General features: G+C 41.2%; 4 protein-coding genes across 13 annotated transcripts in view; all 4 read left to right on the top strand.

The window, feature by feature from the left end:
• The window catches only part of LOC111611738 (paralemmin-2-like), a 9,923-nt gene extending 9,621 nt beyond the window's left edge, over positions 1-302 (top strand). For all 3 annotated transcript variants that reach the window (XM_023349693.1, XM_023349694.1, XM_023349692.1), the window contains one exon: positions 1-302. This exon is cut by the window's left edge and continues 2,001 nt beyond it. The gene's annotated coding sequence lies outside the window, so the exon portion shown is untranslated.
• Positions 303-1,191: 889 nt separating this feature from the next.
• Positions 1,192-9,804, top strand: LOC111611605. Of its 3 annotated transcripts, XM_023348671.1 has the most exons (5): positions 1,192-1,227; positions 4,061-4,846; positions 4,928-6,415; positions 8,745-8,830; positions 9,075-9,804. In XM_023348671.1, exons 2-5 carry the CDS (start codon positions 4,198-4,200, stop codon positions 9,174-9,176), a joined length of 2,325 nt encoding a protein of 774 aa, XP_023204439.1. In that variant the 5' UTR covers positions 1,192-1,227; positions 4,061-4,197; the 3' UTR covers positions 9,177-9,804. The 3 variants fall into 3 exon arrangements, with proteins under 3 accessions (XP_023204439.1, XP_023204437.1, XP_023204438.1); XM_023348669.1 differs by having other exon boundaries at positions 4,061-6,415; XM_023348670.1 differs by having other exon boundaries at positions 1,197-1,227; positions 4,159-6,415.
• A 21,723-nt stretch (positions 9,805-31,527) lies between these two features.
• LOC102221048 lies at positions 31,528-35,541 on the top strand. 3 transcript variants are annotated; one of them, XM_023349515.1, is made up of 2 exons: positions 31,528-31,856; positions 32,759-35,541. In XM_023349515.1, exon 2 carries the CDS (start codon positions 32,767-32,769, stop codon positions 33,949-33,951), a length of 1,185 nt encoding a protein of 394 aa, XP_023205283.1. In that variant the 5' UTR covers positions 31,528-31,856; positions 32,759-32,766; the 3' UTR covers positions 33,952-35,541. The 3 variants fall into 3 exon arrangements, with proteins under 3 accessions (XP_023205283.1, XP_005802847.1, XP_023205282.1); XM_005802790.3 differs by having other exon boundaries at positions 31,529-31,856; positions 32,674-35,541; XM_023349514.1 differs by lacking the exon at positions 31,528-31,856 and adding an exon at positions 31,863-32,167.
• Positions 35,542-40,695: 5,154 nt separating this feature from the next.
• On the top strand, positions 40,696-54,918 carry LOC102221312. 4 transcript variants are annotated; one of them, XM_023349372.1, is made up of 2 exons: positions 40,696-41,062; positions 50,530-54,918. In XM_023349372.1, exon 2 carries the CDS (start codon positions 50,928-50,930, stop codon positions 52,704-52,706), a length of 1,779 nt encoding a protein of 592 aa, XP_023205140.1. In that variant the 5' UTR covers positions 40,696-41,062; positions 50,530-50,927; the 3' UTR covers positions 52,707-54,918. The 4 variants fall into 4 exon arrangements, with proteins under 4 accessions (XP_023205140.1, XP_023205142.1, XP_023205141.1 ...); XM_023349374.1 differs by lacking the exon at positions 40,696-41,062 and adding an exon at positions 42,562-42,836; XM_023349373.1 differs by lacking the exon at positions 40,696-41,062 and adding an exon at positions 42,562-42,891.
• The last annotated feature ends 16,639 nt before the right edge of the window (positions 54,919-71,557 follow it).

Below are 71,557 nucleotides of genomic sequence, written 5' to 3'. Positions count from 1 at the left end.
TTATCCATCCTTATATCTTAAACCTATGAACAGTTTTTAGTAAATCATTTTTATGAGCCTTCTCATTTTCAGGTGACGAACTGAACGGTGCCCCATGAACTGGTTGAAGCTCGGGATGTTTTGTAACCTGACCCTGCTTTAAACAGCTCCATGACATCATCACTGTGTTACTTAATGGTAACACAGTGATGCTGCTTGTTCTCTAACCAGTGTCGCTCCTAAGAGAGGGGGAGGGGGGGCCATGGCCCCCTCTTGAAAAATGTAAATATGAACAAATAAATAAAACTGCTTTTTCTTTTTTCCTTGCATTTACTTGTGTTATTTTTTCTCTTTTGTTGTGCAACTGGGTGCCAGGCACAGAAATTATTGGCCCTTCACCAATGTGTTCTCACTATGGTATAAACAAGTCATTCCAAATGCACATCACATTAGCTACTGTGAATGATTGTCTTAAGTAACTGCAGAAGTTCATTTATTTGACTCCTCCTTTTGTTATGTCGTTTATTGTAAATTTGAGTTTTGTAAGCTGCAGTTGTGGAGGCCTGGTTTTGACTTACGTATAGTTATAATTATTTCATTTATATAGACTGGTTGGATGGTAACAACTTGCTCCTTAAGGAATCAATAGAGCTGTTTTGACCTGACCCGGCTTGTACGTAGGGTTATGGATATCAAAAGCGGTTGACCACATAAGCATTTCACACCTTTTCAGCTTTTTAACACTGCACTTTGAATCTTAAATTTGTAAAATACTACAGAAGCCATCTATGATTTTTTTTTCCCATTTGATTCACAGTTCTACACCCTGTGAGGATCAGTTGTGTACGACCCCAATGAAACTCTCATAAAAACCTGAGAAGTTGAATATTCCAGTATGAGTTTTTGGATGCAACTTTTTCTTCCAGTACACAATCTGGGGCAGAAAGGTGCTCCACATGTTGACTGCATTATTTAAATATTGAAGTATTTGAGTTTTTTTTCTGTGAAGGAGTGGCATTAAAACGTACCTTCTGAAACATAGATCAGATTTGACATCATTAGAATTGTGGACCGTAAACTTTGCTCCTGCTCTGGAGTATCTGTAACCAAGCTGCTTCTCAAAGAGGAGGATTTCGTTTGTGCACGACACAGAGGACAGGAGGATACAGCTGCTAAGCAGATCACCTTGATCATTCATATTTCCATCGAGGTACTGCCACACACGGGCAACGACAACAGCTCTGTAAGGTGGGTCTCTTCCTTTAAAATCTACACAAAGTATGAATTTTTAAATGCGTTTGTTGTCTGTTGTACTCAAAAACAGCCAGGTTTGAACAGCACTGTTTTTGTAACAATGTAAAAAGTAGTAGTAACATTTTTTTTATAATATAATTTATCATAAGGCATTGCTTTTCCCAAAATGAGTACCGACAGATTAATCGTGTGCATTTTTCTGTGTGGGTTTTTAATTTGATCATGACCAGGTCCAAAACCGGACGGGACCCCAAAGAAAAGGAGCCGCAGTTTGATCCACCGCGAATACGAAGGGATTTCTGGGGAAAATCAAGTCTTATTTTAAGAATCTAGGTTTAGGTCGGTTTAGAGGAAAGCTTAGATTATGTGTAGTTAAGATTGATGCAAAAGGTTCAGAAAATACACAGAAGTACTTCAAATATGATTGTTTAAATTATTGGTTTCATGCAGTAAAACAAAATGTTCTGCAAAAATAAAGTGTAAACAGGTTAAGCTCATTAAAGTGCATTAATATGTCTCAGTGGAAGAGCTCGGTGAAATACTATTGATAATCCAAAGGTGCTGTGTAACTGGCTTTAAATCCTTCAGTGCAGGTGTAAATATGGACCAGCTGGTTCAAATCTGCGTTGTTGGTAATCATAATTAGCCTAGAACAAGTTAAGTTTAAAGAAAAAATTTTTTAAAAAGGTAATCGGATACATTGTATACTGATTAATAACATGAGAATAAAATTCTGTCTAGTCCAAGCAGAGCAGTTCGATTAGAGCTACTAAAGCACTGCCATGTCCCAGATCAGTTTATTTACTGAACCGACATGAATCGCCAAATAGAGTATTAGAGTCTGAGTGGCCAGCCAGTCAGGCAGACACTGTCCACACAGCTTTCCTCTGTTTAGACAGACGGAGGAAAGCCGATTACTCTTTCCCTTTATCAGCACAACTGAGAGGACTCGGACACGGAGGCAGAACAATGTCACCCGGGCAACACCGTAGCTGTGCACCAAGATAAATACAGAAAGCTAATTGAATTCTTAGTTGCTTTGATGCTTCATTAATCCATACACTTAAAGCCATATTTACTGTACATACACTATGTAAAAAAATTTAACCTTTTATTTTCTCAATGCCAGACAACAATTCAGACTAAACGTTTTTTTCTGTTTTAGGTCAGGTAGAATTGGCAAATTATTTCTAGTTGGGGCTTTTTTTTTTTTTTTTTGTCTGTATGAGTGGTGTCAAACATTTTGGGTTTACTCACACAGGCTTCTCACACCCATTTACTCAAAATTTGGCCCCTTTCTCTGAAAAGAACAAGAGTGACTGTGTTAGGTTGTCGGTCAGCTTACTCACACACACATCTTGAAATCTGTCTACAAATATTCCTACCAATAATATTGGTAGGAATAAGGTGGATGAGGCGTGGCCAAATCAACTTTTCTACCGGCCTCGTCTGAGGTGCCGCTGGTTCTAAGGACCTGAGATCAGGACTTTCTGGCAGCCACTCCAAAACACAGATTTTCTTGCCCTTAAGACATTTTGTCATCGATTTGGTGGCATGCTTATGCTCATTGTCTATTTGGAACACATGTTTGTGTCCAAGCCTCAACTTCCTGGTTGATGATTTGAGAGATTGCTTCAGTATTTCCACTTAATGTAATTTCTTTTTCGTGAAATGCAGAACTCATATAACATGCTACTGCCACCACTGTGCTTTACAGTTCAGATGGTTCTTCAACTAGCAAGCTTCTCCGTTTTTCCTCCGTTTTGTAGCAATAGGTGATTATGACCAAACACTTTTGCTGTAGTTTTATAATGTCACTGGACATGTCTCCAAAAATCATGGTCTGAGTTAATTTATAATCTGTAATCTGACATTTATGTTGCTTTTTAATCAAATGGCCTCTTCCTGGCTGTTTGGCCTTTCAGTACAGGTTTCATTTCACTGCGGACAATGACACACACTCTCGTTACCTTCAGGCAACATCTTCAAATGCCCAAAGTTTTCCTCCTGATAGCTTAGTTGGTTTCCTTTGATTTGTCCATGAGGTCACACAGGGAAGCAGGGTGTGTGTGTGGGGGTGGGTGGGCGTGTGTGTGGGGGCGGGGGAGGGGGAGGGGGTGCGTGTGTGTGAGGTGTTGCCTTAAAATACATTCACAGCTCTGCCTCCATTTAAGTCTTCAAGAAGCTTACAAAGCCACAGCATCATCATCTGGGCTTACTCACATTACCTAAAGGTTTAGTAATTTTAGTAGATGCAAACTTTTACATTTGAAGAATGTCATAAAAAAAACCTATTATTCTTGCATTACCATATGTACACATTTCAAGAAATCCTAGCTGACCTAAAACAGGAAAAGTTTGCTCTGATTTAACATCAGACAGAATGTTTTTACGTAAATGTCTGGTTACAGAGAAATGTCTTAAGTTTAGTGACAACTTTCATAGGGTGTGAGGTAAAATGCTACTTCATGCATCTTAATAACTCTTTAGCAAAGATCATAAATGATCTTTGCTAAAGGGAAGGTAATTTTAAAGAAAAGTTGTACACTGTCTTTGGATTGTAGACTTCTAGATGCGTGAAATAAACCATACGACCTTTTAGAATGTGGCAAAGTTTCAAATGTTCAAAATCATCGCTTTACTAAAAATACAGGCCCAAGTCAGTTTTTGCCAAAAGATGTTGTTTCCCACTTTTAGGAAATAACGACCATTATTTTAGGAATGGTCAAAATGTTTTCCACCCTTTGCATATCAGCAGAATAATCCAGTTATTGGCATAATTAAATTGTCTACCTCAATAACTATTTATGTTGTTGTTTTATTGTAGCCTATTGGATCTAAAGGGGAAATACCAATAAACCTCTGACTTTGTCTAAAAGTTGTCATTCAACAATATATCTCAGCTCATCAAGCTTTCTCTCCCAGAGCCATGGATGTAGGTGCATAAATCAGGACTGCAAAGACATGACCCAAAATACAACGAATTGCTCCGAAATCTTTAAAAATTCAAAAGATGATGCCGAAGTTTATCGTGATGCTCCTGCGCAGATCAAGCAGTACTACAGCTTGATGGACGACGATGAAGGGCCGGACGATGTGTTCATCCAGCCCCCTTCTCCTCCACCCTGCAGGGCTGTTTTGTCGCCAACAGAGGGAAGCAGAAGCGCAACACCAGCTGATTCTGGTGTGACCCTACCAACCGAAGCGGCTGACGCAACAAGAGCTAATCCCTGCAGCTTAGCCAGGCACCATGGTGAGAAGCAGTTAATGGCAGCACGGAACGAGCTGGATGAAGAGATAACCAGTACAATGCAGCCCTCAATGGAGCCTATGGATGACACATTGCTTTCCAATGACATGAACTCTACACCAATGGATTATCAAGACCAAAAATCCACGAATGACTCAGCTTGTCTGGTGGAGCGACGTCATGACAAAACTGGAAAAGCAGAGAGGAATAACACATCAGGGGATGAAGAATCAAATGAGGAGCCTGAAGATGACCCAAAGCCATGGAAAGAAGAAGAAAACTATAAACAAATATATACAGACGTGGATGGAAACCTGGGGGATACAACTAATCAAGAGAAAGAATGTGACAGAAATTACAAAGGTATTTCTTGCCTTGAGAGAGACTTGGAGTTATCAAGGACAATGTCTGATCTCAATAAAATAAATGATTTCACATTTTCAGAGCCATCAGAAATTACCAATGATGGAACGGAGGAAAGAACCAAGTGCGGTACCAAGGAAGAATATGTCGGAACCAGATCTTCGGACAACATCCTCACAAGCTCTGAGCAAGAATCTGAAGAAATGATTGAGCAGGTCGATGGGAACCGGAGAATAGCTTCTGACATCCAACAAGGAGAGCAACTGCTGCAGCGTCTGCAAATGGTGCAGCTACGACATGATGACATCCCAAATACATCCCAGGAGATTATCAAAGTGGCAAAAGCTGAGGAAGAAGATAAGTTTTGGTCTGAGGTTGACAACGGGGGAGTTAGAGGAAAGAGTGTTACAAGTGACAAATATGAAGAGGAGGGGGCATCAAAGGAGAAGGAACGGAGGGCAAATGTGACAGAGAACAAAAACAATGACAATGACACAGAAGCAAGGACAACTATTTCAACACCACCAGGAATGGCACAGCACAAGCAGATCAACACAAAAGATGCAGACAAGTCTTTGGACGACTACAGTGAAATCTTGCTATCTTCAACTTTGCCACTTCACAGCCCTCGTGAAATGCCCGGTGAAATACCATTCATTTCTGCCGGGCATCGATTTTCAGCTGCTGAAACTTCAATGGAGAAACAGATCCAGGAGACGGCGCGGGCCAGGCAGAACTTGCAGAGGGCTGGGGGTGTTTTCAACCTTGCAGATAATCCGGATGTGTTGGAAATTCCATTCAAGACAGATGTTTCTCTTGAATCACTCCTTACGAAGGCGTGTACCGTCCAGCAAAGCCAGTGGCAGTTTTCTGAAAAAAAGATGCAGAAAGAGATAAGCCAGGAAATTCAAAGGGAGCTGGTGCTGGTCAACCAGGGTAAGATTCCTGGGGAGTACTGCAAAGGGGAGGCCCGTCAGCTAAAGGAGACAAAACTGCTGTTTGAGGCTTTTCAGCAGGGCAACATGGAGGGACCTACAAGGCATAAGAAGCTCCCTACCACAGCAATGAAGGGTCCCGTTTACCCCTCTGTTCTGGAGCGCACACGAAGCCTTGAGATGTTTTCCCTCAAGACCTGTCTTGTCTCTAGGGCGCACTCTCTGAGGCTTTGCAACTCTACAACCCTCGAAGGAGACAAAAGTCCAGAAACCCTCAGATCGAAGAGCCCAACTGGGGGTTCTCGTGACAAAACGCGCTCATCTCCTTACTCAAAACACGACAAGCACCTACGACTGCACAGGAGCATGGACTCAATAAATAGCGAATCCTCCGCTTCCGCTGTGGAGTTTACGGGTAAAACAAAGGAAAGGCAAGGATCCCCCATCCTGTGGCAAAACCCTTTCTTCAAGCTGCGCCCAGCCATGGCAATGCAGCCGGAGGTGGAGAAGGACATTCGGGAGGCTAAGGAACGAGAAGAAGAACTGCGCAGACAGCGGTGCACTCTGTATGGGGAGGACAGACACGAAACTGAAGATGAAGAAAAGCATCGGTGTACAAAGATGCTTAAATCAGGTTAGTCTGCATCAGCGTGATGCGTTTGATAAAACATTCATCAACTGAACACATACAAGGATTAAATTGAGAAAAATAATCGTTTATACAGCAGGACTTTTCCTTCTTTAATGCTTCAACAATCAGTCGACTGGTTCTAGCTTGAGAATCACAGGGATTTGTATTCATCCCAACATTCCAGGCCTTTTGGCTCTTCAATGTATGCCTCTCAACATTAACATCAAGTAGTGTTATCTAATGAGTCTTATCGCAACCTTGGTGTCCTCCTTGTCACTTGTGGTCAAGGGCAGTTATTTTAGCAACAAGCTTGATCTGAGTCTATGGTTGCCAGCAGGCTGAGTGACAACAGGAGGCCTTTTGTCTGTCTTTATTTTACATTTACGTTTTAATGGACAGCATAGCTACCCAGGAAAAGTGTGACAAGGTAGGGATATTTGTGAATTTTAAGTATTAGGTGCTTTGAGTCCTAGTTTCTAAACACAAAACGAATCTTGATAAACCACCAAGTTATAGCAGGAGTTCTACTAAAGAGCTCCATTGATGAGTTAAAATATGCAATAATAGCTTAGATATTTTGGAGGACATATTATTAATTTGCAAGATATGTTTTATGGAAATTATAAAAATCCATCCATCCATTTTTCTTACACCGTTATCTCATTGGGGTCGGCAGGGGTGCTGGTGCCTATCTCCATCGGTCAACGGGTGAGAGGCGGGGTCACCCTGGACAGGTCGCCAGTCCATCGCAGAAGTGATGAAAATATAAATTTGATGTAGTTTAAGAGGTTTTCTTGTCATTAGATGCTTTTATTGAGAGTTACCAATACAGGAAATAAAACAGAGAGAGGAAGAAGGAAGATATGGATGGCTGTGTTTTGGAATATGGCCTCTATTATCTCTATTTAGGCCAAAATCAGCTTCTTCCTAAATGGTGGAGTAATCTCAGACAATCTTGTTCTAAAGTGGGAACTGTATGCTCAACAAGTGAGATTGCATTAACAATATTCTACCCTTATGTTTAAACGTATGAAAGTTGACCACTGCTGTGCTCAAAAAAACAAATAACATTACAATTTCTGTGGTTATATAACTTTGTGTTCATTCCCACGCTTGTGTTTAAAATGAGTGAAGCGCTCCAATAAGCACATATGTGTAACACTGTTTCTTAAAATCCAGAATTCCTTTGATACTCAGTTAATTAGGATTTTTGGAGAAATTAGGTTTATTAGTTTTAACTTAGTATAGTAAGAACAGATTTTAATCACCTGAGTAAATATCTTCATGCTATTGTTGTGAATTGGGGTTTGGTCCTCTTTAAATTGCCCAGGTTAGAAAGCTTCAGGGAGAAGACTGTGTTAACATGGACCTAGTTGAATAAAGAAGGATTTTATTTTGACCAGGGTTACATGAAAAATTACAGATCTCTGCACGAATCTAGAGGAATCTTACTCAATTGTAAAAAGAAGTTCTGAGGAACTATGAACATCTCTTCATAGCTGTACAGACAGCGCGAACACAGTTTTCCATATTAAGTTTAAGGACTTTTAAATATACAGTAAACCTAAGGCCTTGAAATCTAGAGTCTCATCATATACCATGCTCTTTTTTGTGAGCTAGCTAAAAGTTTAAGCTAGCATCAGCTTCTTCACATATTTCACCAATTTCCATATAATATTCCAAACATTCTTATTCTGAAATGAAAACTGTATCAAGGATAAGCAAGTTAATTACAAAAATGTTGTGTTTGAACTAAATAAAACTCAAATATTTGTCAGTTAGCAAGATGTTCAACCTAAAACAAGCTTAGGCTAAGGTTAGCTTTTTCATCTTCCACAATTCTGATTGAATTGTGGAAGATGTGAAAAAGATGTGTCCTATTCTTTTGTTGAAACTAAATAAGATTTAAACATTTGATAGTTAGCAGGATGTTTAACCCAAAACAAGCTTACGCTAAGGTTAGCTTCTTCACATTTTCCACAATTTGACTCGCATAGCCTTGTTCTAAAATGACTGCTATTCTCACGATAAACAAATGAATTGCATCATTTTCCTTTCTTCTGTGATACAGGGATATATGAGGTAAATATTTTCCAAACAAACCTTTAGTCTACGGTGAGATTCTCTCCAAAAACAATGCCATTCTTCAAAATGGTTGTGCTGGTCGTAAATATTTCAATTTAGCATGTTTTCTAACAAAACTATCCAGGAATTCAGGTGCTGCTGAACATACTGAGGCCTAATAAACATTTGTAATATGAACAGGGGCCAAAAGGCTTGGATTAGTTTCAAACTTTAATTGTTTTTATCTTTTCTTTTTCCGTTCCTTTAGATGTCAAACTACAGTCCAGGGGAAAGCTGGAGAGACTTTGGCCACCTCCCTCTAAAACGGATCAGAAGAAATCTGGGGATTTGCAGGTAAAAAAATATTTATTTTTTTTAAATCACGACGATATCTGAAAGCAAAGATGAACTTTAATCTAATTTTCTTGTTCTTAGCTCAACCATTCTGTGTTTCTTCCATGTACAAGAACAGAAAACGATTATATTGGAATGTTTTCCAAATGCTTAGCTGAGAGCAAGAGCTGAAATCGAAAGGATCAAGCTGCAGTAGCTTATCTGTGGCTCTAAAGCCTCGTCTTTTCTCTGTCTTATCTCACAGCAGGAGGCGAAAGTTCATAGAGCCGGAGGTCAGAAGGCTCCTCTGTGGCATCTCTGGGAGTCCGGCCTGATCAACGGCCAGCTGTCAGAGGAGAAGGAGTGATGCCGGCCGCTTTTGTGGTGCAGGACCACAAACAGGATCCCAGTTAGCGACAGAGCCGCCGTCCAAGCACAAACAAATCAGGGAAAATTAGAACAACAGAAATTTTTGTGTTAGTTCCAACTTCACCGCTTTCGGACTCTTCGGGCTCCGCTTTGTGTTTGTATCAAAACATGCTTTTGATTTTTACTTTGATATAAAGTAGTCTTGTATGGCAAGTAAGCAGAGCACATATTTATTTATTTTTTTCATACTTATGTTTCTTTATCATCATGTATTTATTCAGGACCAACAGATATTCTTTGAAAAATCCTGTTTGTTTTTTTTTTAGGGGGGGTTCTGAACATCACTGTGCAGTTGGAGTATTTAATCTTTTATCGCTTAGGCTGTGTTGCATTTACAGTATTGTAAAGGTTTATCATTTTGGTCCTGGTGAGTCTTAGATCGAATCTGAACCCCATCAGGGAACATCTGGATTGTTTTCAGCTTAAATTGTGTGTTGGCTTTATTAAAATGAGTTTATACTTGTAATTATTTGAGCCATAATGAAGATGTCCAGTCAAGTTAACTCTACAGACAGTCGTATACAACTTAGCTCATTTAACACACACTCTCTTGGGTTAAAACCAACATTAACAGACTTCAGCTCAAAGTTCAGTGAGATCCAGCTAAATAATCTTTATCTATATGGTCAAATGAAAGGCTTACCAAAAGACTACTAGCTGCGTTTCCATTGACCATATAATCCCACAATCAGACTTTTCCAAAAAAATAAATTGGCTTAATTGGACACAGGGCAATTTGGAAAAACCTCTTGTTTCTCAATATGAAGTCTTGGTGCTGGAATGAGGTGATTTTTTGTTGTTGTTTTTTGTTTGCCATATTCACAAAACTGCAATGGAAACACTTTTTTGGCATCAAGAGTCACATGATCAGTAACCAGATGTTACCACCGCCGTAAACCGTGAAGAAGCCGATGACAGGAAGCAGTTGGAGGACGAGGTTGCGGCATGTTTTTAATGACTTATCATGCAAACAAACTTAATTGTTTGTTTTTTTTTCTCTTTTTTTGAGACTAGCAGAATATTGACAAAGTTTTGTGGACATTTGTAGGGGAAACACAGCTACTGTGGTGCTGTGAAAAGGTAAAAATACTCCTTAAACTTTGTCACACTATAAGCACACTATTCCCCCATTCACTTAAGTATTTGCACTATGGGCATTTTGTTTTGGTCCTTTACATTCATGCTTAATAAAAGACACTGAGACTTGTGGCTATAATACGACAAAATGCAAAAGAGTTCCAAGTTTTGCAAGACACATCAATAAGGTGTGGGGCCCAGCTTGATTTAAAGTACTGTCTACAAACTATTAGCTGGATGCTAATAATTTTTAACATTTATTCATATTTTAGTACTACTTCATCAGAACTTTTTCACATTTGTTTGCATTGTTAAGACTCGTTCATTAAATTTGAATATCATTTTAGGAACTTTATCACTAAGTGAAACATTATATGGGTTAATTACACACAAAAGGATGTTTGAAAGTCTATATTTTCATTCCATTATGATGATTTTCCACTTACAGCTAATAAAAACAAGACATTTACAATTACAACATCAGACCCATAAAAAAAAAACATTTTTAAAAACAGAAAGGTATTACTATTAACATCCACAAGAGGTCAGTGTAGTCTCATTAACAGAGCAGAAGGTTTTTCAAAAAATTCACAACAGCAAAGACTTGAGGCTTCTGGATGTAAACTTATACAAGCATTATTGTTGAAATGTTAAGGTCGGCAGATGAATGGGTGAATGACAACAGCTTATTTTCATGAGACGGTCCAGATGTCTGCTTCACAGGAAGACTCTTCATATGGCGAGAAACTACCACAGTTACATAACTGCTGGAAAGGACTCAGTGATGAGTCATTTCACGAACCTATAGCCACCAGGTTCATGTTATGTCACGTCTATACGTAAGACGGGGGAAAAGGTTGCTAAATTTGAGCGGCTGCATCACTCTCTGCAGCAGAATGTGGGCGGCGACTTCTTCACGCTGAGTCATTTATGAGGGTCGCCGTGTGCGGAACATGAACCGGGCTTCTGGTGGGAATTCACTCATTAGATGACTCTTACCGTAAAGACGGCAGTTTTAACATAATCTGGACAAGAAGCACAGATAAAACCAGGGATATGAACTGATAGACAAGTTTCTATCTCTAATACGTTTGTGAAAAGTTGTACTGACACGGGGGGGGGGGGGGGGGGGGGGGGGGGGGGGATGAGTGAAGCCCCCCTCTGGATTGTTGAGTTGTACCACGATTAGAGTGTATAAATAGCTTTGTGAGGGGCTGAGAGAGTGGGACAGCTAAATGAATCATTAGCTCTGCATGAAATGGGCTAAACTTTGCTGGATTTCTTGCACCTTCTTTCTTTGCACTTTTTTTGTTTTTGTAAAAAAGTTTTGCCTAAAAATAAAGGCTACCAGTGCCACAAACATCTTAAATGGGCAAATTTATGTCAGTGTTTCTGTACATCTTGTCTGTTGGGTGTCAAAAGCCAGAAACAAACGACATTTGGGCGTGGGGGGTGAGCCTTGCATGGATAAGTCTGGGAACCTCTGATGTAAAGGATAGTAAAAGAATCTAAAGATACACCGAAAAGTACCTCTTTGACGCAGATACGCTGAGGTTTATTATTACTGTCGACTCATCAATAAGGTGTGGAGCAACACCGCATTACAACCACAGAGGGCAACAGTACTGTGACATAGTGAAGTGGAGCATGGTTGCTCATTTGGCTGTAGTCATCAATGTTTAACCAACTACATAGAGAAGACATTGAGAAAGTCTATGCATTTTCTTCACATTTTCCACAAATATACATATTCTGAGCACTTGACTTGCCTGGGCTTCTCCTTGAATTGCTGAAGTAAAAAGAAGAAAAGTCTGAACAAACAGTGGGTAGTGAGAGCATGAGGTAAGGACAGAATAAACAGACCTCTGATAGCCTCGCTGAGTTGAGCCATTGTCCTCAACAAACCCATCCATTTGCTTTCTCGCCCTTCCCCCGTCCTCCACTCCCACCTCCCATTCTTACACTATGAAAACTCAATTGTCTAATTACATTATCCCACATTACAACAGTGAACAATGACACAAAGAAGCCACACACATTAATGTGGGTACGTTTTTTTTTGTCAAAGGTCCCTTGGTAATAGTGTTTTTCTTGGAGTACCTTCCATAAGCTCATTGGTTAAATGTGTATAGTTGTTTTCTGAGAAGCAGAACAATTTAATTGTCTTAATTTCATTGTCATTTTGCTAAATGCCTGTCAACAACTTACTGGGACTTCACATGAAGAAAGATACTTTATCTCTAGCAGCCGTTCAGAAAGAGACGAGGTACACCATGGATGAGCTGCTGGAATATCAAAGGGCAGCACAGAGACAGACCGGATAAGCAACCATACCCTCAAACACCAAATGACTACTTAAGGGCCCAGAATGGTTAAACCAAAGTCGAACAGTGCGGTCAGGTGGTTGCAGGACATTCGTTTTTGCACACACCCTTCAAAGTACACATAACACAGAAGGCCCTCCTGCTGCAGTAACGTCGTGGTGTTCTGTCGTATGTGTGGTTTACAACGATATAGTAATGACAGCGGAATTGGCAAAGAGGGCCGACTATTATGCGTTCACAAGTTCAGAGGAGGAGGCAGCAATTATTGAAGACCAGAAAAATCTGATGTCATCTTCCATGGTATCAGTGGGACAAATGTTGACAATTGTTCCTCAAAACCAGTCATCCTTCTCTCTGGCTGAAAAGGCTGGCTTCTGGAAGTTGAATAATTGGGGCAGTTACACATAAACAAACACACCTACAAAATTCTGATCAATCGAACAATCATTTCGCATGCAGAGGGGGGCAGGAAGATCACCAGGAGGGTTGTGGCAAGAAGCGGTGGGCGGCATCAAGCTGAGAACAAAACGATACGATTTTCATCCCGCAACTGCGACAATGAAAACCAATTTCAGCACTGAGGCCTGACCGCACAGGACTCCTTGGAGACACTAATTAACCTAATAGTTATGTTTTTGGACCGTGGGAGGAAGATGGAGTACCCAAAGAGAGCCCACCATGCGCCGGGAGAACATGCTAACCCTAACGAGAAAGAACTCAAGCTGAGATTTGAGATCAGGAACTTCTTGCTTAAAGAGAACAGAACTAACAATTGTGGGACCTAGCAATCACAATCCATCCATCCAGAGGTCATTAGGTGAGAGGTGAGGGCAGAGTACATCCTGAAAAGGTTACAGGTCAATCACAAGGAAACAGAGAAACACAGGACAAACAACTGCATATGCATGCACTCATATCAAAGGACAATTATGTCATAACCAGTCAACCGGCTCACATATCAGTCATGTTTCTGAATTGTGAGAGGACACTGGAGTACCTGGAGAGAACATGCAAACTCTACGCAGAAAGACCCCAGGGTGGGATTTGAACTCAATGCTTTCTTGTCGGAAGGCAATAATGTGGCACTGTGCATCCTCGGCAATCAAAGTGAAGACTTACCCTTGCCTTCTCGACTAGAGTTAGAGGTATGAAGTATTGAGTTTTATCAATACTTCAATGGATTATGACACAAATGCTGAAGTTACCACTCTTACGTATAATGAGTTACTTTGCCACGCTGCTGCAATTCCACGGTTATAACATCAGTTTCAGGGTCTGAATCCAACTAAATATGCAAATGCTTGAACCATACGCTTAAATCTACGCAAGTATTTCTGCATCATTCATCAAATATAAGGTTAGTAGGATTTTTAAGAATACGTAACGTCAAATAAGTAGATAAGTAGGGTTATCTAAGGTTGCAGAAACGTCTACATTCACTCTGAGTCGAATCATTTCCCTGCTACACACTCTGAGCTTTGAAATGTCTTTTTTTCTTTCCTCTTGGCTAATGGCCTGGGAGGCTGGCTTTGAGCATCATGGGAGCAGTTCAGTCTGGGTTAAGCCCTTGCAACCAACTGTTCAAAGCCCTATTTGCACGGTTTGCTTCTCGGCAGCTGAACCGCCTCTCAAATTATTCAGATTTAAAGGAATGACGCCATTCCTGCTCTGATCTTGAGAAAACACTTTAACCCCCTGGCCCCCTCCCCCCTTGCATGCAACAACACTCGGATAATTATACCCTGTAAAAGTACGAGATCACATCCTCGGTTAATGTTAAGCCAAAAAGTTCTTGTTATCGACTTTCTGTCCGACTATGACCAAACAAGAGATTAGAAGTTATGTATTTCTAGGTATTACCTGCAGCAACACCACAATCTGACTTAGGACATAACTGGGTAGGTTTGATGATTCCGCTGTAAGCAGGATATTAGGAATCTCTCTTAGGATTATAGTGGCCAATCAAGAGATCAACAGGATTATCACTCGTTGCCGTTCTGTGTTTACAGTTGATTTCAATGTGGAGGTCAAAATTATAGAAAACTCTACAGGATTTGTAGACGACAAAATACATAAATGGTGTTCTACACAACACTGATGTTAAATCTCCAGGCCTTCATACAGAGTTTATTGTTATTATTATTCTTATATTTTAACTTTTTCAGTTCTTTGCAGTTTATATATAAAGCTGTGAATTCCCATCAAACGATCTCACAAGGCCACCGATGTGTAGTCAGTTAAACTCTTAACATCAGCGAGAGAAATCAATCTTTATATACAAATAACTAGAAACCAAAGAACTGGCCGTGTTCCTGCTGCAGACTCAGTTCTCCTGACTGGAAATAATTAGAAAGTGCTGTTCAAGAACATGAAAGCCTTGCCAAAGCTGCCTTAGGTGAACCTTAGTGCTAAGGACACTGTGCCACTGTCGTGCTGGAATGAACCAGTAGGAAACTGGGCCATCTATATATGGGCCTGCCTCTGATTATGAACGGATTATGCAACTGCACATCATGCTTTACGTAACCGCTTTGAGCCATGCTCTCTTTTTCTGCAGCTTTTGTTCCCAAACCGAACGGTTTAATTTCCCCATCTGCCCACCTGACATGGAAACAAGCGCACAGTCCATCCCTGAAACCCCGATCTCATGCATGTACTGGAATGTCCGCCTGGTTTTGCCCCCAAATTAAAGCTCATGCTCCAGTTCACCGATTTAAAGGAATGACATAGACTGTGTGTGAAACAGTCCTGCCGCGGCTACAGTTATGAAAAGCCATTAGTTGCGTGGAAAAAGAATTCACTGACAAAAACATGTGACTTCCCAGATCCCCAAGTCCTGTGACAACAAGACTGAAAAGACATTAGATATCAAGAGAACATGCACTGTGTGTGAGGACATGCACTGTGTGTGTGAGGACATGCACTGTGTGTGTGAGGACATGCACTGTGTGCAGGGGTGCATGTGTGTGTGTCTAGGGGAGGAGGGAGATTCTTGAGAATACTTTTTTTTCAATGAAAAGTGTCTTGTTTGGGTTTTGTGTGACTCATCAATGACTCATTATGACTGTTAGCTGTTTTGTTGAAAACAGCAACAAAATTACTCGCTGCTGGACTTCTCAATTCAACCTCAGATGTCACGGTTGCAATACCATGGGAGGATACGGTTTCTAAATTCAATTCCGGTGTGGTTTGTTTCAGGTCAAAGGTCACATTCATCAACAAAAATATCCAGCTTCCCAAGTGACGTTGTAGTATGGCTTAAATTGGTGGCATTTAGAATTCTCTCAAAATAGTTAATACCATCTTGTGAGTAATTTGTCACGAGTTTGAAGGGACGATGTGACTTTTCTAAATGAAAATCAGTGGACTTATCAATTAGGGCAAAGGCTAACAGCTACGCAGAAGGCTAACAGCTAGACAGACAGCTAATAGCTAGGGAGAAGGCTAACAGCTAAGCAGAAGGATAACAATTTAGGCCGAAGGCTAACAGCTAGACAGGAGGCTAACAGCAAGGCAGACTTTGCTAGCCTAGCACAACTCAAGTGTTAGCCTTTCACATCTTTCTATATCTAAAGAATTATCACTAATAATACATTTGCATAAATTTTCATCGAAAAATCTAAACTACCCTTTCAGCCATGACCTAGTTGCTTGTAAGAAAACAAGCGGGGTACAAGTGGCTGTTGCTAACTCACAACAACCACAAATTAAAGTGGTTGTTGCTTCAGGTCAAAGTAAAATGTAAAAAAAAAAAAATGTTTTTTACATTTTTATAGACTCCCCGTCTTCCCTCCATTATTTCCAAACAACAGAAGAGACCTGCAACAGGACAGGAACATCCAGTCATTGAGGCTATTGACAAAATGGCAGCCTGGTGCCAAATCCAAGCTAAAGAGTAGTAGCCACTGAGGCGGATTAAACGTCTGGAAGCCACGACCAGAATATCGCACAGCAACATGGACATTGTTTGCCTCAGAAAATAGCAGCACACTTCAGAACTACCTCTTAGACTGATATGCATGTAGATAACATGCATGTGTTGAATGGATTAGAACCTTTTCAATGGCAGCTACACTGAGGGACCATCACGCTAGCCGTTAGTGAAAACTAATTGTGATACAACAACTTTCTACGCCAAGTAAGTAGGAAACAATAATATTAACTTCCCAGAATCTCACTACAAAAAACATCTAAAATATTCCTTTAAAAAGTACATAATTAGCCATTTCCCCTTTTTTTCTTTCAGACTTATAACTATAACGCATGACATGTGAGCCTTCCAGCCATTTTCCTCAGTCACACCATGTTCTCCTGGCACGTCTCCACTGACATATATCACTTGCTTTATGAGTATTTTATAACTCCTGTTCCCCATCCTCCCTTTAAACCCCCCTCTGACCACCCTGTGCCCCACTCCCACTCCCAAAACCGTTGCTTTGGAAACAGTGTGACGTAGTTCATGGTCCAAGAATAGAAGCATTAGGAGGGAATCGGGTGGAAGGTTCCCGACTTATAGTCTGAGTGCCTCGGCAATGATTTACCTCTAATAAATGGCCGACTATTTATGTCTGAGAAAAAGAGAACATTTGAAAAACTCGACTGCGGTTTTGCAGGTAAGTTCTGTCTGATGCAGTGGGTATGAGGAGGGATGGAAACGTAACGCCCCTGACGTCAAATGTTGAAAATAATCATACTCCCAAATGCAAAAACCTCAGTAATCTGTTGTCATTATGAAACAACCCCTCAAGTAAAACAATATGAGTCATAGCTTACATATTTGTACATATATGCTGCTATATATAGTATCTCTTCTGTGTAAGAGCTTTGGACAAGAGCAGAGGTATAGACAAACTGTTACATAAATAAGTTTCTACATGCAGGTCTCAGGGGGAGTTTGTGATTAAAGCTGATGACTAAGAAAAACTGCATTTTTCTTAGTCATCAGTGAAACCATAACCAATTACCAAAGCAGCTAATTTTAGCTGCAGTCAACATGATTTTGCACAAGTCTATGCATTCAGCATAGAACAAAAAGCCTTGTGGTCCTGAAAAGAAAAATTACCTTAATGGCATTTCTTTTTTTTTAACCAAGTTTACTATTCTACACTTAGAACAAAAAGTAAATGAATCTGTGTTTGCCCAATTTCTTCTTTGTTGTAACATTGCATCTTGGGAATTAATCTTATACTGTTGAATGGATTGTCATGCTTCCCAGAACGATGCCTTTCAACAGTTAAGAAAGGAAATCTGGAAAATATTAAACATAAAGTACAGTAAGTTTTGTGTTGGACCAACGTAACGGTCATCTATGATCTGGAAACATATTCAGACATATTTAATTTAATATGAATTTTAATATTTTGAAATGTTATAAGCCAACACTGTAACATTCAGTTAAACATAACAGCAGAGTAAAAAGTTACATTAAGAATGTTTTCACACCTGATAGTCCGGTAGACGAGGTTTGATTGGGGATCAAAATCGCAACATTTGTTAAATTCCCAGCTGCTGCGGTTCACTTTCACACTGCACTGTGTCAAACAAAACAAACTGAAAAACCTGTTCCCTCCCTGTGAAGGCGCCTCACCAAGAACCACAGAAGAACACGACACAAAAACCTCTGAAGAGCAACTTCCTTTTTTGTGAAATGTAAATAAAAATGGAACGGCATCACACCTTAGCTGGCTAGCTAGCTGTTAGCTTTCCCTTTTGTCACTGGTAAAAAAAAAACCCAAAAAAACAGGAGTCATTTCTCCCTCCGGCGTTTCACTCTCGCACTTGTTGTGGTTGTATTTACCCAGAATTCTGTAGTCTACTTCCTGCTTCTGGGCCGGTCTCCCGTTCCCTTGCGTTTGATCCGCACCAGAATTAGCTTCAACCAAACAGAGACACAGGTTTGTAGGCAGACCAGAGTTATCTTTTCTCATCCACATCAGAGTTCGATTGCGCACTCACACCTCCCCAAGCGAACTGGACTTTCTAGACAAGCGAACTAAAGTTCAGTTGAAGCGGACTGAACGAGGCTGGGCGGACTGAACGAGGCTGGTGTGAATGCAGTGCATCCTCAGGTTAAGTGAACTTACTCAGGTATAAATAGTGTTTTTGCGACAGCCTCCTCATGGGAGAGATCGGGAGAACAAACACCAGAAACGAACAGGACTAAACATCTAAACACCTGAGCAGAGATCAAGTACATGTGAAGATGAGAGAAATGATTCACCAGTTGTGGAAATCAATTAGTATTTGCTAACACTATGTATTTTAAAAGATTTAGGCTACATGTGCTCTCCTGTTTCATAACATCATTTGGCTAGCACAGAGTGCTGATGTCACATTAGAGAAAGTTATGTTGCCGGTGGAATCAGGCCAAGCCTGCATGTTGCTCAATGAAACTGTGTCAGTGCGGCTCACTGTCTCATGGCGTTAGGACACAAACATGAAGGAATATTTCTCTTTGTATGTTTCTCTTCATTATTTTACAAATTCACATGACAAAAATGATATGAGCCTTTTAGTTCCTCTTTCTTTGCCTGTACAGAACAGAAAGAAAAAAACGACAGGAGAACTGAAACCATTGAGAGCATAACGCAGAGATGTTCAAACATTTTCCCAATTGGGCCAAAAGTATCAAGTCGAAAGTGCTTTCTTTTTTTTATCTAAAGAAATCTTAAAATATTTTTTGTAAATTTTTGAGGAAAATGTATCTATAACTCATTGTAGAAATAAAACATAGATAGGGTTTTGAAGGTTTGTCTTATTAAAAAAGAACAGTTCTATGGTGCTGGAAGTTTGGGATTCTGATTCCTGAAGAAATCAAAAGAAAGCAAAATAAAGCATTATTATAAAACTATATGTGCTTTGTACTGAGCCTGACATTTTCAGTAAAAATATTAAATTAAATTAAAATACAGTAGTGTGACATCTTCCCTACTTACGTTCTGTTCGGAGGCCCGTTTGCATAGCAGCCAACACCTTATTAGTATTTCAGTAGCACTGTATCTATTAAAGCCTCCACAGTTGAGGTCGAGCAGAACAGAGCAAAATGTTTGGTTAGACGTCACAATCATGAATGTCTGGAGTTAGAATTGTTTCAGAAAAACAAAACACTCAACGGTTCTCAAAGTGCTGCGGCGCACAGTGAAGCTCATTCGCTCTGACGGCGGATTTTCAAGCAACGAACTCGGGACAGATGAGTAGCTCGCAACTTTTCCCGTAGCACAGTCTCCCGTCCAGATTCTGAGAAACCCTCGATATTTGGCAACGTCTCTCAGAAAACCCAACTGTTTTCTGAGAGTTGGGTGCGACGTGCACGTTCCTGCGAACGTGCAACGTGCGACCTGCTCCCGATAAAGGTCAGCGGCCATTAGTAGCCGCTGAAGCGGTGAAGGGTGAGAACAAGCTAACTTAAACTACCAAAATTAAACATACAGCCAGTGTTTTTTATTGGGATTTTATGTGTTAGGTGAACACAAAGCAGGACATAACTGTGACTCTAAAGAAAAACAATGCACTGCTTTCAAAGCTTTTTATAAATAAAGTCAGGAAGGTGTGCCTATTCAGTCACACCTTGTCTGATGCTTCTAAAATATCTTCTCCATTGCCAGCTCTCTCTCTAACCAGTCTGGCTTGGTTCTGGGGCAATGGGTAGGAGTTCATCCTGCAATCGTTGGGTCGTCGCTTTGAGCCCCCGCCCCTCGTTTGTCGTTGTGTCCTTGGGCAAGACACTTCACTCACCATGCCTGCTGGTGTTGGTCAGAAGAGCTGATGGTGCCACATAGCTGCCTCACCCCAGGCACGTCTGCCAGAGCGTCCCAGGGCAGCTGTGGTCACTAACCTGCCGCCGATCAACTCAACATCCAGCTACATCCGTCTTGTACCAAACTTGAGGCCTTTGGAGAAAAGGAGTAATGAGGTCAGTATTATGTAAAATCGACTTTTTTGAGCTTTTAGTCATGTGATAATGATATTCAGTCAACAAAAACATACCTGGAGTGCAGTGGTGGAGAAAGTACTCACACAATGTACTTAAATAAAAGTACAAATAAACAGACAAAAATGTACTCTAGTAAAAGTACCACATTAATATTTTTTACTTGAGTAAAAGTAAAAAAGTACTAGCTTTTAAAAATACTTAAGTGCTAAAAGTAAAAGTACTTGCTGAATGCATTACGTAATCGCTAATACAATACCATTAAGTGTACCTATCGTATTTTATTTTAATACATCAGTAATGTGCCATTTTAATGAACAATGCCACAGATAAAGCATGTTTTATTGTGTTTACTCTCTGTGACAGTTTAGATTTAGATTTGTGACTCTAATGCACCAAAGGTTCAGGGATGACCTGCAGGGTCAAATGTAACGAGGCAAAATGAGAGGAATTATTATATCTTTGAAATGTTCTACTTAACATAAAGTGAACATGTTCAAGAGAAAGTTGTTTCCCTGGAAACAGGGACTTTAAACAGACCTGACAAGTGTCGAGCGATTTGGAAACATCTTGTCTCCTGTCCTAACGTAGCATGAACTTCACTTTTTTTGCCACTAGTGGCATTTATCTTTGAAAGAAATCCAACAGAAAGGGGGATGGAAAGAAGGTGGGCGGGGAAGGAAGAGGAGTGAGGACGGCCGCGCAGCAGTGCCGTAGTCAAGATCACCCAACCCGAGATCAGCGCCCCGCGCCACATGACACAATAAAAAGTATGAAATATGATGAAAATTGCTCCTCAAATTGATCTGAAAGATTCACATTCCCATAAATATTTAATATTAAATACCTAGAGCTGAAATAAATGTAACCACTGCTGGAGTGTTGCCTTGACGTTTTTATGCATGTTTGAGAAATACTTTAATCTCCCATGACAACCATTTAGCTGTGCAAAAACGCCTAGTTGGACCTAGCCCCGCCTTCAAGGACAAAGCTCCTCCTCAAAGCAGCGGCTTCCAGGGCTCTCCCAATCAGCTCCTTCAGACTAGCCAGCAGCAATTAGCAAACACCTGGTGGAACTGTGCATCAGCTGAGCTCATTAGAGGAGCCGCTTCTTAGTGCAACGCTGGTAAAAACGTCACTAAAGGGTTAATAGAGGAGCCATGTTGTGATGACTTCCTGGAGGCGGAGATTCAGAAAGAACAAGAGTTTCTTAAAGAGACAGAGGCCCAATTTGAAGGCGTTAAATATTGAAGTCAAATTTCCTTTAAGTCATATTTGATACAACATTTTTATAACAACTGACGGTGACGTAGTTACTCGATTGTGCTATAAAACACTGGAAAACACACTCTGTAATAGAAAACTTCATTTCAACCATTTCATTTTAATTTCATCTAAATAAGGATTGATGGTGTTTTGTGTGTATGAATGCCTTTCTTTAATGTTTGTGCCTGTGTAAGTGGGAGAGAGCCTGCAGCTACAAGTGACTGATAAAGAAGAGCTAGAAGTTTCTGTAGGAATCCTTGTCAGCTCTCGTACATGCAGGGTGTGGGTTTCCAACGCAAAGTCTTAACTAAAAATCGCTCCCTCCAATGAGGTGAGGGACAGTTGCAGGACGGTGGATAAACATGTGGCTCTGTCGTCCACTTGGTTAAAGATAAGTTCAGACTTTGGGTGTGTTCTGTTTTGCTGTGACTATATAATCACATAACATGATTATATAGAGATGGGAGAACGTTCCACAGCTATCAGTGCAGCCGAACACAGTCACTCCTCTGCTGACTGTGTTCAATGAGACGGGTCTTCGAATGAAAATAAAGACAGAGATGAATCTTTCTCTGGTGATTGGAACAGACTCTCATTCAAATTTCCCCGACACATCGTACTGGCCCTTTAAACGGTGCCTGGATGTGTCTATGTAGCCCTGAGTTGTTGGATGACTCTGCCTGTTCTGCCCCCGTTTCCTCCCCCCTCTGATCAGTCAGTTTTTAAAGCAGCGCCTCGAGGGAAGCCGCGCTTTATGTAATCTGTCTTCCCTCATCATCTTGTGCCAACGCCTCTCACTTGATTCTGTCTGACTCTCGGGTGCTTTATTTGGTAAACCGGTCAGCTGGCGTAAACAGACTCTCTGGAAGTCTTGTCTCTGCCACCCGCTTGGCAAGAACGCTGCACAGATATTTCCATCCTTCCTGCTGCCCACATAGAGCCCACCCAGAGAACATGAATGGTGATGACGGGCCAGCAAAAAATTTATAAATAAATAAGTAAACTGCCCCATTGTCCTTAAAAATATTTATATATTTGATTGTTTGAAGAGGAATGAAAATGCATGGCTTCAATAGATATACTTGTCATTTTTTAAACTCTTAGCGAGTTTCATGACTACATAATCAAATAATTTAATTTGAAAGTATTTATTGAGGAACTGTAATCATTGTTTGTTGAAACCTGCATGAGCAGAGTTAAGAAAATTAGAGCATTGTGGGAGAAAGTTCAGTTATTATAGTCTCTCATTTCAGAAAGCTGAACGTAAGAAAGGGGCGATTATGTTTTCACACAGTCAGGTCTGTTTGGATTTTTTTTTTTTCCTCCTAATAAATTATTAATAAAAAAGCAAAAATATAACAATGACTATTCTGCGGTTCAATAAACTGCTGTGCACTGTAATCATCCACTTATTTAAAATCTATTTGAGAAAACAAATTAAGAGTTGAAAGTATGTTATAATGGCTCAGGAAGTACGAAAACATTAAATTTGGGGTTTTATGAGAAATTGTGCCTTCTAATAAAGTAAAACAATAGCTTATCACATTATTATATCCGTATTTCATGCATACTGCATGTGTTTACATCAACTTCATTTAAATCTATCATGTATTTAACTGTTAGGTTTTCGCAATCCCTGGATCGTGTTGCGTTTGATGGGAGAACATCAGTAAACATCCAACCCTGAAAGGTTTGCGTCATAAAAATGGCCGGTCACATGTGAAGACGTTTCGTCCCAACGATTTCCTCCGGTTTCCCAGAAACACCTCGCTGTTGTTTACCAATACAATAAATTCGGAGACAAACCGTCTGCTCAAGTATTTATTGTGTTGAAAACCAATAAATTCCTGGATGAAACGCTGCTGGATGTTGACACGGTAGGAAAAATAAAATAAATATTGCATTACACAATGAAATAAACTGCGATTCAGCAGCTAGCTGTCTGTACCTAGTGAGGCTATGGAGATAAATTCTGCGCAAGCCTTTCGAAACTCAGATGAGCACAGCTTTGGTGGGATTAAGGAAACAATAAACCACTTTTGGAAATCTCCTTGCTGAAATCATGTGTGCGTAATTTTCACAGGATTAAATAAACAGACTGCTGGCCGGAGGAACCGAGTTTATCTTTCCCAGAGAAGCTGCACTGAGATCTGCATCATGACGCAATATTGCTAAGCAGCACGCAGGTGGTTCTGTGATTGGTAAAGTAACAGCAACGCTTAAAATACTTTTTATTAAAAAAAGTTTAAATGATGGATAGAAATGATGTTTTTCTTGTACGACACCGTTAGAAAGGGAGCAGCATCGTTCTCTCGCCACCAAACAGCAGCAGAAATCAAAACCCCTTTAGCTGGTGAGCTTTCAGAGCACGCAGCTGGGGCCGCGGAACCAAAGGGGGCGGGGCTTAGAACCCGCAGCATTCACGCCACGGCTTTTCTCTGTGGAGCTCCGAAGGCTGCGCAAATATATTCAGCGCGTTTTTTTCCAACGTGTTATCCCACCAATATCCGATGATAAATGTGTTTCTAAATGTTATATCCAGCTAGTCGGAAATCACTGACTTATTTTAATGTCGTCCGATAGAAGAAATATTTAAAAGAGACAAACATTTTGTCTCCTCTAGCCTTGCAAACAGACCGCAATTTTTCTTTTTTGATTTCAAAAAAAGCACAACTTTGGTTCGCTGACAATCCTCACAGCAGTAAATCCTGCTTTTCTTGAATTTGATACCATCCTGGCGTGCCATCGGGTGGCTTTTCTATCGTTCCCTGTTCACGAGAACCACTCCAGTTCTTTAAGCAGAGTTCATGGGAACTGAAAAGTAGAGTTATTTTTCAAAACCTACTTTAAAAGTCCGCTTAGCTGTTTAGAGTCTTGTGACCAAGTAATCTGGAGTAACACCAAAGAAAGAAAGCATGTGAGTTATCTAATCCAGATAAGATATTAACTTTTTATGATCTTCAAACAGAAGCTCGCTTCAGAAATATCAATTCAGATGTAAAAATAAGCCTGGACCTTAGAGGTCATGTCAAAGAGCCGGTGCCTTCAGTCATTGTGTGATTTAGCTGAAACAACTTGAATTAAAATCTAATCAAGTGAAAATTTAAGTTCATCTACATTCATGACCATGATCAACTTCTTGACTTGAAGTGATCTAAATCCTAATCTTTCAAAAGATGTTATTGTTTTATGATTTCTTTTTATAGTTTCTGGTTGCGACTGAACGCCTTTGTGGAAACGTCACGTTCTGCTGAGATGTGAGATGTTTGTCGGTTGAGACAACACGCTCTGTTTGCTCAGGTATCTGCCCTCTTCGCCCTGCAGGTCAAGGACAGAAGGTGAGCGGCTCCCTGTTAGCCTCCCGCTACTCTGTCAAGAATTCAGCTTGAACTGGTTGAACTCTTGTACTTCCTGCCCTCTTTAAGTTGTTTTTATCCTCAGCTGCTCGACCTGCAAATGCTTTTCCATACGTCATCCTGAGAAAACAAGACGTTCGGCGTTCACGCTCGCATCCAGCGTCTCCTGTCGCTCTCAACATAACATAAGAGAAGCCCCGAGTCATATTGTGGCATGTTTTACTCTGTTTTGTCTTCCTGCTGTACAGATTAGATCAGTGTTTGAGCAACGGTCGGCCTTTTATGCAAGTATTTCCAAAGAATACTGAGGCAGACCCAGTTTTTCAAGGAATAGTTTCAAAACAGCGTGGCGTAACTCGCTTCCTGTTGCATAAACCTCTGTAACTTAAGGAGATGTTGCTCATGACCTGTGCCTTCAGATCTAGCTGAGGTAAAAAAAAAAAAATTAAAAAAAACAGCATCGGCTGTTAATTAAAATGAAAATGAAGACAGTGACATTGTCCGTCTTTCCATAACTGTAGAGATTAGCTAGACGCATCGTGTGATGTCACGTGCATCACACGATGATGCGCGTTGTGCAATGATCACCATTAATTTGAGTAGTTGTCAACATGTTGCGCTAATCTTAAATGCACATCTAATATGTAAAAGAAAAAGGGACAAAGTGCTTTACTACTAATTGTCAAAACTACAACAACTAGATAACAAGGACAGGAAAAAGTTTTAATTTTAAAAAACTAGCGAGGGAGAGGGAAGTAGATCAGTTATGCTAGCTTGACTCTGACTACCTTACATGTAGATGTGCTGCAGAATTCGGTGCGTTTCGGTTCAGTAAAAAAAAAAAAAAGAAGCCGACCCAAACACCAATGACAATTAATGACGGTGTTTAATTAGCTGATCAACCACTGCTGTGTTCAGACGATCACTTTCTAATAATCACAAAGTAAACATCAAGCTTGGAAACATAACATTGTAACGGACTGAATGTTTTGTTCTCTGAGTGGGAAATGTTTGAGTGTTTTTTGCCATTGACTCCAGATACACTGGTGGAGCTGTTGTCTGTCAGTTGCTATGGCAATGGTCTGTTTGTAGCACAGCCAGTAGGGAGCGAGAAAAAAAGGCGAGTAGGAGTGGTTTTGAATTGTTCTTCAACACAGAAGCGCTGCAATTTGTTCAGACGGTGCTGTAACAACCGATAACGTCTAGGAGGACGTTGAGCTAAGCCACGGCGCAAGCTATCAATAGCCGCTGGTAAATAGTAAATGTTAGACTATGGTTAGTAGAAACACTGAAATTAAAATAAGAAAGAGATGTTTGTTGAATTTGTGGCAAAATTGGCAAAAATCCAGAATAAAGGCTTTTATGCAGCACAAGATTAAAATCCTGCCTTGTACTCATAAACCCCACATTGAGTCTTGTCTCATGAGTTTTGGGCATCATTACACTTTTAGTTGTTAGGGAGGAATGCAAAATAAGATATTTTATGAGCCACCATCAAAATGTGAAGCTTGCAAAGCTCTACTGGAATTTAAACTGGATCTGTGTTTGCTTTTCAAAAACAAACACCTCAGGTAAGTGTGGGAAATTGTGGGACAGCATTGCCTCCTCACTATTAAGTATGGTGGTGGACCAGTGATGAGCTGGGCATACTCTTCTTTCAAATGCCCAACATCGTTTGAAGTACTCTTTGAAATGCCTGGATATTTAAATTAAAGACTAGTGGAGCATCCTGGGGTCTCAAAATTGTGACGAGAGTCAAGAAATCTCCCATTTGTTTGGATTCCTCTGGTAGAATTTCAACTGGGCCAATCAGCAAACAGGAGAAGCTGTGAATGATGACAAAACCAGCAAAGTGTTGTCTGTGTCGGCCACACTTTGAAATATTGAATTAACACTAACAGCCATCTGTTTGGCTCGACACTTCTCTCTTCGGAGTGAAGGGTGTTTTTTGTTATTATTTTTATATACAGCACAGGCAATTTCTGGTAACCTTCATGGCGTCAAACTGGTGCATTACATATGTCAAGGCCAAACGTTAGCAATTTGGTAAAATTTCAAAGTTCAACAGGGTCCAAGCCTCCGGAAAGCAATCGTTTCCCAATACTTGAGGGTCCAGCACCTCTGTACGAAGCAAAAAACAAGGGACTGGTCTTTACCTGGACATTCAGGAAAATGATTCAAGACCAATAAGACCAACAGAAATCATTCAGGGTGAGCTGAGGAGAAGAGAAAGACAGTACTCTGGAGGATCTCGGGAGATTGTGCAACGAGGAATGGTCAAAGGTCATTTTCTGAATGCTCCAGTCTTGAGAAATATTGAAGCACCAGACTAAGTGCCGTCATGCTGCTGTACAAAGTACAGACAGCAGGGGTAAGTTTTAGAATTACTTCTTCATTCTTTCGTCCCCTGCAGTAAAGTTTTCCAATTTAAAGTTAGATTTTTTTTCATTTTGTCAGAAGATTCTGCTGCAGTAACTGGAATTTGTTGTAAGGCGTCTACACAACATGTTGGCTAATTGCTGATTTAAGACTCAGAGCTATATGGACACAACTAGACTCTTTGTTCAGTGAACAAGCCCTTCCTTTTCACAGTTACAACTGACATTTTTTTCCCTTTCACCTTTTAGTATAATAAGCATTTTTGAGTCTTCCAGACACAATGAATTATGACACCCACAAGTGCTGCTGGCTCCTAAAGCAAACACTCTGCCTATGTTGTTTCCCAATCTATCATTTGTGAATCATTTCTGAAGACAGGTACAGGCCACACAAGAACGGCTTGTTCCAGTTACTCAAGTTTAAAGGTACACCTCGAGTTTCACAAATTATGGCACTGCAGATGAAGGACTGCTGATGTGAATAGTAGGCAGCACTTCTGCAGGATTTCATGTTCTCAGCTAATGGGGAATTTGGTTCGGTGTGTTCCAGGTTTAGGGTCCCTCCTCTTTGTCAGGCCACAACTTTGCTGCGCTGCTGTCTCCAGCGTTGGTCTCTAACAACAAGTTCTTCAGTGGTCATCTATTTATTTGCAATCGTAAATGACGTTAGGAAAGCTCACATGACACTTTCACAAAAGAAAGCTATGTTTCATGTCTAAACTGGGGAGCTGAACTGTACTGAACAGAATTGGATTGAAGTTAGTTCAATTAAAATGAACTGAATTGAACTGACTAAATTCAATTGAACAGAAGCGAATGTTCATTTGAACTTAACTGAATTGAGCAGACCAGAATTTAATTGAACTGACTGAACTGAACTGGGTTTAACTGAACTGAACTGGATTGAGTTTAACTTGACTGAACAGAATTGGATTGAAGTTAGTTGAATTAAACTGAATTGAACTGAATGGAATTTTATGGAATTTGTTACTTCCCAAATTCACAAGGATCCTACTTGTACATGTCAAAAAGTCAACAGGAGCAGCCGTTGACTTGGAAAGGTTCGATTTTTCTCTTCCGCCGCCATCTAAAATGGCGGCTGATAAATGACAACTGCAGAGACAGACATGGTAACGGCATTATTTTACTGTTTTACAACCTAAACCAAGAGTTTAGGTTGTCTGCCAATGTCCCTGCCAGTGAACGCATCTCTACAAGGAGTGGGAATTTATTGCATCGTTTATCATTTATCGTGATACATTTCTGATCTTAAGAATTTTGACTTCCATTTAATAATGTTTAAAATAATGTTTTAAACCCCCAAAGTTGTCAGTATTGTTAGTATTTAAAATGTTTTCCATTGTTTTGTTTTTTTTCCATTGAGAGCATCAATAAATATCAATAAATTTGAAAATATGATTGAATGCCTTTTGCTATGTGCAGTTTAGTGACACAAATCTTTCTTCTTTATATGACTGGTAATAAAAATTGTAAAAAAAAATTAAAAATAATTCAGGAGCGGTATTTGTTTTTTTTCAGGGCTACGATTGCAGCGCCATCCAGTCAAAGCCGGAAAATGACCTAAAAAGGAAGTCATAAATATTTCTTATTGTCATATCGTCTATTATCACAAAATATCGTGATAAAAATTGAAGTCCATTTACACCAGCTGCATAAATAGCAGGTCTATTGTTTTGTATTTTTCATCTCAGTCATAACTAGTCTGACTTCTGTTTGTCCAACACGGAATAACAACGGTGAATGCACGTAAATAAATTTTCTTTTTTTTTTTAAAAAGTCGTCTTTTATTTTTCACAACACTGATTTTCATCATTGTACTTTCTTAACCAAGACAATTCACCTAAATTAAGCCACGTTATTAAAGTTTTGCTGCAGCTTTTAGGTGGAAAATTCCACATTAGAGTCTGGCTTCAGGCTCACTGTGATGGTAGGCAGTGGCCTCAGTCTCTATCAGAAAACATAGGTGACCAAACAGTTCGGGGCCGAGGGGCTCAAAGTGTATCAAGTTGGGCATGTTTGCTCAGCGAGTTTACATGTATGATATAATAACGTCCCTTCAGTTCACCGTCTCTTGCACACACAGGGATGCTGCACAAATGTTTGCAGGAGAAAAAAAAAAGGGAGGTCAGTTAAGGCTTACGGTCAAAACTCTCGACCTGCTCCGACTCACGTGTCGCCGCCGTCCGTCCTAAAGGAAGAGTTACCTGTTTGAACACTGAGGTACGGTCAGCTGCTGCGCTAAGTCTGAACCGGTCAGCCGCTGGAACCACAGGGAGCAACCGATAAACGCAACCGACTGACGAATACACACTTTGTTTTACCTTAGTAGTGAATCTGTGCTATATGCACTCATTTACAAATGACATTGCTACTTTTATTACACAGAAATTAATGATTGATAAATACAAATTTGGGCAATCCAATTTTTTATTTAAAATGAAACTAGTGCTTATGAATAATCGCTCGGCCAGGCAGGAAGCATTTCTCATTCAGTAAAAAGGTTCCAGTGGAAAGAAGCCAAATGTCATTAAAAAAAAAAGATGAAAGGTTCTTAAAGAGACAGTATTATGTGTTGTCCAACCACATTTTATAGCACAATCAAGTAACTATTTTAACTTCGGTTGTTATGAAAATGTTGTATGTAACTTATCGTTGAAATTTAACGCCCTGAAATTGGGCCTCTGTCTCTTTAAAAACTCCTGCTCTTACTGAAGCTCCACCTTTAGGAAGCCATCACAACATGGCTCCTCTATATACTATATATATTTGTAAACTAAATATCTATCTCAGACTTAGTTGGGAACTAAATATTTAGTTTGCATTCTAGATATTTAGCTTCCTAAATTGAATATTTATTTTGAAAGTTAAATATTTAGCTTCTTAACTAAATATTTAACTTGTACGCTAATATTTAGATTGTAAACTAAATAATTAGCTTTCAAATTAAACATTTAGTTAGGCAGCTAAATATTTTCTTTACGAACTAAATGATTAGCTTGGGAATTAAATATTTAGTTTGAAACTAAATATTTGGTTTGCAAGCTAAATATTTGCTAATTAGTTTAATTAGTTTCCTAGTTAAATATTTAATTTGAAAGCTAAATGTCGGGATTGTTTAAACTAAATTTAAAGCTTTTGAATTAAATATTTAATTTGGAGCTCTGGCGTTTCGAAATGTATGAATAACAGGGTGAAAATAAGACTGGAAAAGGATCACCCACATTTTTGTTCTCCGTGACATAATAAATAAACCAAAAATATTGATGTTCTTTTTTTTTTTTTTAACTGTGTAGCTTTACTTATTTTAAGTCTTTTGAAAACCAGAGGGTGCCAACAAATATGGTAACTGCTGCTCCATGTATATCAGGCCTAATAAACCCATTTCAATAACCTCCTGCACCATAAAATGGTGATGCAACAGGAAGCCTTGCATCACACGATGTGCTAAACAGGTGGTCTGTCACGTTTCCCATGTATTGAAGTCACTTCCGGAAACATCCTCGTCTTTCCGGAAGCTCCAGATTTCACCTGGTTTTTGCCGACCAGGTTCGGTCAGTACGTTTCCCCTGAGGGTCAAGCTCTTCTGTTTAGACAACAAATTAGCCAGTTTGGTTTCTTTCGGGTGAGAAGTCCTAACCTGCTGAGTCGGACGGATTCAGCCGTGAGAAAAGGACAAGAAAGACTCAAAACAAAAAAAAAAAAAGAAAAGTTAAGACTGCGGCTCCACTTTCTCCCTCTTCGGTCGACTCTAATAGAGAGGGAGAGAGGAGAGAGAGAGGGGCGCCAAATTATCTAACTGTTACGACAGGATTATCAGAGTGGGCGTGGCGTGTGAGGTCGGATGACGACGATGATGATGGCGACGATGAGGGGTATGATATGTGCGCGTGGATAGGACGGGTGGGCAAGGGAGGGGGGGATGAAAGGGAGCGAGGGGTCCGGGATGGAGGCGGACTCAGAAACACACACACACACACACACACACACACGCAGGGTCCCGCTGGTTCAGGCGAGGATAGGCTCCGACCCGAGGTGAACTGCTCGTTACAAATAGGAGCTGCGGCATTCCACGTAGAGCAGAGTGGAGGCGCTCCGGCTCCACGCCGATGAATAATAATATTAAGTAACTGCGCTGAGTGAGTGAGTCTGCTTTATTTAACCGGGGTGGAAAGACAAGAGGAAGCAGTTTCTTTCTGAGTGGGGAGGGGAAAACATATATAGGATTTAAGAGGACGTTATTCCGAGAGGACTGGACACTGAAGTCAGGTAGGTTGCTTCTTGTTTTCGCCATTTGACTCACTCAGACATCTTCTGTTCAACAACCTTCACTTTTTACTTGATGATTCATTGACATTTTCGTAAAAGTTAAATCCAAGCGTAAAACAAAATTGCGTTGAATTTTTATTTATTTATTTTTTCTGCGCTGTTTCAAAAAGTTGAAACGCCTTACTTTATTGTTTTGTTGTGTTTTTTTCCGTTTCTTTCTCTCTCCCTTGCGCCCTTTAACCGGTTTGAGCGGAGCGAATCTGCGGATGAAATGTGTCAGATTTCAGCGATGAGGCGCGAAAACAGTTCAGGTATAGTTAGAAGTGGCGCGACGTAAGATCGGTATGTTCCTGTTACTGAGACATGTGGGTCAGCAGCGCCGGACGGAGAGGCGCGATGAGCGCAGACCGACCGGAAGCCGCGCAGCAATTACGTGATTCTGGCTCATTGACGATAACAATTAACCTGGTTTACAGTAAAGGCTCGAAATGATGGACGTGGATTTTTACAATTGTAAAAAAAAAAAAAAAAAAAAAAAAAAACATATATTAATAATAATTTTTTTAAAGAGCAAAATATATGGATAGATTTTATTTTATTGTATGGAGATCAGGGTTGTGTGAATTCCACCTTCCCCCAAAAAATAGTTTGGGTGATGACTATATCTGAGTGTTGCCTCATATTGGACACGTAATTAAGTTTGTAAGGAGGTGGTACAAGCTGCTCCTATTTTATTCCAGAGATGTGATAGGGTTACATAATATTGTGTTGTAATGACTCTTGCATAACAAGTACAATTCTCTTCTTTTACCACTAGGTGGCAGTGCTGCAGCATTTTTCAGCTATAAGAGTTTCTGAGAGTTGAGTGAAGTCCATTCAGCCCTCAGCTGTTCTCCACTCAGGTCCTGGCATGATGTTGGAGGAGGAGTCCCAGGGTGTGATGGGCCAGCAGGAGTTGACCGTTCTCCGGACAGTGGATTCGCCCGGTGCGGCGCCTTCCAGCGGACCTGAGGGTCCTCTGTCCTTCACGGATGAAGCCGTGTCCATACTGACCTCCAGCAACCTGCTTGCCCGCTCCCTGCTGGGTCGCACCTCTGCAGTCAAGCGCAAAGAGAGTCCAGCTGCCACCACCGCCCGGCGCAAGCGTGAGTTCATCCCCCAGGACAAAAAGGACGAAAGCTACTGGGACAAAAGGAGGAAGAACAATGAGGCGGCCAAACGTTCTCGAGAGAAGCGGAGGGTGAACGACATAGTCCTGGAGAGCCGGGTGCTTGCTTTGCTGGAGGAGAACGCCCGGCTTAGGGCAGAGCTCCTGGCTCTGAAGTTCCGCTTCGGCTTGATTAAAGATCCATCCAACACACAGATTCTACCGCTTGCTGGAGCTCCTCAACACAATCTTCCAAACCTCACTCCCCAATATTATCCCCACAGAGGTGATGGAGGCCCTCAAAGCTCCAATCCCAACAACCACTTAGGCCAGTCAGGCACCAGGAGCTCGAGAGAGGCTGGCAACATCTCAGAGGACTCTGGGTTTTCTACGCCAGGAGGGTCGAGCGTGGGCAGCCCCATCTTTTTCGACGAACGCTTTGGCGACCATGGGAAGTTTTCACCGCACCGAGTGGAAGAGATGGGTTATGACCTCCAGCAGTCACCAGGCGATGTCCACCACTCTGCGGCACTCGCCGTCGGGAAGCCGGACCAAGCTGAGGGGATGAAAAACCTTCCACACAAGCTACGTTTCAAGACCCCCGGGAGTGGGGAGGGCCTCGACATCGGTTGCGACAATGCCAGCGTAAGACGCAGCCCTCGGGAGACCAGGAAAGGGCTGAGCGGAGGCGAAGTAGGAGCGGGGCATTGTCCCGGCTCCTGGGTCCAGCAATTGGAAAGGGAGGAATGCCAGAAGGAGAGACAGACTCTTCATTACGGTACTTCTACTGCCGGCTGTAACCTCCATTCTCCTCCCATGCCCGGACAAAGCGACGTCCAGTATCAGCATGAGAACACTTACCTGAAATCTCAGCTAAGCTCCCTCTCTGAGGAGGTGGCTCAGCTGAAGAAGCTTTTCACAGAGCAGCTCATGTCCAAAATCAACTGACGGACCGAGGGGGTTAAATGTTTGCTAATGCACAGACTTATAAGGACATTTAGGAGAGAAAAACAGCAATACAGGGCTTGACCCGGCATTCAGAAAGACTTTCATGTTTAAATAGTTCTCTGTTGTTCTCAAGCATAGAGTGTTGCGTCATTTGGCCTCACAGCCATTTCGTGCCATTGTGTTTTGGATCATTTCATACCTGGAAAAAAAAAAGGAAAATCAGGTACAAAATGGTGTCTTCTATGGCAGGATGTTTTGTTAATTTGTATCCACCTGGGGGTTATTTTGCACAAGATTCAACAATTTAAAGTTATTTTTCATTTTTACTTGATGTTTACTAAAAGAAAATGAGGTTATCTATCAACAGAAAGTTGCTTAGGCTCATTTTACCTAAACTGTAGGTCTTAATCTGAGTTCAGGAAATAATGTAAAGTTAAATAAAGTAAATTAGACGTGAAATTTTAGCATTTTATGACTTTCTTTTCATAATTTATGAAACTACAAACAAAACTACTTAACTTTCTTGAATTAACTGAGTACCGATTGCTGTTTTTTTATGGGTATGAAATGGTAGGGTGGGACATAATGACCACATGTGCTACAGTATGGGTACGAAGTGGTGAGATGGTGAACTGACCCAGTCTGACATATTACGTCTTTTAAACACTCGTATTATCTGCTGTTTAACAACTTGCTGTGATCTACCGTCCCGTCTCCGTTGCTCATAAATGTGAGTCTTATCTGTCGGTGTACGCAAAGTAAAACACTGTCACGGCCAACAACACACATATCACAAACCGAGCCGCATTTCATATTACAAATGCGCGCCAAACTTTGTCGGCATTTCGCTAATGTCGAAAGAACACTATTTGCCGTTTCCATCAAATAAGAAGCGCAGTGGAGAAGTTTGTTTGAGCAAGAAGCCATCCAAAAACATCATCCTGTCATCACTTCCTGTCGTCTTCTTCATCTTTCCCGGCAGTAGCAACATCTGGCTGTTGATCACACGACTCGTGTGATGTTGAAAAAAGCCTTTCCACTGCAGTTTTGCAAAATATACAAATTGAAAAAACACCTGATCATAACGGTAAAACATTTTGCCATTAAAAGATAGCTTTTTTCCTAAATTGGCTCGTTTTCTGTAAGGAAATTGATTTTCATAATTTCGATCTGCGCAATTACAAGGTCAATGGAAAGGCAGTCAATGACAGCTTCACACTATCACCTGACACCGCCGATGGTAGAAGAAGTAATTGAGGTGGTTTTATTTAACGCTCTTATTAAAGGACTATAAAGCACAAACAGACACAAGCAGCGAATGCACCATGAGATTAAATCATTAACTAGTAGAAAGCAAAACACAAGTCACATGTTCCTCAGGCTTTCTGAAACATTTCTGTTCAGGTTTGTTCCGACTTGTTACGCGTTAAAATATTGGCTTCGGGACAAAACACCACAACTTGTACAGTTTTTGTTTGTGACTGTTTTTGTTGTTGTTTTTTTAACCCATTCCTTTGTTACCATCTGATCCAGTCTCCACTGTGTTTCTGTGCATTTTCATATTTAAAAACAATAAACGGATTTGACATATTCTGTGTCGTGAGGGTGAATCGATCACAAGGATCACACTGCGGGATCGTGTTTCTATTCAGCCTCGCCGTCTGACCCCTTTCGATAGGCATCAGCGACCCTGAAAGAATGAACCAGATCGAGAGTCTCTGATGCTGTGTAGAGGTAAAGGTTTTGGCTGACCGGCGCAGGAAGTGAGGAGAGGTTGCACACTTGGCAGGTTTACAGTCTCTGCAGGAGGCGATGCGGGCCGACTGCCAACCAGACAAAGACAGAAATGAGTGTCTGCTGTTACTCAACCGTCCCGATTACAGACCCTCAGAACAGAAGACATTGATTTTCACCAGCTGGAGGAGAGTCTGTGTGGATGGTGTGAACAATGACTTCTGGGAAAGTTTCTCAAACTATCAATTATTATTTTTTGCCTGCTCCCACACAAATCTGATCTGTTTTGTTGTTGTTCTTTAAACAGTCTTCACTCTTAAACAGAAAATTCCAGATTGCATACCACCCTAACCTCGAAGGTGAAGAGGAAAATGTCTCAAGGCAATCAGCAGAGGGCAGCAAATGATGTTCCCTTTAGCGTTGCCACGGCGCACCAGTATCTGAGTGGCAAAAAAATAATTTTATTTATTTTTTAATTAGCATTTTCAATCTCATTAATCAAAATAAGACTGAGAAAAGAACTCCCACTTAAAGTATAAACATATGCTGACAAATAAGAAGTAAAAGGAGATATATATATATATATATATATATATATATATATATATATATATATATATATATATTTATGATATAGCGCCACCTCCCTAACATAATGGCCTAAGTCAATTTTTGCCAGAATATGATTTGGGGGGGGATAAAAAAATCACTTTTGGGAAAAATTGACTTTGCCCATTACTTTGGGAAGGTGGCATTATTTTTGAGGAATTTCTTTTCAGGATAATATATAGAGCCACAAAATATAGATGCAGGAAAAACAGATTCCTTTCTATAAATAGGTTGCAACTATATAAGAAAAATGCAGAATATTCAGTCTAATAAGCCGTTTTTATTTTTGGGGGTGATACATTATGTAACAATTTAATCAGTTTAATATGCACTATTATATGGTTAATAATAGAAGAAAATCTCTATCAGAGGGTTTTAAGCATGATTAATGCTGCAGGTGTAGGATGGAGTGATTCAATGGATCCACTGCAACACGCTGCTAGTACGCCACCATCCTCACACACCCAAAGCAACAAAAAAAAAAAAGCTGCAACCCCAACATCCCCCTCTTATGCTTATTCTGTTCCCCCCTCATTTTTTTTCCCAATGAAAGGATAAAGCCTGTTGCTAGGCAGGCAGTGCGACAGTTGCCATAGGAACGCTTGCAGACATAGCTAGAAGCAGGGAGGGTGTGTGTGCGTGTGTGTGATCGTCGGGTTAGGGTGGGGATAAGGATGGATAGCCAAAAGAGAGGGACTGATGCAGAGGGGGAGAGACAGAGAGGGGTGGAGGTGGGAGGGGGACCCAAGTTCACAGCCAATGGGTGTGCTCCTTCTGCACCGTCTGGCCCCCCACCCCCCTTCCTACAGAAGGAGACAAAGAGGTGCAAAGGAATTGGGATCAATATTTAATTCTGGAATATGAGGTTGCCCTTTAGATTATGGAGCGTAAAAAAAATCCAATAAAACGCACCTCAGACATGAAAACGACTGGCTTGTCTCAAATAGAAACAGAAAAAGTACTGAAATAATTTTTAAAAATGCAACAAACAAAGCAAGTACACAGCTGGTAAATGTTTCTTTAGTATTCATTCAAATATTTTTCAAAAAACGTACGATGTATTCACTTTTAAAGAGGCAGTATTATGTGTTTTCCAGGCACATTGTGCCATTTTACAACACAGTCAAGTAACTATGTTGCCTTCAGTTGTATCAAATATGACTTAAAACAAATCTGACGTTGTAATTTAACACCTTGAAATTGGGCCTCTGTCTCTTTAAGAAACTCCTGCTACTTTTGAAACAGCGCCTTCCGGAAGTCATCACAACACGGCTCCTCTGTTAATCCTTTAACAACGTTTAGATGCAAAGTTTTACCAGAAGTATGCTAATTGCAGCTGGCTAGTCTGAAGGAGCTTAGAGGAGGAGTGGTTGTTTGGAAACTTCAGCTCGGAGGCGGAGCTGGGTCTACCCAAGTGTTTTGCGCCGCTGAATGGTTGCCATGGAGAAGATTTCTCAAACATGCGGGAAAGAGTCGAAGCAACACTCCCGGTATGTTTTTGATGAGTTAATAACATAATAATAATAACAAAAAAGTTGACTCTGTTTAACAGAGGCCACTTCCAGCAGCACCGGCGTGAAACGCAACTCGAGCACAAGTTGGTTTTTTTTACTTAACTGGAAGTTGATTTTTGCAATAGTCCTTTGCGAAAGAACCTTTCCCATGTTTTGAAATCCCAAACATAAATGTGCTCTATTTGAATGTCAAAAACAGAAAAATCACATAAATTTCAACATTTTGTATTCAGATACCTTCTGCTCTGCCGGTTTTGCGCTCAAAAATGGAAATGTTTGACTATTTTCCCTCTATCCTAACAGATTATGCTTTTGTCTGTGGCTGTCTAGTTTCAGAAAACAACTGCAATACTCCTGCTGAATAACGAAATGAAGACCCATGTAACTCATGGTTTCCTAGTTAAACTCCTTCTTTTCCGTCATCAGAAAGTATGCCATAATCTCCACGAGATTTAGAATCTTGATAAGATCAGGAGGCGGCATAAAGGTCAATCCAAGTGCAGTGGCTCCTCCAGAAAAATTTCGTTGCGGTGGACAGGTCAGGCCAGTAACAAAAATAATAATAAAAAATGTATTAATTTGTGTATTTATTATTTATTTTAGTTTTTAATTTTATTTATTCTTTTTTACAAAAGTGTAGAAAGTAATAGATGCGTTTCCCAGATAACATTGGATTGTCAACATCAATTTTGTGGGAAACAAAGGAAATATCTAGATTTTTTGTGTCAATTTTGTGGTATGTCACTTTAAAAGTTCGGCTAAGTTCACTTAGGCAGTTTATTAAGCTTTTTTACTATATGCTAACGGCCACAATTTGCTCATCCTGCAAAAATAAAGAGCAATAAGAGAACTGGAACGTACAGGGAATGTGAGAGATATACCAACAAGATGGTTGTGACCGTCTTTATTGCAAACTGTGCATGAGGAAATCCATAAGAAACCTGCTATCAGCGGACACGGAGTAGTGCTTAGAGACGACAAAACCACTTTAACTTCTCTGATTTGATCATAGTGAGTATATTTTGAGAAACATTGTTTTTCTTTCTGACATGTGCTAGCTCTACTTCCTCTAGGGCTCATCATCGTAAACGCAGCGCATCTCGTTTGTTGAGTCCCTATAAAAGTGTAAAATTGCGTTTTACAGCTGCTAAAGGTGTGCTCATCCTTTTCTGAGTATTTATTTTTGGTTTATATAGGCCATAGTGCTGACAGTGATTTCCTGTGACTGTAAAAGAAAAAAAAAGAAAAAAACAACAACAGAAAAAGTGAAAGGAAGAGCAGCCAGAAGGTCAGATGAGTCCAGATTTACCCTGTTCCACGGAGATGAAGTGAAGTTCCTACTGTGCAAGCCTGTGGGGGCAGTAGCTATGATGTGAGGTTGCTACTGTTGGTCAGGCCTCGGTTCGGCCCAAAGAATGAGGTCAGCTGACAAGCTGGAAATACGGAGATTCACTCGCTACGCCAGTGAAACTTTTCTTTCCTGATTGGTATTTTCCAAACCGTCAATGCCAGGATTCATCGGGCTCCAATTGTGCGAGAGTTGTTCAAGAAGCACGAGAGTTCGTTTTCACACGGAGTCTGACCACCACAGGGTAAACAGGTTGCTTTGTGTTGGTTTGACACAAAGCAGTGTGAAAGTGAGGCAGCTGAAATGCAGCAAATGTTGCAATTTTGGTCCCCCAATCGAACCAAGAAAACCTTCAGGTATGAAAACACCCTCAGTTGTTCTTGGGAGTGAGCATGTTCTTGCACGGTTGTTGCTTTTTTAACACACATTTTGACGTGTCGCATCAGAAACAGTAGACAGAAACAGCAAGATTTGAAATAATTTTCCTGATTTTGCGGAGAGAAAAAAAAGTTTTTACGTTTGCTTGAGTGGGCTTTTGACTTTTTTGAAAAAACGTCAATCCGCTAAAGGAAGAAATGGAAACACATTTGCAGAAGAAGTTGTAACATAGTGAACGCTCCCATCCAGTGGTTGGTCTGTGTCTTACCAAGGACAAGAAACTCTGAGAAAGACCAGAACTCCAGCGCAGAGGAGAGAACTGCAGCTGGCAAGAGGCAGTCCAGGCTGGGTGGGACTGGAGGATCGCTCCTGTTCACTGGTGGGTCTGGGCCTTACCAGAGGCACAAAACTTGGGGAAATTTCCAAGTTCAATGTGACAATATCACGCTTTGTGTTGCCTGACTGATTCACTTCCGCAATTAGATGGAAACGTACCTAGTCGCGTTTTCATCTCTCTTTTTTTTTTTTTTGGCGACATTTTAAAAGTTTGCTTAAAATTTACAAGACGGTTGGATGGAAACATAGCTGCCCTGCGGTGGACTGGCAACCTGGCTTCACCCAGTTGGACAACCTCACACAGACAAGCAACGACTGGATGGTCTGGTGTATTCTCAGGCCAACCTAATCAAGAACAGATCACATAAATTGTTAAACACCCCAAAAGTTGCTATTATTTATTTCGAACGTGACAGTAGTATAAAATCATGCACAAGAACAAGGAATGCAAAAGACATATTTTTGTACCACAGTAATCTTGACATGCTCGCCAAGGAGTAGGAAGAAGTAAGAAACTTTGTAAATGCATCCGTCTTCCTGTAGTTACATGGTTACAATGAGGCATCAAAACCTAATGTCCATGAAACAGCAAAATAACTTCCCTCTTTTTTTTCAATGGCTTGTTTCTGTGTTTGCCTTTCTACTCTGTGTCGCACTTTTTTATTTCATTTTAGTGTCTACTAACCTTATTTCACAGACCTTGGTCTGACTGAGGCTGGCTCGGAGCCTGACCCGGCCCTCTCCGGCCCAGTCCCCGCCCCTCCCCGCAGCTCCCTCTCCTGCAACAGGATTTGAAGGCGAAAGAGGAGAGGGGAGGGAGGCAGAGCCAAGAGAGAAACAAAAAACGTGACTAGGCACCCAAAGCCGCCTGTTATGCAACAACTGACCTACTAACATACATTAGAGACTCCACAGCGAAAAGGAGGAAATAAAGAGAGGCAAAATAAAGAAAGGGAGGGCGGGAGGAACAGAAGCGATCATGACGGGAGGAGCGCACCAAAACAAGGCACTGTGGTCGCACATCTACCGCCGGTAACACGGCAGGAGAGCGCTGCTGTTTCTGGAAGCGTGAGTGAGTTTTGAGAGAGACGCAGAACACCGGAGACCCGGTCGGGGGAAAAGGCGGGTTGTTGGACAAGACAACTTGGACAGCGTGGATTCTTTAATTTTTTTTTTTAAACGCATTTTAAAGGTAAGACATCACTGGACATATGGCGTTACCAAGTACCCGGTGTGCGGGTTCGTCTCCGCTCTGTTTGCCTCCGGTGTGGGGGTTTGTTTTGGTGCCACCTGGGCGCGCCTGACTCAATGTCAAGGCGAGGCTGCTCCCAGCTCAGTCAGCCTCCGCCGGGGCTGCATGTGGGGGCAGCGGCGGAGGTGTCGTACCCCCAGGTCAGGGGGTGGGGTGGGGCTCCAGAACCCGAACTTAGATACGCTGTTAAGTTGTAACATAAAGTCTGTTTACTTAGTTGCCCATATGGTCACCCTAAAAACCATGTGGAACGATGTGGAAGTACAGCTACACTGATAAAGCAAGCTGGTAGAATTTAATGAATGCAAACGATCCAATTTTGCATGGCAGTTTAACGGCTTACTTCAAAATGACCTACATTTCCGTCCGATTTCTACTAAGTAAGCCAACTGTGTTAAATAATAATAATAATAAAAATACTCAATTAGTTTAAAATAAACTAAAATTTAATTTAAAAATAATTAATTAAAGCAATGTTGAAATAGTAATAAAAATGTTTATGTCTATTCTAGCAAATTAGCTAGTAGCAAATTTTACTTTAGCATTAGCTTTGTGGGAAAACTAGCCAAAGCTGGATACAAACTCAAAATTCTTGCTCCAATGTCCAAACTTTTTCCACCACAGTAGTGGTGACTGTTCATATTCACTTGGTGAGAACATTTGGTGTGAAAATATCAGCCCTATAATTCACTAATTGAGACTCAACAGGACGAGTGAGAATCGTTAACATTCTTCAGGGAGATTTCAACTTATGGTAAATATTTGGCTAATATATGCTGCCAAAATAAAGTGGATATTAGAATTTAATTAAACGTTACATCTACAACACATATGCTTGGTTATAATGTGATTTTTAATGGCTTAAATGTAATATTCCAAATTCATTTTTAGGTTGTAGTGTAGGAATCTCAACTTGCTAGAGGAAGACATTGGTGCTCTTGTCAACATCCTCTCTCAAATTCGGTAAATAACGATCAACTAATTTGACTGCAACTGTTAACTTAGGTGTCTTACAATAAAGCCCGTATAAAATAAAGATGAACTAAACCATAACTACCCATTAAATTTAACCTGAATGTTTTGGTAATTAGGTTTCTTGATTTGGAGTAACTTCAGTAGCATATTGAAGTTAAACTACAACAAAAATAATAATAATAATAATAATAATAATAATAATAATAATAATAATAATAATAATAATAATAATAATGTGTTTTTATCGTGTACAGAACTTTTCTTGGCTTTACAGTAGCGGTTGTACAAGCAGCTATTTCTGTCCTATGAATAATTCATCAGCCTCATAAATAGAATCCTTCCTGCCACAGAGGCTCTGAGCCTCGACTTGTCCTGCATGTCCACCAGCTTTGTTTTAGGTTAGTAGGCTAGCTCATGTGGACAGGCGGGGAGAGAGAGGGCGGGGAGGGAGAGGGGTGGAAAAAAAAAATCCTATGCAGGCTGAGAGGACACACTTCTCCCCGTCACGTGTAGCAGCTCTTTGTAAAAGGTTACAGCGGCTGCCTTTAACCCTTTGGAGCCCTGAAGGTTGCAGCGTGCGCCGCGACCGTGCCGTTAAACATTTCAACACATCTGGAGCTTGGATGTGTCTTTTTTTTTTTTTTTTTCCTTCTTCCTTCCCCCCCCCCGTCCTTTTCTTGTTTACAACTTACACTTGGAAGCCACGCGCGGACAGCCCCCACGCTGCGGATGAAGAAGGGTGAGGTCCTGCGTGGGTTCGAGAACATCTGGATCAAATGTTGGGGTCAGAGGAGGTGCGGGTCTGTCTCTAAAAAAAAAAAAAAAAAAAAAAAAAAAACACTGGGGGAGGTGGGTTTCTACTTTAAATGTGTTCAAATGGATGTTGTGTTTGTTTTTTGGGGGGGCTTTTTGGCGGTCGTAGATGAATTTCACGGCACAGTTGGAATCGCCTCGCATGACTGAGGATCCGATTAAATATGCATGGACACGATTTGTCAGACAGTGCAACAAAGGAGGCGTGCGGGGTGACATATTGTTCACAAGGTGTTGCTGGCTCTGCGAGATTTATTTATGCATTTTTATGCATTATTATTATTTATTTGTGCCTTCTTGTCTGAACGCACGCCGAACTTGCACCCACAACAACCAGCCCTTTAAAAGGCTGCTGATCTGTTGCGTCACGAGTCGCAGGCGCTAAGGACGTTTTATAGGAACAATCTGATCGCTGGGAACACACCTCCGATATAGGATCTCTGCGCAGGCTTTATAGTAAGCCGCACGTGGGTATTATTACAGCTTTTCAGGAATGCCATTGGTCAAGCCGAGTTAATAACAAAATACATAACATAGAATTAATATGATTTGCTGTGAAAGTGACAGAACCGTGACTTTTATGCGCACCGTGGCTGTAGGAAGATATAGGTAGAGGGAGGGGGTTGCATAATAAATGAATTAAATAATGTAAATAGATCAGAGAACGGAGCAGATTATGCAATCTGCGGAAACCCCACGGTCTGCGGCTGTACGCAGCGCCGCGCTTCTTTTGCTGCGGACCCGGCCGCTGCCAATTGGTCGGCGTGCGAGTTGGGTTTCTGTGTGGCAGCTACGAATGTAGGTCACAGCGGTCCCGCGGGACGGGGACGGGAGCTGAGGAAGGCGCGCGACCGCAGCCGACTGGAAAGGCAGAATCTGAACCCCACCAAAATAAACCCGAGCCATAACAAAGAGCCGAGGCAGTCATGCAGAAGCATGAAAGTGGAGCAGCAACTGAACAAATAACGTTCATTTCTAGGTGTAGCCCCATGCAATTTTAATAACAAAGCACATATTTAAAAAAAACAACAACAACTACAACTCCAGGGAGGAGATATCTAGGAACTTTAGTTTAAAGTAGGACGGAACAACAGAGACTTGTGATTTCAGAGGTTAGAGCAGAGTATTTGCAGTGGGGGGTTCTGTTGAAATCTAATATCATAGAACTCTCAGATTACTTTCCTGGCCTTATCATTTAACATTAATCCAGATAGCCTTGAAAGGCGAAGGTCACGGCTAATCAGAACCAAATGCCTTGTTTCCACTAAGCCATACCGCACCGGTCGGTGCGGTTCGGTATTCTATTTTACCCGTTTCCATAGTAAACGGTTAACGTACAACTGACCCATAATGCACCACTCCTGGACCCCTTCAGTTGTAGTAGGACAACGGTATGGTTAGCATGGTGTTAGTGGCGTCACATAACAGTTCATTGATTGGGGGACAGAAAAACGTCACTGTGCTTGGAACAAAGCGCGAGACAAACTAGTTCCTCACGTTTGTTGTCGCCATGTTGGATGTTTGGATTTAACCCCGACTGCCCAGTGAGAGTCCAACTGGCGGGGGAAATAGAAATAGAATAGCGTACCAAACCTAGAAGTTTGTAGAAAGAAGGTAAAAGTGAACTTTTAGTGCAGTAAAACAACTTCCTGTCACTTTACTTGATTGCTTTATTATAAAACTTTAAACGATTGTCATATTCACATTGGGAAGTTATTCATACTAGAAATAAAGGCATAAGTTTATTCTGTCGGAGTAACTTCTCAATTGATGAGTACGGCAGTTTAAAAAGAAAAAAAACAGCATATACTTAAACTGCTGTAATCATTTAGATTTTTTTAACACCTCTTTACTTTCATATTATACATAGCCCACTGATCATTTCTTTTTTAAAATACATAGAATGTCACCTCCTGTCTAAATTAGAAACAGTGGTTGAGAAAGAGAACGTGAAAAGGCGTCCAGCGAAAGAAATCTACAAATGTCAAAATGTGCTTAAAAGAGCGCTAACCAAACTTGACTTTCAACATCTTTGTTCAAGTTAAATGTTGATTGGTGTTATTTTTTCTAAAAACTCACATGGACTGACTGATCCTAAGTAGCCATTAAGTTAATGTCGACAAATGTCAAGTGCTTGGCAGGATACCTTGACTGGTAATGCTTTGCAGGTTGTGTTTCACACGGGATGGTCATTAGCGGCACACCGCCTCCGTTCTCAGGTTCTTATGTAAACTTTGGCTTCTCTGTTTAATAAGCACCAAATGCAAAACATAAAGACGGTTTCAAGGTGTATTAAATAGCATTTTCATAAACCCCTCTGAAATGTTTGAAATCGGAGTTAGTTTAAGACGACTGAAGTCCACTTTGATCTCCGGCACCTCTTGGACTAGCCGTTAGCTTTAGCCTGAGGCACCAGCTAATCTGGATTTGTACTACATGAAGACAACTTGACAATTAAAATATTAAAAGGGATAGTTTGGAGCTTTTATGTATATTTGTTGAGCCGTGATCAGCAATAGTTGCCTTACCTGTTGTAAGGTGTCGGATTACAGCTAATGTGACACTTGAAAATGCGCTAGATATCAAACGGCTTTCATAAAAGACTGTGAGATTGTCGCGTTCCTAGATGACCAACGTATATCAGCTCTCGTAGTTACCTGATTGGGAATCCCTCTGGATAATATTCAAAATACTACGAGACCAGAAAAAGTACAATCATCAATGCAGTTGAGCAAATGATGCAAACTCGAACAGTTTACATCATCCAAGGCAAACTCAGAATGGGCTGACGAATTGCAAGTGATAAAACAAATTCATACAGTTTATTGTCTATAGCTGCTATCTTAACACCAATGTTGTTCAGCTGAGAAAAACTAATAATTGACTCTTGTTAAAGTCAAGATTATTTACTAATATACTGTAGCTTTGTATTCCCTTAAAGTTGGTTTGAATTGTTAAAGTTAGCTAAAATTGTGTGCCATCTGATTAGCTGTCAGCATGCTCCTGCTTCCAGGATTTCTTCACTTTTCTACAAACTATCATCTTACTGGTAATAGCTTCACAGAACATCACTTTAAAAAAAATGTGTGCTATGTCTCTATAATTAAAGTTCTGAGGGTGTCTACCTTTGCTAAACAAAACTGTGGGACAAGAAGTCATAGTTAGGAGCTCTGTATGGTTTTCATCCTGGCCTACTTTTTTGGCCTGTGGGCTTTCTTGGAGTTTCCTGGCACATGGACTGTGATGAAAGATGAGGGCCTGGCTTTGTTATCGTTCTGTGGTTTGGAGCCAAGAGAAAGGCAAATTACAGCATTTAGTAGGCCAGGAGAGCACATGTGACTGGTGCACCACATGGACTGAGTCACCCTCCTTTTATTATTTTTTTTTCCTTTTTGAGAAAGAAATGGTACGGCTCGTGTTCGTGGAAAGGACTCTGCCTCGCCTTGTTGGTCTGCTGCCCAGACCTTTACCTCCACTCCGCCCCCATTTTCATCATCTCCTTGACATTTTTTTTGCCTCTGTAAAACCAAATCAACAACTAGCCTTGGATTTCAAGCCTTCCTCGTCCATGACCTCCAACTCAGCACTTGCCCTATATTTAATTTGCCCTACCGTGAGCAGGGTGTGGGATCCCACGGTTTAAAGGAGACTTTTTTTTTTTTTAAATGTCGGACCTGTCCTCAATTCCTGATACAGCCCCCTGAAACACGTGCTGGAGCTTTTGAACCACTGTTTCCAAGGCTCACTGCCCCATTTGGACTCCTTGCGGTGTGGGCACTGCGGTCGTGTGAGGGAGTTCAACTCCGGATTCTTTTCCCGTGCCGTCATTTCCAGAGTGCCACAGAAACCGAGCAATGACACGTGAAGTATTTATGACGAACGGGAAGACTAATCCAGGTCAAGGGAACGCTTGCGAGGGAAATAAGTGGGACACAAAGCAGGTTTGCTGCCTCAGTGCTTGTATTTGCATACTCGCTCTGGAAAGCTTTAGAGTGGGTTTTTTCTGGATTTAGCCCCTCTGCAAGTCCAGTAGAATTACCGTCATTGCAGAAGTAGTCGATTTACACTTATTTACACGATTAAATACAATTCGATAAAGAAAGCGGCGGTAGGAAACGGTTAGCTTGTTAAGGTCATTCATGTCTTTGCTCTTTCTGAGGACAGATATGCAACATGCGCAGCCTGTGACGTAAGTCAGCCCTGCGTTTCTTAATAAAATCTAAAATTGAGCATGTGAAGCCGCTGGTTTCAGGGAAAAGAAAAGAGCGTCTGATATGATTGGCTGTGCCCTCCGTTTCCCCATTTTCTTTTTTTTTTTGTTGCTATGGGCGACAAATTCCTTGTAATGATGCAATACCGACAGTGTTCCAACTGCTACTGGTTCTCCCCCTACCAGGCAACCAGCATATTCTCTTTGTTTTAACTCTCTCTCTCTCTCTATTATCTGTTTCTTCTGCTTCTTTGTTTCCACTCCACTTGCTGTCATATTTGCCGATATTCACAAAACGCTCTAAATTTGCCACACTTCCTTCTTTCTTCTTTGTTGCTTCTCTTATCTTTTTTTGGACTTCTCCCTTTTCTCTTTCTGCCGGTCGGCTGACCTATATTCCAGCGAAAGAATACGGTAGAGAAAGCCAGGCTCTTGTTTACGGAGTGCGGCTCGTTCCCAGTTTCTGGGTCAGTGGGACACGCAAATTAAAAACGCCTCTATCTGCTCCGTCTTCCTCCCCCGTGCCGCGGAGGCACATGTCAGTCGTTCATGACGATGACCTGAAACGGTTGAGTCAAGGAAAGCTTCTTCCAGCGGTGGCCAGCAACAAGTTGACGCAGATAAGATCCAGCTATGTTGTATTTGAACTGTGTGCTCAAAAGAAAAACCTCAACAAATCTGTTTTTGTTTTCCCAGAATTAAAACGGGGAATCTTTTCATAACAGCATCTGAGGAGGGTGGAGAAATGAGCAATGCTGTAAATACTTACGTATTTATGTATTACCTATATGAAAGGGCACATTTGATATAACAGTGTCCCCTTCTGCAATCTAAGCACACATTTGAATGCAGAAAGGGATCTTTTATTTATTTACATGCGGTACAGAAGAACTATTTCCTTTTTTTTTTTTTTTTGTATATCCTGAAAAGAAAACCAAAAACAATTGTCTCAATTTAGGTGAACTCCGAAGGTTAGGAAGACAATAAGCTTCATTTTCATGTAGATATTTTTTACACTTCTGTGTAAGAATTCCAGCTACTTCCTCTGTAACAAAGCTGGTGAGGTGAGTTTCGCTGATATCTGTAGGTGAATCCAAGTGGTGTGTACATAAATACTTAATCGTAATGCGTTTCTCGTACGCAAAGTCACATTCGGAAAGTTATATTAAAAACATTATTGTTTGACATTGCGACGATAAGCTCGGTTGCCACTAACCCACATTTTTCTCGCGCTCTTGCGTGGGTTTACCTCATCACAACATCCCAACCCGGTTTTTTGACCTTAATCATTTCACACTTATATCATGTCAGACGAGGGCAGCAAGGGCAGTGGGGAAAAAAAACAAACAAAAAAACGGTTGGCTAAATATATTATATGCAACCAGATTATGAATGCAGATCACTTATTGAATATAAAACCTACCAAATATTGAATTTATGCGGTCGATTGCTATTGCATTATTGCACACATTGATACTGTAATGACAGTACAATTTTATTGACTGTAAATCTACCTGTAGATCTAAGTCGAAGTGTTTGTCTTTACTTTCCAGTCAAAACACTAAACATAGACCAAAAATGTTGTTTTAAGAAAAATGAAGGAATTCTTAATAGGAAATAGATGTTATCCCACAAGATCTCGCGATATCTTGTGGGATAAGGGAAGTCTGTCCCACAAAGAGAAATATGAGGCTATGATATTAAGATGTGTGATTTTTTTTCCCCTGTTGTATCAGTGTTCAGGTTTCTTATTTTTAGGTTCTTGAGTCACCCCGTTGTGTTGACGTAGTCTGGGTGAGGGTCACCAATTGGTGACAAAACCTCTTACGCCTTCTGACTGTTTTAAATTACTTTTGCAGCAACAGTTTGGATACTTCTGTAGAAAAAACGTGTGATATAGTCAAAGACCAAATTCAAAACAATTTAGAGTTAGTGCAGAAATACAGCGACTAGCTAGCCATTAGCCGCTAACGATGCTAATGTTTCTCATCGGCATCAAGTCTCGTGAGCCCAATAAAATGTATCCTTTTGCTTTATCTCATGAGCAGGATGTAACCGTGAACACTAAGTCATTAGTTATTAATCTTTAGGAAAGCCTAACACATTTACCTGTAATTGTGCATCTCAAACAGTTAATGTAGAGAATTTTGTAATTTTTCTGAATTTGTCTTGAAAATGTCATTTGGTTTATTTTGTTTATCAGCTATAACAAAAATGTGGTAGGTCACCCAACACTGCTCTAGAAGAACTTCAGACTACCAAGGCTTGAAAGACATAAGGCAGAATTACAGAAAAAATAACCTGCCTCCTTTATGATGTTTTCAAGGTTTTATAGACACAGGTGGCCAGATTAAGACACAGGAAGCACCTTGTAGTCGGTCATTTTTCACGCTTTACGTTAACCCATGCCATGTTCCACCTTTTGCCTCTTTTCTTTCCGGGGGCTCTTGACCTATATGTATCAGTGCCCCTCCTCCCAGCTTCTCCCACACCTCCAAGTCTCTCACTAGAGTCTCGGCTTCTTTATCCTTGACCTGCATTAGCAGATGCCTTTGTCTGCCTTATCTGCTCGCCCTGTAACATTGATTTGGCATTGACTTGTTTTGGCCAAGAATGCTGCCACATTCCTTTGTGGATGAGCACATTGGATTGGGGGGTTGGGGATTCAAGAGTGCTCATAGATGGCAGCTCACACACACACAAAAATCAGTCCCATGTTGAAGGGTATTTTTTTCTATATTTCCTTAAAATGCTCTGAAGCAGATCCAGGAAACTCTGACAGATCTGCAGCTGACTCAGCCTTTGCTCCGTTTTTTCGAACACTCATCAGACAAAACAAAAGAGCTAATCCTTACACAATCCAGTTTTCATGCTCTCAGCATGTCTGCAACTGATGTAATTTCAGTGGTGCACCATTTGTTATGCATGTGCTTGTCTTGGCTGCAACGTGTAAGCAAGCCATAATGACCACTTCTTGGTTTAGCGTCCGGCTAACCTTAAAAACATGAGATTTTCAAGTCCTTGAAAACTGGCCCATCCTTCTTCTAATGAACTCTTTGTCCTCCGTTGCATCACAAAAGCCAACATCAACATGCCAGGAAACGGGTCAAAGGTCACAGTTTGCAGACAGATCGCATCAATAGCAGGTCTAAAAGGTCAGACGCTAAGGTCTCGCAACCATTCAGTGGTTGCCAGGGGTTACAGAGGCGACAAAGACCAGACATGCCAAAACATTAGACGACGGCTCCGTGGTTTTAGACATAAATCTTTGATCTGCATGGATGCTACAATGTTAAAAAATCATTTATTTTTAAAATCTTATAAAAGATAAACTAAAACAAATGTATGTAACACAGTACCAGTCTATGTGGAATAACATTTCTTTTTTTGTTTCTTTGAATGTCTGCAGCCTTTCATCTTGCAGTCAGCTGCAGAAAGAACAGAGCGAGGAAGGGAAACTGAGACCAAGGCTCCCCAAGAGGCTAACATGCTGAGGTAGACAGAACGGCCTACATCCTGCAGCCTGTGTGGAGATCTAGGACGCGTCGTCTTCAGCTCAGCATACTGCTGTTAAAACATATAACAGTCAAGACTGGAGACTGATCTAATTCACCTCTGTTCTTTTGGACGCTGAAACCCTGAAAGTGGATAAATGAGGGTTGCCAATGTTAAACTTCACTTGTTCTTCATCTTTTTGAGAGATCTGGACACTTGAGTCCCAAACGATAAACAGGCTGCATACACCAGGAGGCAAGGCGTTTTCATTACAACCTCATCATTTCAAAGTGGCTGCTATCAGTTGCAAGAATGGAAAATTTGACGTTGAATAAACCCTCAGGGAACAACCTCAACAGCATTGAGACCTTTGACAGTTACGACGAGACACTTCAAGGGACACCGGCTCGCTTGGGGCGTCTCATCAAACCCAAGCCCAATGTTTCCTGCAGACGGAAGCGTCAGTTTATTTCTGACGAGAAAAAGGACGCCTCCTACTGGGAGAAAAGGCGCAAGAACAATGAAGCCGCCAAGCGCTCTCGGGAGAAGCGCCGTCTCAATGACATGGTTTTGGAAAATCGTGTCATTGCACTGAATGACGAGAATGTGAGACTCAAGACCGAGCTGCTCCAGCTAAAGCTGCGCTTTGGCCTCATCAGCACAGCCTCATACATTGAAAAGAGCCAACAGATCAGCGTGGCAAATGACGGCGGAAATGGAGGCTCTTCCTCGTCCTCCTCCTCTAATCAGTACTACTCCAGCGGTTACTCAAGTGGTTCTCAGGTGATGATTAACTCGGACTCCTCGGAAACAGAGCAGTCGGGACACAGCGATAGCCACAGGCAGCTGGTGAAGTACTCTCCACGCGGCTCCCTCTCCGATATGTCCGATGGCTCCTCGAGGGATAGCCCTGAACCGATGCCGTTTGAAATCAAACAGGAGGGAGACAGGCTGGAGATGGACATCACCAGTGACACCACAACTCAGATTATGTTCAACATCCACAGGGGTCCGGCATCTGGGTCTACAAGCCACCAGATTAAGCAACATCAGGAGATGGATGCTGCGTATCACCACCACCCGCACCTCCTTCAGCAGCAATCGCAGCATCACCAGGTGACAGTCGCTGCTGTCAAAACCACCAGCCAGACTGTCCCTCACCCACCTGCTGCCCAAAGAAGTGTCATCCTGTACGGCGCCAGCAGTGCCTCCTATCCCATTGACGTCATGACCAGGCCCCAGGATGTAGATCTACAGGTAGCCTTAAAGCACAGCAGTAGTCAACTGCAGCAGCCCATCACAAAGACCTCCAATGAGACTCTAGCTGAGGTAACAAAGCAACTGGAGAGAAAGACATTGGACTCTCCTCAGTATGAGCTGTCAGACAGCTTTAATGAGGCTAAAGAGAGAGAGGTGTACAGAGTCTGTCAACCTACTCAACAGGAGGGGGGATCACCCAAAGAGATCCTCAGTGAACAGGTGGAAGGGGTTAGGCACACCCAGTTGTACCACCATCTTCAACAACCTCACCATTCCTACCGCAGTGCACAAGATGAGGAGCCACCAGTGCTTAGCTACGAGGGTGGACCCAGAGCCGATGGTTACCTTCAAAGCCAATCAACGTCGTTAAGTGACGGCGATCCATCTGACAAAGAGGCATCAACAGATGATGAAGAATCCCTATCTTTGTCCTGTTCGGACATGAGCAGCATCCACAACCAACATCTTTCTGGGATCCTCCAATCTGGTTCGCCTCTTCCCCAGTACCCAGGCTGCTCCCAGATGCAGGGATGGGATCCTCAAGGAGAGGTTCGGGGAACAGCGCTTCCCCACAAACTCAGACTCAAACACCGGGCCATGAGCACCGGAAGCAGCGGCGGCAACTGCTCCGGACAGGAGTCCCCAACCACTCCTCCCTCTGCTACTCCACCTCCCCTCCCTCAGCACCCCTATCTTTCCCTCTCACCGTTGCAGAACATTAAGCGAGAGAGCTCTAGTGGAGCTTGCAAACTGGTGGCGTCAGGAGAAGGTGCAAAGAAGGAGAGTGACAAAAAGGAAAGCGGAGGGCAACGAAACAAGAGGCGAGATTAGGAGGCGTCACTTTATAACTTGAAGATTTAAAGTTCTCCCCTAAGACTACTCTGCCATCATGCCTTTGCCCTACTATGAAATGCCCTTCTGACTCTCAGAGGATCTGATTCTGGGCTGTACTACCCACCAACTCCCAGATTCAAGAAAAGAACGGACATATTGTAGGCTGTGTATCATATTTGTATATGTTGTACAGATTTGTCATTTCTTACATCCTCTCCATACTTACTGAAGCATGTTTGTTTATGGGGTGAGGAGAAATGGAACTCCCTGCTTTTTTCTACTCTTCTCATTCAACAGTATCCAGTAGAATACACCGGCGAAAGCACACTTTTGATATTATACAAAAAAGGAATGTAAACGAAAACAACAACAACAAAAAATCAATTTACAACAAATTTGATACATATCCAGCTGTAGATAAACATACAAATGTATGGGTCTATGCCTTAACTATAATCAGATGCAAATGTACACCTGGGATATCCCCTCGACCAAAGAAGCACCAACACTACAACTGCTAGTTTTCATGTCTCACTAACTCAGCCCTCACTCTTTCCCTCTCCCTGCGAACCATCTGCATTATTTCATAAGAGATCATGTCACAATTATTTTTGAAGCACTTCTTTTGTACATAAATGTGATATAAATGAATATATGTATCTATTTTAAGCATCTATTTTAGGAAGAAAAAAAAAGAATACACATCCAATAAAAATGCAACAGGAGGGATAAATCTAAAAATGACCATCCTCTGACAAATCACAACTATCGCACAGTAGGGGTGTAATGAGAACTTGTAGCAAAGACATTGCAGCGATAACCATTTGCTGACATCACGTGACTGCGTCTAGTGAAGTTTGTAATCTACTAGTATGAGCCCTGGATATGAAGATTTGTGCTTTCAGTTTGAGAGCTTCTATGTTTGAGATTCTTATTTTGAAGTATGAAAGGAAGTAGTTCCAGATTAGCCTTTCGTATTGATGGAATCTGCTAATAAAGACTGCTTTTAGGCGTCCTAACAAGTTTTAGGTTTACATCGAAGACTCCACAACTTTTAAATCATTGGTCTGACAGCATTTTGGTTACAGTTACAGTGACATTCCAGATAGAAATGATTCAATCACGACTAGCTACTGCTGACAACGCTAAAGCTGGTACCTGCTTATGCTTCTGTCTGGCCACTGTTACCCAAAGAGCTGTTTTTGAGGTTTTTTTTTTTTTTTTTTAATAAGTTCAGGCTCCACTTGACCTTCTCAAGTTCAAAATCTAAAAATCTTGCATCTCTTCAGTCGTCACTTTTTAAACACGACAGACCCGTCTAATGGACACACCGCCAACAAAGCTAAAGTTAGCATCTGCTTTCATGCCTCCTGTCAGGGCCATGAAAATTCATTATTGTGCGTCATGTTGTCTCATAATCTGTGTTGTTACACCCCTACTGTACAGCCATGTTGGTTTAGGTTGCAGCAGGATGCATTTAGATTAAACCTTTCTCTTCTGATTGCTGAGCTTTGGCATTAATCATTGGTAAATGTCGTGTTTACACAGAAATGGCCATCCGTTGCGGAGAGCCAGGAGCACTGAAAGGAGAATTTGTTTCTCCCCGAGGCGAAGGCCTCATTAAAATGTTTGGATTAATGAACCTTTAACCAGCCTTTTAAATATTTGGTGGAAATCACCGGCTGCAGGCTGTAAGCCTTTTTAGTTTCTTTCAGCTTTATCGACCATATCTTGTTGTTACTATTCACTGGCCCGATGTATTTATTTCCTTTGCCCGTCAACATGCCATTCACTGTACAAACAAAAGAAAAGCACAGGAACGTAGACGGAGAATGTGTACAGACCCCTACACATGCATATCATAGCTTAAAAGTAGAACGTTACATTTGGTAAAGGAGACAAAAGCAAGAGGAGTTTAGAAAGATTCATGTAAAAACACTGCAGTGCACTGAGACTTAATGTAAACCCTGAATACCTACTGTTTACTTATGTCATGGACTATGGTTCTGTAATGTGACCAAATATGACTATCAAGGCCCATGACACACATTGAAAATTATTTCTTAAAGGGGCAAATATTATGTTAAATTGACTTTCTTGAATTTTGCATCTTGTTGAATTATTCCCTCGCCAAAAACATACCTGGAGTGTTGTCTTGATTTGAGAAATCCTTTCATCTCCCGTGGCAACCATTCAGCTGTGCAAAAAATGCCTGGGTGGACCAAGCCCCGCCTTCGAGACGCAGCTACTACTTGAAGGCGGAGTTTCAGAAAGAGCATGAGTTTTTAAAGGGGCCAGAGGCCCAATTTCAAGGTGTTGAGTTGCAAAGTTAAATTTCTTTTAAGTCATATTTGATATATATAGCATGGGTTTTTTTTAACAACTGCAGGTCACATAGTTACTTGATTATGCTATAAAATGATACTATGTGCCTGGAAAACACATAATAGTGCCCCTTTTAAAATTAGGCTAAATAACTTAATCCCAAAGGCAAATTCTACTTACGATTAAACTGGACTAAATTTCTTATCTTGGGCTTTAACTAAAGAGAGGGCTCCATCCTCGTTTCCTGCCTCTATTATGCATTTCAAGGGGTTGTAAACCCCCTAACTTTCATGGTAGTTCTGCAACTGGATTGTGACAAAATGCCTTCACTGGATTCTAGTTTAATGTCTGTGTACCATGTTTGGCTTCTGTTTTTTGTTTTTTTTTTTCTTTTTGGTGCTTGTGTATAAATGTAAAGCTTTCACAAACACTGTAACGTTTGTTTCATTGGGTTTTGTATCCTGTTTTCTAGTCCAGGTGACGTTCCGTTATCCTCTATGCCGTGTCTTTGCTCCTAGCGACTGTGATGACATGTGTTTGCCTCATTCCTCTTCGTCCCCCTCACTTTTAAAGTGTGTATTAAAACGGTAATGTTTGTGGTTTTTTGCTGATGGTTTTTATGAAACAAAAAAAAACAAACAAAAAAAAAAACACGGCTACTTTGGTGTGGTGTTTAGAGACGGGTGGTGGTTGGTCCGGCTGGTCATTACCATGTAAAGACACGAAAGTTCATTGTTGAAAGATGGGAGCGTTTCGAGAAAAATAAAAAGTGATGTTGCCCTGTCAACATATCAATGAATTTCCTTTTTCTGAGTCTTTTTTTTGTGCCTCGAAGTAATCAGCTTTCAGATAAATAAAAACCAGGACAAAAACTCATGAACTGTTACCATTTTACCAGAATCAACAGATCATCTCTTACTCACCGACTTGCGACAGGAAATGAATCACTGTTATTAAGAAAACGGGAAACATCTGCACAATACACGTGGCTCCTTGGCGGTCTAAAACAAAGGGGTTCGAACGCCGTTTTCTCCAGGTCTGCGTAATGTGGCTGAAGACGCCGTTTCAAGACTCTCGTGTATAAAATAAAAGTCAGCACAAGTTTATAACTCGTCTACAACTAGATGGACTTTTTCAAAGTGCCTTAAGCAACATGGAAGACTTTCTGCAGCTGATTCCATCCAGATGGAGGTGGAGAACTCTTCCCCAGTTTGTGTTCTTCCTTCCTTCTGTCAATTTGTCTCTCTCTTCTGTCCGTCCTTTCTCCTCGTCTCCACTGCATTTTTTCCTTTTCTTCTGTTCTTTTCTCCTTATGCCCTACCTCCCTTCCATACTTCTTCCCTTGTGTCCTTATTTCAATCCTTTCTTGCACCAATCCTTTCTTCCCATCCTTGCTTCCTATTCCCATTTCTTGTCCTTTCTTCTACCTTTTACCTTCTACCTGAATCCCCTTCTTTCTTTCTTCTGTCGTTGCTACCTTCCAGTGTGTTGCATCATTTACTTCTCTAATTCCTGCCTTGTGTCACGCCTTTCTTCCCTTCTTTCTTCCTTCAGTGCTTGTGTCCTTGTATTTTTCTTCCTTATATCCTTGTGTTCTACCTCAATACCTTCAGCCCTTTGGTTTTTTTTCCTTGTGTCCTGTCTCCCATTATTTCTGCTGGCAGCCAATAGCAGACCCTGCCAATGGTTCATGTATCTGGCCTAAATTCATAGCGAATATTTATATTTTACTCTACAAGACTGAGTAGTCTGGAAAGTTGACTCTGGACAAATCTGTCATTTCAGCACTTTACTGAATACTGTTGTGGAAGTTGAGGTTCATGAATCAAACAACTAGAATCAATCAAATAGAATCATCCAAATCTCCCAGGATTGGCTTCGACCCAAGACTGACACTTTTTCCTCTGTCTGCCCACTTAATGCTTTAAGGTTAAGAATTCCCACCATTTTCAGGCTAAGGACGCGTCAAGACAAAAACCTGTGCTTCGATGCACTGCTTTGAGGTGTATAAAAACCAGGAAAAGGGTTAGGTTAAACGGAGATAATCCAAAACAACATTTTAGTGCGTCGTTTCTGAAACCACAAAATAAAAAGCAAGAACACATTTTTCCTCTTTTTTCGTCCTTAGGGAGAAAAAGCTGGAATCGGTAGGCTCAGCGTTGGTTAAGAAAAAGTGTAATCAGTGCATCTCTAATCAGAAGCATACCATGTTCTCGTAATTTGTCCTGATTTTCTTTAAAACGGTTTCCCAAACTCACAGTGTTCCCATAAGGACATTGCTTCTTTCTCAAGTTTCTTTGCGGTTTGCCACTATTACTTATTTATTTATTTTTTGCCTTTTTCTCAGAAAAGCCGGTTTCAGAGAAAACGGCTGAAAGTTTAACTCTTGGAGGAGAGTCGACATTCAACACACTTTATGTATCAGTACCCGCAAGCACCTTTTTTTACCTTCCTGATATCCGACACCCGTCTGCAGCGAGAGGGAAGCGCTGCAGCGACGTGCTGACACACTTCGCTCAAACGAGCCAGAAAACTCTCCAGAAAGCTCGTCTGATGCAACACTGGCCTACTTCTGCTCCTACAAGCTCACTGACATTAAATCACACACAGTCGCATCAGCATAGAAGAGGCAGCAGGGCATAAACTCCCCTCGTTACAGCTGCAGCGTTTTATACTTGTGATTGAATGTGAGGCAGAGCAAAGATGGAAGAAAAACAAATCGGTTTGGTCCTGCTTTGAGGTACTTTCCCATGAAGCCATGAATTATTTTTCTCAAGTCATGCGTGTGGGGTCAATATGGCTTCCAAAACCACAAATTAATGCAGTCACATGCCTAAAGGACTTCAAAATAAGTACTAAATGAGCAGAAAAATGAGTTTAAGTGATCTAAGTTACATAGTGCTTTACATACATTTTCATCTGACACATCAAAACTAGAGATGCACAGATCCGATACTAATATCTGTATCGGTCCCGACATTGCCACACTTTTTTAAAAAATGAAAGTTATGTATAATTTTCTTCCACTTCACAATTATGCACAACTTTGTGTTGATTTCTCTCATCAAATCCCAATATTCCCATTGAAGTTGGGTTGAAGGTTCGACCAAAGTATTGAGAAAAAGTTGAAAGGGGGTTAGCAGTTCTCCAGGTGCAGCCTATCAGTGGATGCATATTCTATATTTTTCTGTCAGAAATCCTTCCTGGCACCAATATGTACATGAGCAGGTGACTGAACACCGTTCAGACGGACAGCTAAAGAGAAAGTCAGACCTGAAGAGCACAGAACAGAGCCTAGAGCCTCACTTTTAGCTGTTGTTGCTCTGACTGAACCAGTACGAGTCATTGTCTCGGGCCCTGCCAAACCCAGAGAACCGGTACTACAGCATTATTTCTGTGAGGAGTGTAATGTAGAGATGATTAGAAAGACGTCTGCATGGAGTTGGCATGTTCTCCCTGTGTGCATGCGTGAGTTCTCGCCGGGTACTCCAGCTTCCTGTTCCAAAAACACGACTGTTGGGTTAATTGGTTTCTCTAAAATCCCCCAGTGGGTCTCTATGTTGCCTTGGTGACCTGGCCAGGATGCATCCCACTGCTGGAGATGGTAGACTTAAAGTTTATACCTTCAAGTAGTATTGTGATAATGATAAAAGTGGCAATGAAAACTGTTTATTGCTCCACTTTTAGGAAACTGCATGACACAGAAGTAACATCCCCACAAACACACATTCTGAAAAAAGATTTCGTTTGTAATACCTTTCTTGGTACATCTGTCACATACAAAACTGTGATCTGTATCACTACACTGCCCGATGAAACTGCAGTTAATCACATTTTCACATCTATTTATATTTATTGATGCTCTCATTGAACAAACAGCAGATAAAAATAGTAAAAATAATGATCCAACAACACAGTTGAAACGTCACTAACTGGAATTTATTGTAAAAAAAAAAAAAATCTCATCGTGATAAGAAATTTATCACGATAAATGATAAACGATACGGCTCTCTTGTGACTGGAAAACGGATTGATTGATAACTGTTCTAATTTTAACTCAATCGGCTCTGATCAGTAATCTGCATGGGGGATTTTTTTCTTTCGTATTCAAGTTAATTGCACCAAACAAAGAACTCCCACAATTCCCAGTCAATCAACCAGAGAGATCCAAGGGACTCATTTGGGTTCGGCTTAATTAAATAAGCGAAAACAACTTCACCTGGAAGTCTAAGTGTTTCAGTGAGATAGCGAAGCAGAGCTAATTTTCCCTTCCATGCGCCGATGATTGAAGTTACAGCTCCACTGAGTAAACTGATTGCTCCGAGATGCGTGATTCATGTCCCCCAGCAGCGGTTTCACTTAATACCCTTTTAATTTCCTCTGAAAGTTTTCTCAATGGGTCCCTCATTCATGCTTTGTGGACTCGCCTGCTGCTGCTGCTGCCGCTCACATGCGGTGCCGTCGGTGAGGGAAGGCATCGGGGTGTTTGAGGAGGGAGATACAAGGCTGGTCATTGGCCGAGGGCATGCGGGACGTTGGCGTAGTTACCCAGGCTGGTGGTCAGTCCTGTGTCAGGTGGGAAACCATGGTGACATATCCTGAAACGTGTTGGTTGGTTAGAATGGCTGTGCTTGAATTCATTGGAATTTGTTTGTTAGAGTATAGAATGAAAATTTGTGAGCTAGTGGCGAGGGGTGGGCGTTTATCGCATCGCTTATCATTTATCGTGATAAATTTCTTAGCGTGATAAGAAATTTTTTTGTCACGATAAATTCCAATTAATGGGTTATTTCCACTATTTCTATCCACTGTTTGGTCAATGAGAGCATCAATGAATATCTATAGTTTTGAAAATATGAGTAAATGCAGCTGCCGTGGGCAGTTGAGTGATACAAATCCCACTTTTGTATGCGACTACTGCTGTGCTAAAGAAACGGCTGGAATGTTTGTCAAGACCAGCATTTGTGTGTGTGGGGGGGTGTTATTGCTGCACCATGCAGTTACTGAAAAGGGAGTAATAAACAGTTTTGAAAATATCGTGGAAAAAAAACTCCATAATCGTCCATAATGACATGTTTTAGTTGATCTTTTCCTCCTGAAACCTTCCAAGCCTCTTTTTTCTGATACCTGAAAAAAAAAAAGAACAATTCTTCAACCAGACTCGCTGGAATGTGTTTGCTCAATCCTCTCAGGTCTCACTCTCCTGATGCCTGCTGTTTTTCTGACAAACCAGATCCAACTGGATGAGAATGTAGGCTCAGCGGGTTCGTATGTACAGTACACAAAAAAAAAAAAAAAAAAGCAGCGACGGAACACCTGAAAGCAAACAGGCGAGATGAGCGAGAAATGTAAGTCGTGAGAATGCGATGCAACTGGATGGAGGTGCATCTGTTACCTTTGCACAAGAAACCAATACGCCTCTGGAAAAGACAACAAAAAACAAACAGCAAGCTGGAAACTATTGGCTTGATTGTTCAACCACAATCCTAGATTTTACGAAGCCTCTTTCGGTTCCTACTTTTGTTTTTCTCTGACCTTTTCTGAAAAGGCCACTGTGCTGTCAGTCCAATATGAAATCCTCTCTCCCCCTCCTCCTTTGTGCCGAGTTGTGTAACACGCCACAGCTTTTCTGTTTTCAGATCGTATGTTGGTTATCTCACCTTATCTGCTTCCCTGTGAAAAACTGCAGTGATGCAGAAATGCTGCCTGTGCACCTAATATGTAAGTCAAGCCCCCAACTGTCTCTGAAGGTCAGAGGAGGTTAAATTAACTTTGCTTTTCTCTTATTTTCATTATTTGTCATATTACCACAAACCGTTACAAACATTTGTAATGACAATGAGTTACCATTACAAATGTGAGAAAAACTTTGCCAATATTCCGCCAAGTGAAAAAAAACAAACACTATTTCACAATTGTGTCATTTCCACTAAATAAGGAGCAGACTTTAAATCACACAATAAGTTTGTTGACGCAATGAGTCATTAAAAAACATTCTCCAAGTACTTCCTGTCATCTTCTTCTTTGTGGTTTGCACCAGTGACAACATCCTGTTGTTGGTCATGTGACTGGTGCGATGCGGAAAAAGTTTCCCCGTTGCAGTTTTGTGAAATACGCTAAAATCAAGACGGGCGAAGAACCACCTCGTCCAAACTTTATATCAGAAAATGTTTTCGAAATTGGAGTGTTTCCATTAACCAAATGTATTTTGCAAATGTCAAATAGCATAATTATACGGTCAATGGAAACGCAGCTAGTGCTAACTTTAGAAACATGCCCTGTTTTGACTCCTTGTAAAGTTGACTCTCCCTCTCGGTCTGTCAGCTTAAAAGTGCCAAAGCGCCGCATCTGTTGCAGGAAGGACTGAGCTATTGGCGGTGTATGACACACTGCCCTGGACAGCAGACTCATAAGGGAACATCACGGTCAACAGTCCACAACCCTGCTGTCAGCTGCTGCAAAAAGCTCCCACAGTGAGTCCATACCGCATTCCTGTCTCCTGAGAAATAAAAAAATACCCCTTTTTTCTCAACCTTTTTTTTTCTCTCTCTCTCTCTCTCTCTGAACACAGTGCCCCCTTCTTTGTAGACACAACATTGGCTTAAATTCTTCCTTAAAAGGCATCCAAATGTGTCTCGACTGCTAACTGGTCACGGCACTTTGGGAGAGCTCAACTTGCTGATGTTTGGTTGGACGTGATGATGCGATCAGGGGGTCTCCGGGGGAAACGTGGCCAGCGAAGCGCGACCAAAGAGCAAAACACATGACTTCAGTTTAGCCCCGTGGTTTGTGAGGACTTTTCTAGAACTATTAAAATAATCCTGTCGTAAAAGAAAAAAAACAAACAAACATGTTTTCAGGAAACCGTGGGGGGATTTGGGACGTGTGAGAGCCTAATAAAAATGCATAAACAATTCTTCCTGCTTCTCAATCAAGAACTGTCACTTCTCCTCACATCTTTATCTGCTTTGCCACGGGTTTATTTGAGGCTGCGCTGCTTGCATGGAAGGGTAATTTCAAGGTGGGGCTGAATTATAAAAAGTGGGAGTGGCTGACCTACATTACGCCCGCTTGTTTCCAGAGTGTACACAGTCAGCCACCCTGCCCCCCAAAAATAAATCATTATTTTTATGATTTCTACAGCAAACAAGTTGCTGTAGAACGTTGCTGGTACAGTACAACAACATGACTGTGAGTTATTTCATGTTCTTTTCAGGAAAGGCGTGGACTTGTTTCAAAGTATGAGTTGCTCTTTTGCCTGTCAAGTTCAAAACAGAGTCACAATACAACGTAGCGTAACTCAAGCTGGAGAATATATCAGTGTGACAATTGTTATCCCCTTTGCTTCCTTGTTCCCGCCACTCCCAGTAAACATATCAAACATCGAGCCCCACACACACACACACACACACACACACAGACTGCAGCACCTGTGACTCTCCTGAAGGTCACCGTGGCTGGAGCTCTTCCAAAGTCAACACTGAGCTGCCATTTCCGTCCCGCTCAATGAAAACAGGCGACACCCCCCCGTTTTTTACATATTGTTTTAATCCCTCTTCCTCCTCCTACATGAGCTCATGATTAAAAACATCTAAAATTAGCCAATGAGCCTTAAAGTGCTTGAGTTATTGCAGAAATACAAAAGAGCGCAAGAATGTTTTCTAATAGATTGATGTTGCTCCGCTGCACGTGACTGTTGACCCAATTCTCAGCTCTGACAACAGCAAGCTGAGGGTAATTTGGTGCGATTGAACCCTCCCGTTACTGACCTGCCGGCGCACGCACGCACACACACACCCCAATCGCTACGGTGCGCGCGCGCACACACACACACCACGCCCACACACCGCTGTACATGCTAGTCTTCACTGAGGCTTCCACACTCACCCTGCCGGGATTTTAAGCAACACTGGCAGCTGCGAATAACTCCAGTGTTGTGTAACACACACGCCCACGCCCACACACACACACCTCCAGCCTCTCTGACTTGTAACACCTCACTGCTGCCTTCATGAACCCGGAATTCATGAGCAAATTAAAAAGAAGTGTGACAAAAAAAAAAGCAAAAGACAAATGCCACAACAAAGGCTGTGACAGATTTTATCGCAACCGCTGTGTGTGTGTGTGTGCGTGTGTGTGTGTGTGTGTGTGTGCGTGTGTGTGTGTGTGTGTGTGTGTGCGCGTTTGTGTGTGCGCGTTTGTGTGTGGGTTTTCTTTTCTTTTCAAATTCGTCGAAGGTTGGCGAGTGCATTCTCCCTTAATGGCTCTGTTTCTCATGAAGATCCGGACCCGATAATGTTTGTGGACAACTTCCGCGCTGGACGTTGCACGCTACCTGTAAACGCTCCGTCATCGTGCCGTAAAACCTTTGACGGCAATCGCGTCAATATTTGGAGGAGATTATTGTTTATGACCGATGTTTTATAGATCTGGCCTCTTCCGGGCGATGTTGTGAGGCGAAAGGCGAATGGCCTTTCAGCGTGATTTAGCAAAAAAACTAAATTTTTTTTAAAGTATCCCGAGATTTATCAGGTCACTGTTAGTGCTCAGGTCTTCCTTGTGTCATAAAAAATGATGTAAAGTGTAATAAAGATCACACACAACTAATTTTTAGCTATTTTATAAAGGAGCAAAACAGAGCAGCACATAATAAAAACGGAAGGAAAAACCATATATGGGCTTCAAAGTATTTTACTTAGAAACCTCTAAATAAAAACTAATGCAACCAACGGCTTTTTGGAGGTACAGTAGAATGAGGAAAAGTAGAACATTTAATTTGACATTATGTCAAAAAGTTAAATGTTTGGAAAGTATGAAAAATATGCTTAAGTTTGCAAACCTTCTTCTTTACTCAATTTTTTTAAACAGCGTTCAAAGTGTCAACCCCTTGACCTCAGGCTGGAGAAGAGGGTGTCATTAAAGTCGGACAGCAACCCAACACGCAGTTAGGGTCCGTTCACACCAGCCCTGTTTAGTCCGATTTAACCAAACTCTATTATGTTTGCCTAGAAAGTCCGGTTCGTTTTGGAGAGATGTGAATGCACCGTTGGACTCATGCGGACCAAAAAAAGTGAACTCTGATTGGCCTAAAAGCCTCGGTCTCGGTTTGGGGGAAGTGAACCCTGGTGCGGTTCGAAACGGACATGTGAATGTCACATACTCCGGAGACCGCTCTAAAAGCAGGAAGCGGACTACAGCGCAGGGCATTCTGGGTAAATACAACCAAAACAAAGGCAGGAGGCTAGCGCTAGCAGGAGAAATGACTCATGGTTTTTTACCAACCAAAAAAGAGAAATCCTACAACTGCTAAAATCTGACGCTACTCCATTTTCGTTTCCATTATGTGAATAAGGAAGTTGCGCTCCACTTTCTTCTTCAGAGGTTTTTGCGTCATTTCCTTCTGGGTAGCGCCACCGGAGGCCTGGAGGGGACCAGCTTTTTTGATTTGTTTGGTTCGTTTAACACAGTGCAGTGTGAAACAGAACCGCAGCAGCTGAAAATGTAACAAATGTTGCAACTTTGGCCTTCAAACCGAGTCTACCGGACTATCAGGTGTGAAAACGCCCTTTGCTCTATTAATGTCAGCATATCCCAGTCAAAGTTCACACATGAATCCAATTAAAAATCTATAGAAAGTCCACAAAAAAGTTTCTTCAGACGCTCCCTTTTCACTCGGACTAAGCTTGGTCTATTTTCCTAAAAAGAAGGTGGAAGAACTCTGGATGTGCAAAGCTGTTAGCGGCATAGTTCCTGCGGACTCTTCATTTCTTGCAGACCAGCTTTAGTAGTTCTTCTTCCAGCTCGTTCACAAAGCATCATCCCGGTCCAACTTCCCCCCCCACACACACACACACCTCCTTCTTCTGTGGTACCCAACAACTACCGTGCGATACGTCTGAAATTGGAACTTGCAGAAAAGCGTGCGACATATACACTGCAGTGCGCATCATTAGAGTTCCTCCGTGAGTTCTAGAAAAATCCAAAATGTCACAGCCAGAACCAGAAGAACCATCTTCACACAATGTTGATTAATTAAAATGCGTGCTCCTATAAAAAACAACAACAAAAAAAACGTACACCTGCTACCATTTTTATTTGCAACCATCCCACCTCATAACTGCGTTGTTACACAAAATCCTCAGTAAAACAGATTTAGTGGCTGACTGCACAGGCTGTGGCTGTAACGTGACAAAACGCTAAAAGAGGTTGCAAGACGCCGTACACACACGCAGTCTTGTATTGCAGTTCCAAACTATTTAATATTAGGCAACTTTGAGGGTTTTTGTTGAGCAGTTGTGAAATCTCCTCCGGTTCTCGCTGCGCTCACTGATTTATTGTGTCGGCCTTTTTAAAGCGACATATTCTGATGGCTTCTGTTCTGGTGTAATCAGACCGAAAGTCGCTTGCATTGCACCACAGAGGGGTCTTTCAACGCGACTGGATGATTTGATTCATCCAAGAGTTGTTTTGTTTTTGTTTGTTTGTTTGCTCCACTGCCCAACGAGAGCTCATCCGTCTCCATCAGAGGAAGGTCTTCCTGACTGAATGCGGTTCAGCTTTGAAAAATGTTGAACTTAGAAACGCATGACGTTTTTTCTGGGACCCTCGTCTCTCCTTTTGCATAACTCATGTGAGCAGACCTGCTGCTTTAGCTGGAGAGGTGTGTTTTCTGGGTCTGGCCTTAGTCTGATGGAACGCTTTGCAGATTTTTTTTTTTTTTTTTCCCCACATTTCCTTCCCTCTTCTGCTGCAGTTAGCTGCTGGCTTTGTGTCCTGACAGGAAGGAAGCCTGTGGGGCAAATGACCCAGCCAGCTCTTTTGATTTTTTCCTTCCTTCTTCTTTTTTTTTTTCTTTTTACTCCCTCTTTGAGACCTCAGAGGGCCTCCATTTAGTCATTTATTCTCATTCGTCTACAAGCCGTTTCTCCCCAGCCGGTGTGGAGCAGATCTTCGTGCGTTCGCCTACCTTTGTTCTCGCCCCCTCGGAATTGTTTTCTTCTTCTTCTTCTTCTTCTTACTAATACGAGCTGGCAGACCCTGCCAGTCAGCAGCAGACTCTCTGCTGCATCGCCATTCTGCTTTGCTGAGGGGAAGCACGAGTGCTGGGGGATCCCACCGCACTGCAGGTGTGGGTGGGAACTGAGACGCTGTATGTGGATTTTTTGGGGGGGAGTTGTCAGCAGCTAGGAAAATATTTTTTAGAAGTTTAATGGTTTTATTGTCCTTTCTGACCACAGTACAGTAAAAATACACAAAATCCTAAGTATTTTTTGTCTAGTTTCTAGTGTAAATATCTTAGTACACTTAAAATAAGAAACAACTAGCTTACATATAGTTTTTCAGCAAGCTAAAAGCTAGTGTCACTTACTGGTTTAACAGGCTCAGAGTAATGGCATTCATTTCCAAGGCACGTTTTGTTTTTGTTTGGTTGGTTTTTTTTAAAAGAGGCTGCTGTTCTTTCTGTGTAACTGTTCTGTTTAAGGGACCATTCATTCAATAGGTCCTGTTATAATAACCTGGACAGGCCACACCGGTAGGACCAACAACATTTCTTCACATACCTGATCAATGTGGGGTTTTTTTTCCCCATTTGGTCTGCACTGAGCATGAGCAGACACTATAGCAAAATGGCAGCACAAAGACATGAGAATTTCCTGTAAAACTACTAAAATTACAAGTGACTAATGGTGTTCTGTCATTCGCTGGTGACTTTGTAACAATATGTAAGAGCAGCGCCGCACAGCAAGCTAAGTGTAGCGCCTGAACAAACAGGTAATTTTATGGAGAGAAAAACAACAACAACACAGGATAATGTTAGAGCTGTCACTCATACAAGAAAAAAAAAAGCTGAACTGTATCATGTTATCTGGGCCAAACGTTAGAATAGGCTCCGGGGGGTGGTTACCCAGGGTCCACTTTTTTGGGGGGGTAGCATAAAGACCTCTCTTCTTTTTTTTCCTTCTTTTTTTATGAATGTCATTGTACTTTACGTAAAACTCAGAGGGGTCCATATCATGCAAACTGTGTCAATATTTTGGGATTTTTATTAACATAATACTTGAAAATTATGAAGCTATGGCACAGATTTTTTGGGGAACAACATGGAGCCAATGTTCAAGGAATTTATTAAACTTACGATGCATCAAGTCATACTCGCTTAAGTATTAATACATTTTCATTTGCATTAGTTGAAGAATCATTCTGCAGCGGATAGGGCACCAAAACGGGTTCAGCCCAGGGCCCTCATCCTTGTAAATCCAGCCCTGAGTGTTACAATGTGAAAACTTTAATGTTCTAAAAATATATTTTTACGTAGTAGTTGCACAACTTACCAACGAAGTTCCCTTTAGCTCTCCTTTCCAAATAAAAAGTATGTTAAGATGAATTAGACTTTTCATTTCTTCGACTTGTGATGACAGGAAGTTGGCATGGGGTGTTTTTTATTACCACGACTTTGTGGTAAGTGTTCTTGGCAGGGATGTGCCTTCATCAAAACAACGGCTGGATCAACTATACATGTAAATCCTTGTTCAAACATTCAGGATTTGTTATCCATATCTAGTTTACATGTCTGTCTGTCTGTCTGTCTCACCTGAATCTGACCACAGCAACAAAACATCAGCTAGAGATGCCTTGGATTTTGTTCTGGACAAAAAAAAAACCCTGATTTGATAATCCCAAGATCTACGGAGTCCCGTTTGTAAATTACGCAGTAAAAAATGAACAGCATTATTTTTGGTTTATTTAGCCTGCCAAATAGGAAAAAAATGTGGGTGTTCGTTATTCAAAGTTATATTTATACCATGTTATTCATACAGTACACTTGTAATGCAAGACTTTCAAGCTAAACGTTTAATTCACTGGCTAAATATCTAGTTTACAGACTTTATATTTAGTTCCAAACTAAATGTTTAAGTCTCAGCTAAACATCTCAACCTACATTTTTAGCTTGCTAACTAAATATTTAGTTGGCAAGCTAACAAAATAGCTTTCTAGCTAACCAGCTAGCTTGCCAGCGAAACAGTTTGCAAAAATCTAGCAAGCTCAACGTTTAGGTTGGAAAAGACATTTGGTTTTGAGTTCATACATTGGAACTCAATGTATGATAATATGATGAAAATATGACTGAGAAATGAACACCCACATTTTTCTTTCTCTGTGACCGGCTAAATAAACCCAAAATATTGCTGTTCATTTTTTTTTATTGTGTAACTTCACAAACGGCACTCCGTACTCAAGGTGAAATAATTCCCCATTCTCGCCCCTGCTAACCCTTTGCCCCGTCTGAGAATTGGAACCAGGTAACACGAGAACAGTTTAAAAAAATAAAACAAAACGGTGGTTGTTGCCAGAGACAAACCGGATCAAAAACCCACCCTCCCTGCACCTCTGCCTTGTATCGGTTTCTCCTTTCGCTCCCCGCTCCCGTCTCGCGCACGGTGACCTACTTTCCTCGTGACCCGTTTATGCAAGCGGCGGAGCAGCGAGTCAAATCAAGAATACAAGGAGCGCGACGAACTGCGGCCTGAGCTCGGCTGTGGCTGCGAGTGGTCGGGTTTTATAGTGGGTTTCCTAAAAATGAATAAATAAAAATAAAGAAATCTCAGCAGCATTTTGCTTGAGGTTTTTTTCTTTTTTTTGCTGTGCATGCATCCGTGTAGGAATGTGGATGTGTTTGCAAGTCAGTGTGTGTGTGTATGAGTGAGAGTATTGTAAAGGGCACTGATGTGTCAGTCTCAAAGAAGCTCTTTGTTTGCAGGCTAAGATGAAGTTAGTGTGCTGGGTTAGACCCCCTCCTCCCCAGTGCAGCCCCTCCTTTTGACCTTTATGCTGTTATGAAAATGACCTCCTTCTGGAGTGAGTGGAAGCCATAAGAAAAGACAAATCATTATTCAAAAGCTGGCTGAACTGCAATATTGCATAATACAAATGTTGCATATTTAATCGCAGCATTGCGGCATTAATAGAGATGGTGTACGCATGTCATAATGTGACCTTTGTGGAAGATAGCGGCTCAAACTGTGAGTATTTTATGGGTCTGAAGCCGATTACTCAACAAGCTTTAATGTGCTGAATTTTGATAAACGTAGGACAAAGAAAAGTTTAAAGAAAACTTTTATTTTGAAATTGTACAAACACTTTTTAAAGCAACATGGTGCCATTCGTAGCACAAAAAGCTTCAGTCCCAGAAATGCTGTATATAAACCAATCATGACTTAAAAGAAAGTTGACTTCGCAATCTGACGCCTGGAAATCTGGCTTCTGTCTCTTTAAGAAGCTCCAGCTCTTTCCGATGGTCTGCCTGTGAGATATTAAAGAGGCAATATCACGTTACATGAACTTCTTTTGAGCTTTACATCACGACATAAAGTTATTCATGTATCGAAAGCATACCGCGAATGTCACTGATTCTTTTAATGCAGGTTTTATGAATCCTTGAATCCTTTATGATGACTTCCTGAATGCAGAGTTTCAGAAAGAGCAGGAGCTTCTTAAAGAGACAGAGGCCCAATTTCAAGGTATCAAATTGCAAAGTCAAATTTTCCTTTGAGTCATGTTTGATAGTGTTGCTGAAGGGTAACATAGTCACTTCATTGTGCTATAAAGTGGCACTGTGCGTCTTGAAAACAGACAAGACGGTACAAATTGCTAATAAAGGGATGATTTGAAATGAAAGTTGTGCAAACTCTGGCAGAGTTTCAAAGATTTAGAGAGTCAACTCCAGGGAGTACTGCGGCTGCACGTGATCCGGTGGCACGTGGTGACACCCAACACCTTACCGAGACTATTTATATTGGCTTCATCTGTCTGTTTATACGGTCAAATGTTTGGACAATAGTCCCAACAGATGGACTTCGTGCTTTGAAGAGCCTCAGCCGGCCTCTCCGCTGCGTGTTTTTTTTTCCGCGCCGCACAAGCGCCATTCATGAGATCACTGCCATCATTTCCCCAGCGTGTGGGTCCAGCTGAAAGCGAGATGTCATTATCTCGTTTTTTAAACCAGCGTTAAGAATAAACGGACGAGATGTCTTTTTTTGTCTACAACAGCTAAAATCGGAGAAAGAGAGCCGGCAGTTTCTTACCACACAGAGTGACTCACTTCGTCTCTGTGGGATCTGAATCACTGTCTCACTTTTACACCGAGGTCTTTAAAGACATCTGTGTAAAACAAAAAAACAAAAAAACAAAACTTGTGCGCGTGTTTCAGCTTTGCAGCCAAAAATAATACAAAGAAACATCCTTACAATAGCGACGCAGTGAGTCACTGTTTTAAATATAACGCTAATTGGGAGCTAAAAGAAGTTGAGAGCGAACCTGGACGACAAATTAAGACGTTTTAAACGGGGTCGTGCGGAGGTGAACGCCGACGCTAACAGAGAGCCAGGGGAACATCGTGATGGCATATTGTTTTCTTTCGACCCACCACCACGCAGTAACAGTGCGATCTCTTTTTATATTTTTGTGCGGCAACAAGCAATAACTTTTAGATTTCGAGTACATGGATTTGAAAGGAAAGAGTAGCTTCAGTTTACCTTTGGGAGCCTCGACAGTCCATTTCGGCTGCAGGAACTATGAAATAAACTGAGAAAATTCACATTTCATTCTGAATTCAACTCTACAGACATCGACTATAAGTTATCTTTGGCTCCATCACCATGACGTCGGGTCACGAGGACGCACAGCTCTGGAATAAACACAAGAAAAAAAAAAAAAACTTAAACTTCACTTGAGGTTTTTTTTTTATGTTGCTGTTGTTTTGCTAAACGCAGATATGTTAACACATGGTATGATGTTGATTTTCTGTTGTTATTTATAATAACTATACAGTCGTTTTCAATAAATCAGAGTATACATTCCAATGAGGCAAAGTACCTTTTGGAAATAACCTTTAAGCGGGTATTAGACATATTTTCACTAAGCCCACATGTCTATATTAAAAATGTTGGGGGATTTTTTGGTTGGTCTGATGCAATGTCCTCTTCTTAAGTGCCGTTTTCATTAGCTGTAAGTGGAAACCCATCATAATTAACGGGATTAAAGGCTTGAAAACACAAATCTGTGTGGAATTAGTCGACCTTGTGTGTTTTGCCGAGTGAATAGAGTGACTGACACTAATGAACTGTTAAAAAAGATATTCAAATTTGTTGAATGTCGCTGTGTAATGTAACTCATAAGGAAGTGTTTTATCAGAGCACGAGGTTGTCATTGTTGTAAGGTTTAAGTTTGACTCTCATTCTTCTTTGTTTTGAAGAGAGGAATGCCTGTCTGTCCACGCCCACACACACACACACACACACACACTCACAAACAGAAAGTTAAAAAGATTTTTAAAAAGTACTGGCACAAACCTGGAATTTATTAATGATCAATTTAGACACTTATCTCAGTATAAATCTTTAGTGTCAGGAGCAGTTTATCCAACATCAACATGCTATTTTACTGCTAAGTCCATTGAACTTCTGGGAAGAGAGAGAGAGAGAAAAAAGAATGCTTGCTTTGATGCCACGTGAATTTCTGGTTAA

The sequence above is a fragment of the Xiphophorus maculatus genome, chromosome 16 (assembly GCF_002775205.1).
Source record: "Xiphophorus maculatus strain JP 163 A chromosome 16, X_maculatus-5.0-male, whole genome shotgun sequence".
Taxonomy (NCBI): Eukaryota; Metazoa; Chordata; class Actinopteri; order Cyprinodontiformes; family Poeciliidae; genus Xiphophorus; species Xiphophorus maculatus.
This window is presented reverse-complemented; position numbering and strand designations above follow the sequence as displayed.

Excerpts from the sequence above, each read along its gene's own strand:
- LOC111611605 (XM_023348669.1), top strand. The coding sequence starts at position 4,198 with ATGACCCAAAATACAACGAATTGCTCCGAAATCTTTAAAAATTCAAAA. Across the intron at positions 6,416-8,744 it reads TACAAAGATGCTTAAATCAG|ATGTCAAACTACAGTCCAGG; the intron begins GTTAGTCTGCAT and ends CCGTTCCTTTAG. Across the intron at positions 8,831-9,074 it reads AGAAATCTGGGGATTTGCAG|CAGGAGGCGAAAGTTCATAG; the intron begins GTAAAAAAATAT and ends CTTATCTCACAG.
- LOC102221048 (XM_023349514.1), top strand. The coding sequence starts at position 32,128 with ATGTGTCAGATTTCAGCGATGAGGCGCGAAAACAGTTCAG. Across the intron at positions 32,168-32,758 it reads GAGGCGCGAAAACAGTTCAG|GTCCTGGCATGATGTTGGAG; the intron begins GTATAGTTAGAA and ends TTCTCCACTCAG.
- LOC102221312 (XM_023349372.1), top strand. The coding sequence starts at position 50,928 with ATGGAAAATTTGACGTTGAATAAACCCTCAGGGAACAACCTCAACAGC.